The sequence below is a fragment of the Microcaecilia unicolor genome, chromosome 1 (assembly GCF_901765095.1).
Source record: "Microcaecilia unicolor chromosome 1, aMicUni1.1, whole genome shotgun sequence".
In the NCBI taxonomy this organism is placed as follows: domain Eukaryota; kingdom Metazoa; phylum Chordata; class Amphibia; order Gymnophiona; family Siphonopidae; genus Microcaecilia; species Microcaecilia unicolor.
In genome coordinates this window covers 76,304,384-76,376,472 of record NC_044031.1, presented here as the reverse complement: position 1 = coordinate 76,376,472, position 72,089 = coordinate 76,304,384, and the positions used below count along the sequence as shown (strand labels likewise).

The following is a 72,089-nucleotide window of genomic DNA, read 5'->3' as shown; positions in this document are numbered from 1 at the left end:
GAGCCAATTAACTGCAATAATAGGCTGTTAATGCTCAATTATTGATAGTTATCGGCTCATTACTCTATTAAAATGCATGTGCAACTTAGGCGCTCAATTTTGGGCACCATATATAGAACCAGGGGATAACTTACAGCAGTGGCTTCGCTACAGGGGGCCTTGGGAGCCCAGACCCCCCCCCCCCCCCCCCCCATATTACAGCCTCAGGCCCCCCCCCCCAATCCTGGTGGCCAGTCAAGTGCCTGTGTTTTAGGCACTACTGGCTGTCCTCCAACTCCCTGCACCGCTGTTCTTCAATTTTTCAGGCCGCCGGTAGTGTCAGTGAGATAAGCACACAGCTTTGATGGCCCGGAAGCTTTCCCTCTGCTACAACAATTTCTTGTCCCACATAGGCGGAGCCAAGGACATTTTCATCCAACCTCCTTGGGAGAAGAGATATTAATTTCATATAACAATTTTATAGCCCACCACTTTCAGTTTAAGAAACTGTACAGAGCAGGTTACAGCAAAAGCAAACAATAAAAAATGTAATGTACAACCATAAAAAAAAAAATACCCACCCCCCTCACCACATAATCACAAACAGAATAATCATTAAAACATATGTTTTTTCAGAGCAGCTTTGAATTTTATAGAAGAAGGTTCAAGTTGAATTACAGACAGAAAAGAATACCAGAGTGTAGGCCCCAAGAAAAAGAAAGCAGAGTTCTTTGTAGAGTCCAGACAAGCAGATGAGTCAGATGGTGTGAACATTAGATGATTGCAAAAAATGGGGCATTCTGTAGTATCAGGTGACTGATGTAGAGTCAGGGGTACAACTTATATAAAAAGTTTTATGCAACAAAGCCAGAATCTGAAAACCAATAGGAAGCAAGTGATGCTGCAGAGGAGTCACATGTTCAAACCTTCTCACCTCATCACCTGACATAAGAGCCTGATGTAGACAGCTTAAGACCTAGATTGCTCTGTACTGTTTAAACCTAGTAAACTGTGCTGTTTCTTCACTGACCTCATGAAGAAAGGACAATTCTTGAAAGCTTTTCACATAGATATTAAATTAGTTCAATGAAAAGGTATCACCTGCAATCAGAACTCTAGATTGTTCCACCTTAGTATATGGGCATCATAGCAAGATCCTTGAAATATGGGCTGAATTGATACATCTGTGCTGATTCAAGTGTCTATCAACTATCTGAGCTTTGTGACTTGTGATCCAGTGATATGAAGAGTTTGTTACATCAAGTTATATGATGAAGACTGTTGAGTGAATTGATTTATCATTTGGAAATCCACACACTTGTGCACATTTTTAATGGAGACCACTATTTAGGGAATGAAAGCGAGCACTCCTTTTTGAGGAACTTTGAAATCTTGGACATTATTTTGCAGTGTATGGGATCAAAACCTTTGCCAGGCTTCTGAGACCTTGCCTCCATCAGAGCCTTGACCCCCAGTTAGATGGTCCTCTAGTGTAGTTTTGCAGTGTGGCAATGTGACACCATCTACAAATGCATCTCTTTTGACTCCCCCTCTCCTTCCTCTGTTTCTCAAACAATACAGTCTATTAGATGCACCACAGCCCCTCAAGATCCTTGTCCCTCGACCCTGCTCATGCTTCTGCTCTCTATCTTGCATTCCGACTGGTCAGTTACCTTCCTTATGGAATATGGCAGTTGTCCGACCCAAGCAGAAAGATGTGGGATTATCTACTGATGAAATTACTAATTATCATCCTATTTCTAATTTACTACTTATGTCTAAAGTAGCTGAATCTTTTGTCTTGCGACAATTGACGGATCACATCAATATGATTTCAGCTCTGTACCCTCACCAAATGGGCTATCACGCACACTATATTACTGAAACAGCACTTCTTGCTCTAATCACTGTCTTACAGGTTACTCTAATAATCAGGCTGTACTACTATTATCCATTGACTTGACCACAACATTTGACCTTGTTGATCATACTATCCTTTTGGAGAAGACTATGGGAGATGGGTGTCAAGGGTGTAGCTTGGCACTGGCTCCATTCATACTTATCTGGGTGCTCCTTTCGAGTCCAATGGCAAAATATTCTGTCAGATCCCATTCCACTGTTCTGTGGGATTCCCTGTTACTGGCCTCATTGTTATTTAATATATTTTTGGCCCCTTTGGCATCCCTTATTGCAACTGCTGGCTTTGTCCCCTTCATCTATGAAGACAATATACACATTTTGGTCCCTTTTGACTCTTCTGATCCTTCTACACTTATTACTTTAAAGACTAAATTAGAAGTTGTTTTACAATGGATTTCAACAAATAGAATGAAATTGAATCTTGCAAGGACCCAGGCAATGCTATTTTCCCGAACTGCTAACTTCTCTAACCCGATTCACACTCACATTCTGTTATTTAATACACTAAATTCCTATCTTAGATTCTTTACAGATAATAGAAGTTACTATTGATTCTGCTTTGACCTTTTCTACCCATATTTCAGTCTTGTTTTCCAGATATATTTTTGGTCTCAGACCAATTCATTCTCTCCATCCATTCCTAGAACCTACAGTGGTCCGTGTCCTTGTACATGCCCTAATTCTTAGTAATATAGACTACTGTAATTCTCTGTTCAATGACTTGACTCAGAAAAAACTACTACTACTACTTATCATTTCTATAGCGCTACTGGACGTACGCAGCGCAACATATTCAAAATGTGCCAGTGAAATTGATTACTGGCAGGAAGAAGTTTGATAATGTAGCAGAAAAATAAAATGATCAGATAATGAACGTACCAAACATTTATGTTCAATTTTTAGAGAATGAAAATATCATTTTTGAAAATGTGCATTTCGTTGTATTTTGCTACGAGGAAGAGGAAATATATTTCTGTTTCTTTCTTCAGTGTTCAGTGCTCACAGATTCTGGGTTCTTGGGGTTTTCATTTCATCGCCTTCCGGTGTATCAAGTTGGGCTTCTCAATGGGGCTTTGCCAGTCTGGGGAACAAGCGTCCTCACCCAGCTAGGGTCAGGCATCTGCACTAACACTCTGCCATGAACAAATCTATCTACCCTGTGGAATTGGGCCTGGTAGTTGGAATCAACCACCTCCACATGGTATAGTCTGATGGAGCGGCCCATAGTCCAATCTCTGTATTGCGAGTTCCTCATACAAGGGTCCTCCATTTCAATAGGGTAGCTGGTATCAGGTCTCATTCTCTAAAGATCTCATCTCGGGCCCATACTTCCCACCAAGCATTCATCAAGCACATAACAGTCAAAGGTACATAACAGTCACAGGGTAGTGTGATCCCCACATGTCCCTTACCAGTTTCTTTAGGTACCAGTCCACCTGGCTCACCTTCAGTAGACACTCGACACTGGCCCTTCCTGGCACAATACAGGCCTCTTCCAACAACTCAGCAGGCAATGGATTTCCCAGCCAGCAGCCCTCCTACTCCTTGGGTTGCAAGTCAGGCAACTCTCCCTCCACAACCATGCCTGCTCAAACCCAGATCCTCGGGAGCAAGCAGTCCACTTCTGGGCTGTTCACGACCCATTCAGTGGCCAAAGGCCAGTTTGCTCAATTTCTCCAACTCACATATTCACATCTACTTCCCCCATAGCCAGACAGAGATATTCTGAGTGATGGGCTTTGGCAGGCCCGTCTCTGAGTCTTTGGGCATTTTCCACATGATACAGTTCTTTCTTTCATGGGTAGCTGCTCTTCTGCTCTGTGGTTTCTCCAAGTGTCTGCAGAGGGCTTCCAGTATTTGCACCACCGTCCTGGATCCTGATGGTGCCCCCTCTCAGGGAAGTATCCCTTCCTTCTCTACTCCTCTCCACCTCTGTCCTCCCATCATTGCGATCAAAGTCTCTGGGCTACTGGTAGTCTGGGATGAGGTTTGAGAAGTGCTAGAGCTCAACTCCTCCTTGCCCTCACTCCTCTACCTCTTAGTAGGCACCTCCACTACTATTGGGCCTCCCGGTCCAAGCTGGTATACAGGCTCTCTGGCTTCAGTGGATCCAAACCAGTCTCCTCCATCCCTCAGGGCCTTTCTCTGAGGAATGTGCAGCAGTGGATTCCACTTCTCTCCGCTCATGTATTCTTGTCCATATGTAGCTTTGGTCCTTTTTAGTGGGCTTCTCCTTCTCAGCCTCCTTCAAAGCCAGGGCATCCATGGTAGGGATCACCACCCTCTCCACTCTCTTATAGATCCCCATACCACATGCTTGGCAGCACAACCGCACTGGATAAGGATCATGCCAGCAGGTGCACCCAGGCAGATGACTCACCCCACATTTGCTTAGTCCTCCACCAATTCAACACTCCCACACAACCAGTGCTCCATCTCCTTCTATCAAACTCTGTCACAAATCAAAATGAACTCCATCTCCTTTACACAATCTATGTGCTCTTTCTGTTTTTTTTTATCTCCATGTGCAACACCACATGCTCAACCTCTACCCACTAATTCTAAATGTGATGTCAAAAGGGCTGACTGTCAAATGGAAACTCATTCCCAGTATTCTATGCAGCATGCAGCAAGTTGGCATGTTTTCCTCCTCCATCTGTCTACAAGCGTGGGAAACATGGCTATGATGACTTGATGAATTCTTTCCACCATTCCAACCAGGTACTCACAGTTCTGATGTTATCTCTTCGGTCTGCCTGACAATTGGGCTGGTCAGTTTGCGCAGTTCTTTCTGGGCAGGAAAATTCAAATTCCACAGGTCTGATCCAATAGTCTTTTCTCCAGTCCTGTAATATTTGTAAAAGTCCCACGTCTGAAACAAGCAGTCCTTCTCGGTTTATTTTACTGCCCCACACTCCTCCAATATCAGGCAATTAAATTTGTAATCCATTGTCAGAAGTCCTTCCAATTTAAACACCATTGCCCCACGTTATGGATGCCATTGTGTGTAACCTATGTCTCGCTGCCACTAGCTTAGTCCCCAGGGGTTCACACACAGTACCCCACAGACTTGGGCCACAAAGCAAAATTCCAGTTTACTCAGTTTCTCCAACTCACACAGTCACATATATCACCACTTGAGCTTGGGTGCAGGTCAGGGCCAAAATAGAGATCTGGAAGGTGATGGTTTTTGAAATTGAGCTTCTCAATGGGGTTTTCCTAGTCCAGGGGACACGTGTCCTCATTCCCACACTAAAGAACCAAATGGCACTCCAAGAATTTTTTGTCTTTATGCAAACTCAATTTTATTGAACTTTTTCTGCAACAGGCAGGAAATCAGTTATAACTCCATCTGTAGAGTCAAAGTGAATCATCCTACCTGTACTCCACACCCTATCACTAAGCTGACTAGGTGTCTGCCTAGGGCAGCAGTCTTTAGGGCATGGCAGCATAGTGCTGGCACAGCCAGCAAAGACAGCAAAGTAGAGCCCTTTAAAGCTGCTGTCAATGGTGAGTCTTTGAGATTACACATGCTCGCTTTCAAGGCCTGCCACATCTTGCTCCCATGAATATTCAGCAGGCCTTGAGCATGTGCATGCAGGCATACTCTTAAAGGCCTGCCATTGCAGACTCAGCTCCCAGTTCAACTCAGGTGACAGTAGCAGCAGTGGCAGGGAGAGGGAGGGGAAGAAGAGAAAGAGAGAGAGATGCAGGACGGAAGGAAGAAGAGAAGGATGGGTAGGGAAGGGGAGGTGCTGAGTAAGGAAAATGGAAGCGTTGGACCATGGGTAGCGTGAGACATCAATGCATGGCTATGGTTCACCTAGGGCATTGTGTCCCAAGTCAGTCCTGGAGTACCCCCTTGTCAGTCAGGTTTTCAGGATATCCACAATGACTATGCATGAAATAAATTTGTATATAGTGGAGGCAGTGTATGCAAATCAATTTCATACATATTCATTGTGGATGTCCTGAAAACCTGACTGGCAAGGGGGTACTTCAGGATCAACTTGGGAAATACTGACCTAGAGCATCAGATACCCTTAGGCTGGCCCTGAATCCATTCAGGGGGAGATGGGTAAATACTGGGCATAAGGGAACCATGTGAGAGCACCAAATGAGGATTTGCAAGTAGATGAATAATAGGATAATGGAAATAGAAGTAAGGAGCTGGTAAAAGGGAGTAATTGGAGAATGGGGAAGATAAGAGGAACTAGAAGGGATTGCTGACAAGCAAAGAGCTGAGGTTGGTAATTGGATGAGAGACAGAGAAAGGAGATGAGAGCTGGGGGGTGGGGTGAGTAAAGGGGGTAGCAATGTGGGAAGTGAGTAAAAGACAGAAGGGCATGAAAGGCTAGAAAGGGTCTGAGACACAGGAAATGGGAGAGCTAGGGAGAGGGTGACAGCTGGGAAATGAGCCAGGGAGGAGATAAGAGAAGGAGATGGGAATTTGGTAAGGTGATGAAAGGTAAAGAGGAGATTGAGGACTGAAGGATGAGAAAAGGGATGAAATTTAAATTGACAGAGAGGCAGGAAAGAAAAGAAATGGAGGAAAGCTGAAAGGTAAAGATCAATGTCTGAGAAAAACATGGGGGAGGAATGGAAAAAGACAGCAGAAGAAAGAAGAAATGGCAAATGGACAGCAAACCATGAATTAGATGACTGACAAAGGAAAGCAGAAAAGAAAAACTGGGCCAATATGACTGGAAAATGTAATTCCCAGACAACAAAAGTAGGAAAAAGTATTTTAAAAATGTATTAGCTGGAATATATCAACTTTGGGAAATATGCATCTCTGATATCTTTGCATTTTGCTGGGTACAGAGAAAATTTTGTTTCATTTCATCTTAATATGTATATACCTGCCTACTGTTACATTTCAAAGCAGTTTACAATTAAACAAACATAACAGAATTATGCATTCCTGTTTTTATTTCTCCAGTGTTGAAGTGCAGTATCCTGTTAATGTTACTTTTTGTGTAGGAATGTGTAGCAGTCCCTCTCGTTCTGTTTAGTCAGTAGTATATTGGTGTTTTAGGGCCAAATATAATATTTGTAGTGCTGCCTTTTTATATGTAGGCTTGGTGCTGCTTCTGGCAGTGCTATTAGGGTTTGGTAGGTTTGCTAAAAGATACGGAGAGAAGCTATGTAGAAATCTGGTAGCCTTATTTCTATGCCCATTACATATGTAAATGGTGCTTGGACACTTAAAAACTCATGAGGGGTTCCATTAGAATCCACTGGGGGGGACAGGGTTTAATATAGTAATTATTCACAAAAGGTAGAAAAAAAGGTAGCACCAACCTTGGATAAGAGAGAGAAAAATATTACATGTGGGATCTTTGGATGCTTAATATTGTCTTCATGTTATTGAAATATAGGGCTCTATATTCAAAAGAAATTATCTGGATAACAGCAACCGGTACTATCCATAGATTTTCAGCAGTGCTATAGTGATAGGGCCAGGGTGGTATTGGTAAAGAGCGGACAGAGCAGCAAGTTATCCAGAGAAAGACAATATTCAGCTCTTAGGCTGACCTAACTTCATCTGGATAGTTTTCTGGATAGCGAACTGAATATTGCCACTCTTGAGATAGCTACTGTCAGCCTGTTCTAACCAGATATTCAGAGTCACTTGTGATCTGGACAACGGCACTGAATTTCCATAATTAGTTTAAACACATAGGCAGGATTTAAAACAAATGCCAACCGTGGAAACAAATATTGACCCAATAATGAAAAGGAAACTTAAAAATAAAGCCTTTGTTTTCCTGTGTATCTCAACTAGGAGATTGATATTCAGCAGTGGCAGCCATCATATTAATTTAAGCATTGGGGCTGGCATTTAAATTAACATGTCTACACCATTGCACTTATATGGCCCCATTGACTAAGCCGCGATAGAGGCGCGTACATAACTAACGCCACACTGGGAAAAGACCAAGGGTCCAACGAGCCCAGCATCCTGTCCACGACAGTGGCCAATCCAGGCCAAGGACACCTGGCAAGCTTCCCAAATGTACAAACATTCTATACATGCTATTCCTGGAATAACCATTATCGCCCACAATATTCCTATGGGCGCCTACACAGCACACGCTAATTTTGTGCATGTGATAAAAATGCTAGCGCACCTTAGTAAACAGGGCCCATAATCAGAAGCACTGAATACACATGCAAGGCAGTAGCTACCTCCACTGCAGGTCTAAACAGCTTATCCTGATAGTGACTGAATATCACTGTTATCTGGATAATTTCCTTGACCTACCCTCGCTCTGTCCCAAACCCAGCCCTCCTTTATTTAGACAGTAGCAGGCAGGTTAGAGGGTTATGAAATGTATAAAATCAATAGCAAATATGTTTATGTTTTTTAACATTTGATATACCACCTAGCTTATAAAGATCACAGTGGTGTGCAGTTATTTTATTAATTATTATTGTCAGGTGTTTGATAAGAAGCTTGTTAAGTACTGGCTCTTTAACCAAGCCTTCCCTTCATAAATGTCTGTTTTTTCCCTCATTTCTCCCCTTAGTCCTTGTCCCCTCCCCTCCTTATTTTTCTTCTTTTTGTTTTCACCTTGTTTCTCCGGGTTCCTTAGCCATTTTATTGTAAACCACTGAGATGCTACTAGGTGATATGCAGTATATCAAATGAATTAAATTAAATAAATAAACAGAAATATACCGTATGGGGTCCAAACAAGGCAATTGCACAGTTTACAATAAAATCAAACTAGAAAGGTGAAACAAAAGGAAAGAGATTAGACAACATATTGCAGATTTAGCCAAAGGCTTCAGTGAAAAGATGAGTCTTATGCAGGTTCTTGAACTTAGGGTAGGAAGTTTCTGAATAAAAAGTGAAAGACAGTGGCAGTTAGCGTATCTAGGTTTTAAAAAGGTTTGGACAAGCTCCAGGAGGAAAAATCCATAGTCTATTATTGAGATGGACATGGGGGAAGCCACTGCTTGCCCTGGGATTGGTAGCATGAAATGTTGCTACTAATTGGGTTTCTGCCAGGTATTTGTGACCTGGATTGGTCACTGGTGGAAGCAGTATACTGGGCTAGATGGACCATTAGTTTGACATATTCTTATGTTCTTATGTTCCAAAGAGAGAAGCCCAGGAAGCTGAAGGAAGATTCATGTGAAATTGTCAAGCAAAATGCGGGAAGAGAGGGTACAACAAAAGGATTGGTCCCCGGTGAACAAAGAGAGCAAGCAGGATTGTAGAGGAGAAGAACCGAGTGAAGATAGGATAGGGCAGAAGGGAGATGTGACTTGAAAACTAGGCAGAGAATTTTGAACTTCATGCATGAAGAGATGGGAAGCTTAGGAGCAGAGTCACATGATCATGATGGTGAGTGGAGAGAAGGAATTTTACGCCAGTGGATTGAATGACTTGGAGGCGCTTTATAGAGTAAAGAAGAAGGCCTCCATACAGTGAGTTGCAGTAGACAAGCTGGGATATAACAATAGAGAGGAGAAGAGTACACAATACTATAAGTTATGCACTAAAGTGCAGCATTTAGGCATGTGCATTTACACATGCTGTTGACATGGTAGGTGGGCACACATAGATACCGATTTATACTAGTACTAGCCATTGAGCCCGTTAAAACGGGCTAGTGGGTCATCGCTGCCCCCTCCCCCGAGGTCGCCGCTGCGGACCCCCCCCCCCCCCGAGTCGCCGCCACCGCCACCCCTCCACCCGGCCCGTCTCTTCGCTATTCAACTTAGATCTCCGCAGCAGGCAGATCAGCTGAGCTGCCGTTGGCCTTCCTTCTCTGCCTGTGTCCCGCCCTCGTGTGACGTAACGTCGGCGAGGGCGGGACACAGGCAGGGAAGGAAGGCCAACAGCAGCTCAGCTGATCTGCCTGCTGCGGAGATGTAAGCTGAATAGGGAACAAACGGGCCGGGTGGAGGGGTGGCGGCAGCGGCGACTCCGGGGGGAGGGGTACCAGTAGCGGTGACCTCGGGGGGAGGGGGAGCAGTGGCGACCTCGGCGGTTCCCTCCCCTTCGTGCAGTTTCCCTCTCTGTCCCGGCCACCCATCATCACGTATTGACGCGGGGGCGGGACAGAGAGGGAAGTCTCTACTGCGCATTTGCGAGTGAGTACGGTCACTCGCCGTTTATATGTTTGATTCTATTACAGAATCTTGGCACCCAGACACTGTTATAGCTTTAGAGTTCAGCGTGCTGCATCTAAGGGCCCAACTTGAGGTGCCCAGTTATTGAATTGCCCCCACAACGACCAAAACTCAACAGCTGGCAAGTTATATGTTCCTCGGCCACCGGTTAATGTAAAACTTCTTGGAATATCGGCCCCTAGTTTGTGCGCTCCATGAAGCAGGAACTATTTTATATATCTCTAAAGTACCTAACAAGTGTAGTAGTCACTATAGAAATGGTAGGAGGAGGAGGAGGAGGAATTGCATGTTGCTGTAGAGCCAGAGGGGTCCCTCCTCAATGTCATGATCTTGCTGAAAATACGGATGGGACCACGGAAGATCATCACTTTCAGAGATGGAGCTGCTGCCCAGATGTAGTTTCTTCTCTGCCTATGGGGAAGTCTACCTCTGCTGGAAATAAAAAGGTGATTAACAACATTTGTAATTTGCACCCTCATAGCTCACCTTCCTGGAGTGTCATGATTTTAATATTTAACATAAGGTGCACCAATGCTTACTAAAATAATTGCATTGGTCAAGCTCTCTCTGTTCATCACTACAGGTGCCATTCTAGACTCTATTCAAGCAACAGAATGTCTAGCACCAGGCAAACTGCATTTCTTCATGATGCAAGCCCACTACACACAGAGGAGCGTTTTCGATAGAACATTCAAGTCAGAATTGGGACGTCCATCTCACAGCTACTTTTGAACAGCCCTTCCTTATGCTGTTTCCTATTACTTTCAGTTCTTCCACTGGAAACATCCAAAATGAACAACCATTTTCCAAAATGAAACGTCCAAAATATGAGTGCTGAAAAATCAGGCACAAAAACGTCTGTGTATCATCATTTGTACAAAAAAAGGCCATATAGATGACCCTGCAGAGCAGAGGGGCAGTCTAGTGGTCAGTGCAGTGGACTTTAAACAACAGGACCCAGGTACACCTTAATTCCACTATATGTTATTGCGAGCCCTCCAGTAACAGATAAAAACCTACTGTACCTAAAGAAGGGACACCATTACAATAGCCATCATGCTTGCAGGTGTCTTATGGAGCGAAATAAAGCAGTCTCATTTTTGTTTTTCATTCCTTTCCTAATAATTCCTAACATTCTGTTTGCCTTCTTAGACACCGCTGCACACTGAGTAAAGAGTTTCAACATATCATCAAGGATGACATCTAGATCCTTTTCTGGGCGGCAGTTCCTAATGTGGAGCCTTGCATCACGTACTTATGGTTTGGGTACTTCATTCTACATGCATCACTCTGTACTTTTTCACATTAAATGTCATCTGCCATTTGGATGCCCAGTCTCCCATTCTCGTAAGGTGCTCTTGCAGTTTTGCACAATCCTCTTGTGATTTAACAACTTTGAATAAATAGTGAGGTAAATAAATTTGCTGATGACACAAATATTTATTTATTTGGATTTTGCTCACACCTTTTTCAGCAGTAGCTCAAGGTGAATTACATTAAGGTACACTGGATATTTCTCTGTCCCAGGAGGGCTCACAATCTAAGTTTGTACCTAAGGCAATGGAAGGTTAAGTGACTTGCCCAAGGTCACAAGGAGAAGCAGTGGGATTTGAACCCACCACCTCTGGATTTCAAGAGTGGTGTGCTAACCACTAGGCCACTTCTCCACTAACTTTGTATCATCAGCGAATTTACTTACCTCACTATTTATTCCCATCTCTAGATCATTTATAAATATGATAAATAGCAGCAGTCTCAGCACAGACCCTTGTGGAACACCACTGTCTACCCTTCCCCATTGAGAATACTTACCTTGTAACCCTACTCTCTGTTTTATATCTTTTAACCAGTTTTTAATCCACAATAGGACATTACCTCCTATCTCATGACTTTGTAATTTCCTCAGGAGTCTTTCATGAGGTACTTTGTCAAATGCCTTTTGAAAATCCAGATACACAATATCAACTAGCTCACTTTTATCTACAGGTTTATTCACCTCTTAAGAAATATAGTAGATTGGTGAAGCAAGATTTCCCTTGACTTCATCCATGTTGGCTTTGTCTCATTAATCCTTGCTTTTGTATATGCTCTGTAATTTTGTCCTTTATAATAGTTTCTACTCTTTTGCCCAGCACCGAGGTCAGACTTACCAGTCTATAATTTCCTGGATCACCTCTGGAACCCTTTTTAAAAATTGGTGTTATGCTGGCCACCCTCCAATCTTTCTGGTACCATGCTTGATTTTAAAAGATAAATTACCTATCCTATATAATAATTCTCACCTCCAACGTTCTGTCTTGCTGCCTAGGACCATGGCTCCTTCCGAGTTGGTCTGCTAGGCTCCGTAGATCAGGCTGACATCACCGTAGCCATTATGATGTCAACTTCAGAACCCGGGAAAAAAAAACAAAAACATGCCTCATAGCTGATCCATGTCCAGAGGAGGGTCGCTGGACATGGGTGGCTGGAGGGGGGCAGGGGAAAGAGGAGGGTCACTGGACATGGGTGGCTGCAGGGGGGCAGGGGAGAGAGGAGGGTTGCTGGACATGGGTGGCTGAAGGGGGCAGGGGAGAGAGGAGGGTGGCTGGAGGGGGGGCAGGGGAGAGAGGAGGGTCGCTGGACATGGGTGGCAGGAGGGGGGCAGGGGAGAGAGGAGGTTCGCTGGACATGGGTGGCTGCAGTGGGTGCAGGGGGAGAGGAGGGTCGCTGGACATGGGTGGCTGCAGGGGAGCCAAAGAAAGCCTTGCTAGCACCCATTTCATTTGTGTCAGAAATGGGCCTTTTTTACTAGTTACAAATAATAGCACTGCAGGTTCATTTTTCAATTCCATCACTACTCTGGGATCTATACCATCTGGTTTAGGCTATTTGCTACTCTTCAGTTTGTCAAATTGTTCCATTACATCTTTCAGGTTCACAGAAATTTGTTTCAGTTTCTCTGACTCATCAGCATTGAATACGATTTCTGGCACTGGTATCTCTTCCACATCTTCCTCAGTGAAAACCAAAGCAAAGAATTCATTTAATCTCTCTGCTGTGGTCTTGTCTTCCCTGAATGTCCAACCCCACCAACTGATTCTTTCACCGACTTTACTATGTGTTTTTTCCTCCAATGCAATCTTTTTTTTTCAAAGTCACTCTTTGCCTTCCTTATCAGTGCTTTGCATCTGACGTGCCATTCCTTATGCTGTTCCCTATTATTTTTAGTTGGATCCTTCTTCCATTTTCTGAAGGATTATCTTTTAGCTCTAAAGATGTCCTAATTTTTGACCCACCCTAGTCTGGCCTAAAACAAATCTCCAACACGCTCCCTTGATATTCGGATGAACTGCAGTGTAAAATATCCAAATTTTTCCTTTTGAAAATCAAAATTTAGACATTTTTGGTAGATGGACTTTTTTTGGCCATTTTGAATGTCCAATTTCTTTGAAAATGAGCGTCACAGACTTCTATAAAATTCACATCCAGATTCTCCTTATACATATTGAGTCACATTGCTGCTGCAGTATGCATAAGTAAGTCTCTTTACTTATCTGAAAATGAGATGACGTCAAAGGGATCTGAAGTTATAATCAAAACTTCATACCCAATCCCTACTCACCATACATTGTCCTTCACTTCAGTTAGCTGCAACAATGGATCTCCAACAACAACCTCACATGAGGTTCTTTGCTACACTGGATGCTTTAAACACTGAGTGGGGATCCAACTTAGCCCCAGTTCCTCTTCCTAAGGGAAGTTGGGAGGGAAGGGGGTTTTGGAATGAGGGAGAGAAATGACTGATCCCCTTATGTGGGTTCCGGCTAAATAATGGCCAGGATCTGCACAAATCCTAATGAGTATTTCTTGGCTGGTCAGACCTGGATATTTAATGCCAGCATCTGGACATGGCCCAACCTTGAATATCAGGGTCCACTTCTGACTGCCACCTGCTGTATTCTAGCCAGTGAGAGTGCATTTGGCTGACCTGCACCGGCCAATCTGTTGGTGTAACACTATAATTCTTGTACCTTTTTAACTCATATGTGGGCTGCTCCTGGACAATGGATAATAAAAGGTTGAGCAGCCCTGAGCTTCAGAGTCACCCCAACTGTGCACCTGACTCAGCCTTGCATATATCCACAGAAATCATTATTGCTTTCCTTTAACAGTTGTTTTCTGTACTCAGCAGGACTGATCAGGCACACAATCCCACCATCCTCCCCAAGAGTTGCATTCATCCTTAAGCCAGGAAACTGAGAAATGGAGGAAACTGCTGTTGTGTGGAAGGGCAGCACAAGCTCAGAACTCTACACAACATTCTGAGTTCTGGGAAAGCTGTGCCATCTTGGCATATCCAAAGACCTTGCCCACTTGAGTGCTTGGTCAATCCTGCTGTCTACAGAATGGGTCAACAACAATTTTTATTTATTTGTAGCATTTGTATCCCACATTTTCCCAACAATTTGCAGGCTCAATGTGGCTTACATTTGCCATAATGGCGGTTGCTATTTCCGGGTAACATAATTACAAATGGTAATGTGTTAAGTTGCATACATACATGGTAACATACATGTAGCATAACATACTTGAACAGATCATGGTATAGATATATATCATGTGCATATATATGTTAAGGAAGAATAAATTATGATAATACATGAAAGTTCCTGAGTAAGAAATTGGAAGAATAAATTATAGTAATACATGATTTCCTTACAAAGTTGTCCAGTCTTTTACTTACAAGTAACAAACCTTGTGCAGCATCCCCCCCCCCCCCCCCCCCCCACACACACACACACACTGTGAATTAATTTAGTGCCTTGATGCATGGCAAGACTGTGCTTCAGTACTATATGCTCAGCCTTTTCCAGTGGCCCCCTGGTGTAATGTGCTGTGCTCATCTGATGTTTGCAAATGCACTGTCCTACCACAATATTCTAGTAGAAGAAAGTTATTACTTCAGTACTGGTAGGTAATTAATAGTGCTGTATAGTGGTTATTCCCACTTTCAGGGGCTCAATAATGTGTTTCTCACAGTGTTATGATATGTTGCATTTGAGTGAATTATCACATGACAGAGGGGGTGACAGCATTGTGGAGGGAGGTGGTGTTACAGCCAATCATCTCCTCTCCTCTTCCATACCCAGTCCCATATTCAGCTCCCCCTCTTCCCTTCTCCTGCCACCACCATCCACCCTACTTCTTCCCAGGTTGATGATCAAAAGGACTCAGCACAAGGGCAGGGACTTTCTACACAGGCCCACACTCAACGGCTGCCATGTTTCGTCCTCCCCAAATAGGAAGTCTTGTGTGCTGAGTCCCTTTGGAACTTTGGCCTGGGAGAAGTTAGAACAGCAGTGCTGGAGGGAGAGAGAAAAGGGGGAGATGAGATGTTGACCTGAGGGAGCAAGGAGGGGAATGGAAATACTGTCCAGCTTGACAGTGGTGGGGAGAGAAAGAGAGGTGCTAATTACCCGGGAGGATAGGATGTGTTTACATTTATTTCATATTTGCTCAAAAGAATAGTTAAAAACACAATCAGCAGAGCAGTCAATCTTGGAGTAAGGGGCAGTAGGGGAGGGATGATACAGTTAAAAGGTATGAGGAAGGGAAATGATGGTAGAAACAAAGATCAGAACATCGCAACACTCTCAGTGAATATCATAGATGCTTACTGGAAGAGCCAAGCTTTTAAATAAATCAGTGTGAATAACCAAGAGAAGCCTGTTCCAAGTAAAAGAAGCAGTCAAAAAGAAGGCACACAGTAATGTGGTTTCAAGTTGAGCTGCCCTAAGGCCTGGAAGAACCAAGCAGTGGTCAGTAATAAAGCAGAGGACACAGGCAGGGGAATAAGTAGTAAGGGCTGCCAAATAAGGAAGCCCATGCCAAATATATTCCGTATATTAAAAAAGGAGGAAGAAAGACCAAACAACAGCCAGTAAGGTTAAAAAGTAAGGTGAAGGAAGCTATTAGAGCTAAAAGACCTTTGCATACAAAAGCACACAGTTCTGGAATGCACTACCCAAAACCCTAAAAACCATGAACAATCTAACCAGCTTCCGCAAAGCTCTGAAAACACACATCTTTAACAAAGCTTACAAAAGTCACCCTCAATGATACAATTCATTCCCAAATCACCCAAACACACCTAAAACACTTTGCACACAATTCATTCCCCTAACCACCCGGACACACCAAAACACTTCGCACACAACCTACTCAACACCCGCCCATCTACTACCTCTTTTACCTCAGCTTATGATCAACTGTATGTAAATCATGTATCGACTTTATCATAACCTTACTCTGCAAGCCACATTGAGCCTGCAAAAAGGTGGGATAATGTGGGGTACAAATGCAATAAATAAAATAAAGAAAGAAAGAAAATCCTTCAGAAAATGGAAGAAGGAACCAACTGAAAATAATAATAAACAGCATAAGGAATGGCAAGTCAAATGCAAAGCGCTAATAAGGAAGGCAAAGAGAGACTTTGAAAAAAAAAGATTGCGTTGAAGGCAAAAACATAAAGTAAAATTTTTTTTAGGTATATTAAAAGCAAGAAGCTGGCAAAAGAATCAGTTGGACTGCTAGATGACCGAGAGGGGCAATCGGGGAAGACAAAGCCATAGCAGAGAGATCAAATGAATTCTTTGCTTTGGTCTTCACCAAGGAAGGTTTGGGAGAGATACCGGTGCCAGAAATGGTATTCAAAGCTGACGATTTAGAGAAACTAAATGAAATCTCTATAAACCTGGAGGATGTAATGGTGCAATTTGACAAATTAAAAAGTAGCAAATCTCCTAAACTGGAATGTGTTCATCCCCGACTACTAAAAAATGGACTTGCAGAACTATTGTTAGTAATATGTAATTTATCTTTAAAATCAAGCATGGAAGATTAGAGGGTGGCCAATATAACGCCGATTTTTTTTTTAAGTTCCAGAGGTGATATGGGAAATTATAGCCTGGTGAACCTGACGTCGGAGGCGAGCAAAACGGTAGAGACTATTATAAAGAACAAAATTACTAAACATATTCAAAAGCATGGATTAATGAGACGTGGAGGGGCATAATCGAACGGAAACGCCTATCTCCATGGATGTTTATCTCCGAGAACGGGTCCGTGAAGGGGCGGGCTGAACCAAATTTTCGAAAAAATAGACGTTTTTGAGCTGGGCGTTTGTTTTTTTTAGCGATAATGGAAACTAAAAACGCCCAGCTCAAAAACGTCCTAATCCGAGCCATTTGGTCATGGGAGGGGCCAGGATTGGTAGTACACTCGCCCCCCTGATATGCCAGGACACCAACTGGGCACCCTAGGTCAGTGCGGTGGACTTCAGAAAAAGCTCCCATATGCATAGCTCCCTTACCATGGGTGCTTAGCTCCCAACCCCCCTCCCCCAAAACCCACTACCCACAAATGTACAACACTACCATAGCTCTTAGGGGTGAAGGGGGCACCTACATGTGGGTACAGTGGGTTTTGGAGGCCTCCCATTTACCAGCACAAGTGTTACAGGTGGGGGGATGGGCCTGGGGCCACCTGGCTGAAGTGCACTGCGGTACCCACTAAAAGTGCTCCAGGGACCTGCATACACGCAGGCCTCTAGGACTGGTTGCTGCTATATAACATTGGCACACCAGTTGACACCTGAAGACTAATCTCTCCGAAAACGTCCATTATTGGAATAACCGCATTTACTCACAGTTAACTGTAGATCAGAGGTTGTGCCCCACTGGCAACGAGTCTCCCTGGTACTGAGATGAGCAGTAGGTCAGAGCTGGCAGAATACTGTACAGTGCCCTCTTTCAGCCACATTCAAGGAAAGAACTAAGTTGTCTAACGTGGCTAACACACGAAAGGGAACTAAAACTGGCTTACAAAAATGGCCACTACCGCATGGACTACAACAGGAAACACAACAGGGCACACTCTGACCCAGTAGGCAGGGGGAAAAGCACCATGGGAGAAAAGCCTACCAACTACCAACATCGTGAGACTGTAACACAAGCTAATGAAATCACGGAGCCCAATACCCTACACCCACCACAAAGCAATGCTGATGTGACCCTGTACTGCACCCGAGAGCCACATCTGACCTAGCGAAAGGCTGTGACAGGATCGAACACATTCTGCTGTCATGGAGGTGGGTACGGCATTTGAGGCTGGCATACAGGCTGGCAAAAAGTTTTTAAAGTGGTTTTTTTTTGGTGGGAGGGGGTTAGTGACCACTGGGGGAGTCCGGAGAGGTCATCCCCGATTCCCTCCAGTGGTCATCTGGGCAGTTGGAGCACTTTTTTGGGACTTCGTGAAAAAAAGGGTCCAAAAAAAGTGACCCAAAATCGCGGTAAAAACGCCTTTTTTTTCGATTATCAGCTAAAGACTCCCATCTCTCCTCGGCTGATAACCACGCCCCAGCTCCGCCTCCACCACGCCTCTGACACGCCCCCGTTGGAAACACCCAAAATCGGCTTTCGATTATACCGATTTGGGAGCCTTTGCGAGACAAATGTCTATCTCCCGATTTAGGTCGCACTATAGGCGTTTTTCTCTTTCGAAAATATGCTGGAAAGCCAACATGGATTTAGTGAAGGGAAATCTTGCCTCACCAATCTATTACACTTCTTTGAAGGGGTGAATGAATATGTGGATAAAGGTAAACCAGTCAATATTGTGTATATTGATTTTCAAAAGGTGTTTGACAAAGTACCTCATGAAAGGTTCCAGAGGAAATTGGAAAATCATGGGATAGGAGGTAGTGTCCTATTGTGGATTAAAAAAACTGGTTAAAAGAAAACAGAAAGTAGGGTTAAATGGTCAGTATTCTCAATGGAGAAGGGCAGATAGTGGGGTTCCTCAGGGGTCTGTGCTGGGACTGCTATTTTTTTAGCATATCTACTATAATAATTTGCAGCTCCAACGTTCTGAAGCTGACTGCCAGGAAGTTGAAGCCCGGTTTGTAATGTCTGAAGCCTTCCGGTGACGTCACTGTGTTGGCTGGGAAAACGCAACGCGTCTCAAGCATGGGCAAAGCAATGAGTTCAACGCCCCCCCCCCACCTCCCTCCCTCAAAGTGCAAGCAGGACCTGTCCTCCGGCAGCCCCTCGCCTTCCTGCGTGCCGGGTCTAATTTAAACATTGTTACCTCGGGGTCCGGCGTCAGCATTGAAGGTGAGCAGCGCTTCACACTGCCTTCCCATCTGTCTGAGCTCTGCCTCTGGTCACGCCCTTCTGGAAACAGGAAATGAGGACGGGACCAGAGGCACAGCTCAGACAGATGGAAAGGCAGTCTGTAGCGCCGCTCGCCTTCAATGCTGACGCCGGACCCCGAGGTAACAATGTTTAAATTCGACCCGGCACGCAGGAAGGTGAGGGTCTGCCGGAGGACAGGTCCTGCTTGCACTTCAAGGGAGGGAGGTGTGGGGCGTTGAACTCGAAGGACAGGGGGCCGTGGAACTCGGAGGGGAGTGGAAGGAAGGAGGGAGGGAGGGAGGGGGTCCTGCAACTTGAAGGGGAGGGGGGGCGTCCTGCAAATTGAAGGGGGGCGTCCTGCAACTTGAAGGGGAGGGGGTGTGGAACTCGGCAGAGACGGAGGAAGGGAGGGGGGCTGGGGACGACAGAGAGGGACAGAGGGAGGGAGAGAGGGAGGTAGGAAGGGGAACGTGGAACTTGCTAGCGCCCGTTTCATTCCTCTATGAAACGGGCCTCTTTTACTAGTTTGTAAATAATCTACAGATGGGAGTAACTAGTGAGGTAATTAAATTTGCTGGTGGCACAAAGTTATTCAAAGTAGTTAAATCATGGGAAGATTGTGAAAAATTACAAGAGGACCTTACAAGACTGTGAGACTGGGCATCTAAATGGCAGATGACGTTTAATGTGAGCAAGTGCAAAGTGATGCATGTGGGAAAAAGGAATTTGAATTATAGTTATATAATGCAAGGTTCCACTTTAGGAGTCACCAACCGGGAAAGGGATCTAGGCATCACCATTGATGATATGTTGAAACCCTCTGCTCAGTGTGCGGCGGCCGCTAAAGAAGCAAATAGAATGTTAGGTATTATTAGGAAAGGAATGGAAAACAAAAATGAGTACGTTATAATGCCTTTGTATCGCTTAATGGTGCAACTACTACTACTACTTATCATTTCTATAGCGCCACTAGACGTACGCAGAGCTGTACACTTGGACATGAATAGACAGTCCCTGCCCAACAGAGCTTACAATCTAATTAGGACAGACAAACAAGAGATAAGGGAATATTAAAGTGAGGATGATAAAATAAGGATTTTGAACAAGTGAATAAGGGTTAGGAGTTAAAAGCAGAATCAAAAAGGTGGGCTTTTAGCTTAGATTTGAAGATGGCCAGAGATGGAGCTTGACGTACCGGCTCAGGAAGTCTATTCCAGGCATATGGTGCAGCAAGATAAAAGGAACGGAGTCTGGAGTTAGCGGTGGAGGAGAAGGGTGCAGATAAGAGAGATCTACCCAGTGAACGGAGTTCCCGGGGAGAAATATAGGGAGAGATGAGAGCGGAGAGGTACTGAGGAGCTGTAGAGTGAATGCACTTATAGGTCAATAAGAGGAGTTTGAACTGTATGCGGAAACGGATAGGAAGCCAGTGAAGTGACTTGAGGAGAAAGCTAATATGAGCATAACGACACTGGCGGAATATTAGTGTGAGAAGCAAGTTGCAATAGTCTAAGCGAGAGGTGATAAGAGTGTGGATGAGGGTTCTGGTAGTGTGCTCAGAAAGGAAAGGGCGAATTTTAATGATATTATAGAGAAAGAAATGACAGGTTTTAGCAGTCTGCTGAATATGTGCAGAGAAGGAGAGGTAGAAGTCGAAGATGACCCCTAGGAAGGTTAGGACAAAAACAGGGCCCTCTGTTTTATCGGAGGCAAAAGGAATGCCAAAGTCTTCCGCAACCGACATAAATTCTCTTAACAAATGACCGCAGTCCATGCCATCGGACACCCCAGAAAATCATCCAAATAGTGCACTAGACTGTCGAACCCAGACCTCTGTGCGATCACCCAGGAGCTGAACCATTCAAAGTAAGCACATGAGACTGAACAACCCATCGGCATACATCGGTCAAAGTCAAATGACCCCTCAAAATGGAAACCCAGCAACGGAAACGCAGAAGGGTGGATGGGCAGTAGCCTGAAGGTCGCCTCTATATCTACTTTTCCCAACTGCGCCCCAACACCACATTGGCGTACCAGCTGCACCACATAGTCAAATGATGTGTACTGCACTGAGCAGAAGTCCTTGGGGAATGCCTGCATTTATGGAACAACCCGTCAGGCACGAGAGGTTGTGAATGAGGTGGTATTTTCCTGGCGCTTTCTTAGGTATAACTGCCAAAGGAGAGATCATAAAGGATGGAAAAGGACGACAATTGAACGGACCAGCAAACGTGCCCAACTCAATCTCCTCCACCAGTTTTTTCCTCACCACCTCCCACAGCCAAGTGGTAGACACCAAGGTCCGCACCCAGTTATTAACCAACCGTCCCTGGAATGGAACGACAAACCCTTCCGTGAAACCCCTCCTTAATATCTCCGCAGCCTCCCTGACCGGGTACCGATGGAGCCATGGCAACATAGCATCGACCCTCACTGGCATAGGAGCACGGCTAAACCAATTACAGTTTAGCGGTCCCCCTGCCCCCTTCTTCAGACATTTTTCCACTGCGTGTCCTTGGCCACAGGCGGAACACAACAAAACTAAAGAACGTAATGGACATAACACAACTCTTCCGTTCTACGATTCCCTAGTGTAGCTGTGCCACATGAACTTTATCTTACCACAACATCACTTTGTATTTGTTTACACCGGAGTCTGTAACGCCTCTCTGGTACTATGTAAGCCACATTGAGCCTACAAATAGATGGGAAAATGTGGGATATAAATGTAACAAATAAAAATAAATAAATAAACCAGACGTGTCAAAACTTGCACTCTGGAAAGGGACAGGAAGCTCTGTTGAACTGCCAACACACCTTGGAGGATGAAACTGATCTGGCTCCTGGGGCACTGACCCCCATACTCGAGGCACAAAAGGTCGTACCCAGAGGCGCAAGAGTGAGCCTCCCCTTGCCCGTCCCCCACCCCCACCGCCGATGACCGAGCCAGGTGAACCAACCATAAGTTGATATCCTGTGTCCCCCAGGACATATGGAGGTTCTCTTCCGTCTTGTCCCTGAAGGCTTCATCGTAGTTCAACCAGGACCACCCCCCGAAATGTTGAAAGGCGTCCAGAACTGTGTCCACATACGCTAACAAAAGGCCATACTGGCCCAGGTCACGACGTCCCCATACACTGGCAATGCGCAGAAAGGATTGCACCCAATTAACCACCGTTTTTGTAACCTTGCGCTCCCTCGGACCCTCGGCCTGTGTCTTATCTTTCTTCTTAGCCTTCCAGCGCCCCCTGCCCTCCAGCAACCAAAATATATCTATACACTTCCTCCGTCTGATCTTTCTACGCAACGAGCGCGGGACCTGCTCCCATAACTCTGAAAGGGCCACCAAGGCAGGTGGGCTTCTCATCCCCTCTCCTTCAGCCGTCGCCAACTCCGCCGGTTGAGAGATGTCCCCAGATGGAGAAGAAGAAGAGGAGGATGTGGAAAAGGAAGAAGAGGAGTCAGAAGAAAAGGAAGAAGCCCTATTCCGCTTTCTTTTCCCCTTCTTTTTCAACCCGCACCCCCACCCCCATCCAGCGCCCGAGTAGAGGACGATCTATTACCCGATCCTGAAGCTCCAGCACCTGCCATGGACGTCCCCGGGACTGCAGCAGGGCCATCTCCAGACACTCTCTCTGGTTGCACCGCCATGTCCATGATGAGCGTGGTCCGCTCCCGAGCTACCGCTGGCGCCACCCGCAGCAGATGTAGAGGGGTGTTCCACTGTCCCATGCTCCACCTGGCTGGTCACGCCTGATATTGGCTCCGCACCCTCCACTGAGCTCTACACCTGTAAAGACAAAAAGGAAGCAGCAGCAGGACCAGCACCTCTGACTCCCGACCCTGCCCTGGCCCCTCAGAACTCTTCAGTCACAGCCTCAGGGAACCCCGGGAATGCCCAATGCGTATCCACTAGTGGGGGCAAGCCGGCCCAAGGGGCCACCAGGGGAAGGGCAGCAGTCGCTGTCCATGGGGGCAAAATGGAGGGCGGCCAATGGCCCCACGAATATGGGCCTCCTCCTGTAGATGAGCCACCCATGCTTGTAGGAAATCCCCACCAGAGCCCCCAGTATAGCACAGGAAGACTGTGAGTGTCCAACAATCACAGCCGCACTCTCCGCCCTTTGTCTACCCGTGGGCTGTGAACCCCCAGGAGGCAAACAGACCAGGCCACCATCACTTGACCCTACCTGTCCCTCCAACTACCGCCCCATTTCCCTCCTACCCTTCCTCTCCAAGATACTTGAACGCGCCATCCACAGCCGCTGCATTGATTTTCTCTCCACTCATGCCATCCTCGATCCGCTTCAATCCGGCTTTCGCCCCCTACACTCGACAGAAACAGCACTATCTAAAGTCTGCAACGACCTGTTCCTCGCCAAATCCAAATGTCACTACTCCATCCTCATCCTCCTCGACCTATCCGCCGCTTTTGACACTGTCAATCACAACCTACTTCTTGACACACTGTCCTCCTTTGGGTTCCAGGGCTCTGTCCTCTCCTGGTTCTCCTCTTATCTCTCCCATCGTACCTTCAGAGTACACTCTCATGGTTCGTCCTCCTCCCCTATCCCGCTCTCTGTTGGAGTTCCTCAGGGATCTGTCCTTGGGCCCTTCTTTTTCAATCTACACCTCTTCCTTAGGCTCCCTGATCTCTTCTCATGGTTTCCACTATCATCTTTATGCTGACGACACCCAGCTTTATTTCTCCACACCAGAAATCACTGCGGAAACCCAGGCCAAGGTATCGGCCTGCTTATCCGACATTGCTGCCTGGATGCCCAACCGCCACCTGAAACTGAACATGGCCAAGACTGAACTTATTGTTTTCCCACCCAAACCCACTTCTCCTCTCCCTTCACTCTCTATCTCAGTTGATAACACCCTCATCGTCCCCGTCTCATCTGCCCGCAACCTCGCTGTTATCTTCGACTCCTCCCTCTCCTTCTCTGCGCATATCCAGCAGATAGCCAAGACCTGTCGCTTCTTCCTCTATAACATTAGCAAAATTTGCCCCTTCCTCTCCGAGCACACCACCCGAACTCTCATCCACTCTCTCATTACCTCTCGCCTTGACTACTGCAACCTACTCCTCACCGGCCTCCCACTTAGCCATCTATCCCCCCTTCAGTCCATTCAGAACTCTGCCGCACGTCTTATCTTCCGCCTTAACCGATATACTCATATCACCCCTCTCCTCAAGTCACTTCACTGGCTTCCGATCAGATACCGAATACAGTTCAAGCTTCTCCTACTCACCTACAAATGCACTCGATCTGCAGCCCCTCCTTACCTCTCTACCCTCATCTCCCCTTACGTCCCTACCCGTAACCTCCGCTCTCAAGACAAATCCCTCCTTTCAGTACCCTTCTCCACCACCGCCAACTCTAGGCTTCGCCCCTTCTGCCTCGCCTCTCCCCATGCTTGGAACAAACTCCCTGAGCCCATACGCCGGGCCCCCTCCCTACCCATCTTCAAATCATTGCTCAAAGCCCACCTCTTCAATGTCACCTTCGGCACCTAATCACTACATCTCTTCTCAGGAAATCTCATCTACCCCAACTTGACATTTCGTCCTTTAGATTGTAAGCTCTTCTGAACAGGGACCGTCCTTATTCGTTAATTTGTACAGCGCTGCGTAACCCTAGTAGCGCTCTAGAAATGTTAAGTAGTAGTAGTAGTAGTAGTAGACAACCAGCCGCCCTCTCTTCCGCCAAAGCTGCCGTGACGGCAGCAGATGAAGGGGGAGGATCTACCATGGACTCCCCACACAAGCCCCACTCATCTGACCCCCCTCTCTCAAAGCCTGCCCTACCAGGTCAGAAAGGGCAGCTGTGCCCACTGGCAGCTCCACAGACCCGATCTCTGCGACCCCCTTGCCTTAGAACCCACCCCATGCTTGCTTGACCTGGCTGGAGGAGTTTTTTCCTGACACTTCCTGCCTGCCCCCATCGCAGCTTCTACTGCAATTGCAGACCTGGCTATCTCCTTAGATCTGCGAGTATATAAAGGCACTGATACCTCCCCTGCACTCACCTGCTCTGGACTCTCTTCAAGGGAGTCATTAGCGCAGAGGGACACCTCTGCAAGCATGCACTTCTCCCCAGCAGCTCCAGCACCGGACGCCATTGCCCAAAGCCGCCTCCGAGGATCAGAAAGCGCCCTGAGCCTCAGAGGAAGCCCAGCCTTTATGCCCTCCCCACTGCCATGCCCCCGGCAACCTCTTCTCCAGTTGGATGCCAGAATCGGGCTCAAGGGCTGGCTGGCCTCTTTAAGGCCAACCAATCATTCCAGCCCCCGAGCCCGCCGGCCAAGAACACCGACCCCCCCCCCCCCCCCCCCCCCCGCTCCACACACACACACACACACTCCCCCCTTCCTGCCCAGAGCCTTCCCGAACGGGCCCAGCCCTCGTTTAACTGGGCCCATCAATACAAGCTCTCGGGCCTTTCTTTCTTAATGGAAAGATCCACGAGTTTTACAGACTGCTGTATCAATCATATTTGAGGGAAGGGGGTGCAGTGGGGTGGGGGAGCGCTAAAAGATCTGCCTTGTCCCACACCATCAGGAGGCGTTCCTGTATCCTGGCATTATTTAATCATCTGTTACACCAACACGTGCTGTTTAAGGCAACCACATCAAACGATCACAAACTTTTTTGCTGTACCTATGACTTTCTTTTATCTGTTTTAACAGGATGGGGGGTGGGGGGGGGGGGGAACCCTGCTGAAACAAACAGTACCAGTCTGGTATTTAGCAGTTGAATAACTTTACATTTCAAAACACGTTTCCTGCATTCAAAAAAAAAAATAAATAAAAGCTTAAAGTTATAGTAGATTAATAGTTTGGAACTGGAAAGATTAAGTTCACCAAAGGTAAAACTGAAACACAAAGTGAAGGAAATGAAATGTGGTCATGTGTTTGCAAATCTCGATCGGTAGGAGCTTCCTTCTTCAGACTCGGTGGAGACACGGGAAAGGTGTAAACCTGCATTGGGTCCACTATTTTACTTATCAGGTAAGCATTATGACCCATCATTATAGGATGGGAGCAACTGATATTATACCCCGAGTTCATAATGCATAGTTATCAGTCCCTAAAGAGTTTAAAAGTCTTCTCCATCAAATGATTTATTCAAAATAACTTTTACCCTGAAAGGTACCCATGCAAACCCTACACTGAGCAAAAGAAGTCCTGTAGTGCTTCTGCCAAAAAGCATTACTTTTGGGGTTTGAATAAAAAGTTTTGAGAAAGGTCTTTTTCTTTCATGCTGGAGCAACGGCTGCAAAGAAGGAAAGTATTTGTTAACCCCCCAGTTAATGCTAGAGTGGGACTAGCTAACCTGCTCTATCTGTCCAATCTCTCGGAAATGCTGCCTGTCTATCAACACCTTTGTCTGTTTAGTAGCTTTTAGAAAGGAAGGATAAAGGCACTATTTGCAGCGCTGCACGAGAACAATTAATTTAACATTTAAAGTTATCACCCTCCATTCACTGGGCTCGGCTTAGTCTCTCCTAGCTCTGTTTTTGAGGTTGCCTTTAACACTCTGTTTTCCTGGGAAACTTGGTAACTCCATAAATGAAACTAGAGAGTGGTGCATTTCTATACTTGTTCAGCTAAAGAAACAAAGATCTCTGTGCCTCCTCGCCAGACTCCCTTCCTTAGTAGTCCGATTCCTTATATTATGTCATCCCTAACTTTTAACATTTTTAAGCAATTTATTGTGTTTTGCCAACTTTAACAACTAACCAGGTTAGACAGTCCGCCTAACAGAGCGCATTAAACCATTTGTAAGCCCTTTGCTAATTAAACCACGGTGTCAAAAATGTATTACTCTTAGAAAAAGTTACCTTCTGTTTTTTTTTTTAATACAAGAAGGTATGCAGTGCCTAAAAATAAAGCTACTTAAATGGATTTATTTTCAATTGACAGGCTCTGTTTGCGGCTGAAAGAATCTGTTGCAAATGTGTTTGATGTTTAAGGTCTGGTGTAAAACTGTCCTTAAATCTCGATCTGCAATCAGGCAGCGCGGGATATTATTTTACAGAAGCATCTATTACTCTTGCTGACAAATTTGCTATTCTGCCAAGAAAGTTTTAACAACAGCATGTACTTGATGTTATCCCAAGAAAGCCTGGCCCCGCCCCTTTTTTGCTCTGAGCCTTCAGGTAAAAGGGAGAAAAAAAAATCTTTAAAGATTTTGTTGCCTTTTCGAGGGTTAAAAACATCAGAAGACAAGCTTGTCTTGCCTTGGCCAATCAGATCTCGGCCCTGCCAGCTATAATATAGCTCTAAAGGCAGACTCGTCTCACAATCGTCTCTAGCCTTGCTTCAATTTAAAGGAGATCTTTTCTTTTTATTGTCTCTTCATTGCTATCTCACCAGCAAACTCTGATGTGTTCCGTTATCAGCGACCAAAAAAAGCCCGTCATTTCAGCACCTGTCTTGCTAGGGATCGGTGGATAGTAAACGAATCAGAAATCACAGACAAGGGCATAGGAAAGAGAGAGAGAGAGAGAGCTCCAGGGAGGCTGACAGAGAGCTTTCAAGTAATTGAATCCAATGGACAAAATGCTGCTGTTGACCAGAATTCTGCTGGTGGGTTCCATCTGCGCTCTTTTGGTTCCCTCTGGGCTGACTTGTGGACCGGGCAGGGGCATTGGAAAAAGAAGACATCCCAAAAAATTGACCCCTTTAGGCTATAAGCAGTTTATTCCCAATGTGGCAGAGAAGACCCTAGGGGCCAGTGGAAGATACGAAGGGAAGATCACAAGAAACTCCGAGAGATTTAAAGAACTAACCCCAAATTACAATCCTGACATTATTTTTAAGGACGAAGAGAATACTGGAGCTGACAGACTGATGACACAGGTAGAGGCAAAACAAATACATTTTCTGTGTTTTTAATCTGTATAAGTGACCAGACATTGAGCATCTGTAGAAGACCCAAACTCATTGATGTGATGGTTTGGCAATTTAAAATTATTGGCAGCAAAAGTTTACAGGGGGCTTTGCTGTCTTAATGTGTATGGTGCTTACAGTTCTAAATGTGCCATGGCATTTCATATAACTTGCTCAGCGATTTCTGCTTGCATTTATTCCCAGGGTTGAACTTTGATTAGACAAGATGTATCTAGCTAAGGGAGACCCCCAAAGTGTAGAAGGTCCGCCAGGCCATTTATGCGGTGCAACAAATCCATGGTTGATACAGCCTCTTACTTTTTCCCTTCATTATACTCATTGCAAACGAATTCTAAATTCAGCAGACAGACAAGCTACGCCCACCACAGGCAGCTAAATCTCAATCAACTATTTCTCTTCTGTTTCTGTATTATACAGCTTGCATTGCAATTCCAGTATTTGGTAATTGCATCCATCAGAGTATGGATATATTTCTTTAAGGATGCTCAGCACCAAACCTCTGGTCCCTCCGTCTGGGAGGGACATGCAACTTCTCGGCATTACATCACCACTGTTTAATTCAGATTGCCCAAGATTTACAACTGCTTACACATTTAATACACGCAGGAAAGGAACGCGGAACCATTTTATGCAAAGAAAAAAAATCCACATTTTCACCTTGAAATTTATTTATGCCAATTTTGACTTACAGTTTTACAGTTCGTGCGATTGCACGATATCTAGCTGACGTCTCATCCGTAAAATAAGATGGTAACTCGAATACAGGTCAGTGAAATATTTGGTAGATATTGAATATTTAAACGCTGCCTAGCTCAACAGAGAAAGTTGCCCTCTGGTTCTTTCTCAAAATATACAAACTTATTTCATTTTGGGCTTTCCCCTTTCGCTCCCTTTAAGCTCTACAACAGGTTGCATGTGGTATCTGAGAGCAGCCACCTTAAATCGTATGGTGCTTTCCCCCCCCCCCCCCCCCCCCCCTTTTTCCTCTCTGATTTTCTAGTCCATATAGAAGGGAAGAGCTGCCTGCCCATGCCCGAGAACACTGCCTCCCACACGGTTTGTCGCTCTTTGCTGCATTAACTGGCAGCATTTGAACTTCTGACCCGCCAGCTTCCCTCAGATGAACGAAACAAAACCAGATACTTTCGCTTCAGAGACTATTGTCAATTTTTGGCACTAAAGCACGGGCATAACGAGTGTGACAACCCTGAAAATTCCATCAATACAGGGCACCTTTATAAAAGGGAGGCTGCGGGAGAGGTGATCCTTTATGATGTCACAGTACCTGTGACCTGTCTTTTGGGGTCTGCCCGGTGTTTAATCCGGGCAAAGTGGTCACTGTTTCTCTGTTGATGTAGCAATCTGTTCTTCTGCTAAATTCTTGGCATGTGTCAGGGCCCGCCTCAAAAACTCTGTCAACAATGTAAAGATCTTCACTGAATTGAACTGTTAAACTTTCAAAATATTTGTTGAATGCGTTAGCTTACTAGTTAATATTAACTTAAGAGGGAAAAACAAAGAGGAGGCGGCGGTTAGGGCTAAGCTTTGCAGGTGACATCCGCATTTCTTGTACGCTTCGCCGCAGCTATTGGCTGAAAGTGTGGCCACTGGATAAGCGGTTAAAAGAGTCGGTGTATTAAAGTCACATTTCTATGCAAATATACAGTAATAATCTTGCTGTACCTACCTATAACCGATCCCTGATGTGAGGAATTTAGAGATCAGCTTGGCATTTTTTTTTTTTAAACCCACCAGGCTGTTTACACTGACAGGTACCTGTTAAGTGTTTCCTTCAAGCAGCTCATTTGTGAAGAGATTAGGGAGCTGGCAGTGAAGGCTTGTTCGACAACTTTGCTTCCACACAAAGCGATAGCCGGGGCAGCCCTGCTGGGCTTTCACGGTGGCTGAACAGAATTGGGCTTGATTTGTGGCACACGACCCAATGAATTAAGAAATAGCCAGGCTTCAGGGCTTTTCACTCTGACAATCCAACTGAAGGGAATGTCTCTGTCTCTTCTACATATGGAGAGATTTAAATAAAATTAAAAAGGGAAAAGAAATATCGGCTTCTTTAACAGAATGAGTTAACACCGGTGCTGTGTTTCTTCCCTTGTATTGTTCCTGAGGAAGCACCATGAGTACCTATTGGTCTGGAACATAGGAGGCAACTTTTCAAAGTTTGGGGGGGGGGGGGGTGCTAAGCCCAGTGGAAATAACCCTTCCCTGGATGCATATAAAGAATTTTCTCAATACTGGGGGTGCTCAAGCACCCACAGAGTCGGATCCTATGATCTGGAAGGTGTATGTATTAGCAATATGAAAAAGAAAATTCACCCCACCCTTCCTTTTCCCCTAGACTAAGTGAAGGAAAATATACTTTTTGTGGAAAATTGGTAAAAGTGTAAGACAGAGAGGTATAGTACTGCAAATAAAGACCCGAACCTCTCCCCCATGACATCAATTCACTTATCAATAGCAAACAGAACTCGCAGTTGATTATAGAAGGTGGTTGCCACCACCCACCCACCCTCCAGAAAAACGCTCAGACCTGAACATGGAGTCTTTGGGGTTGAATGTATGTGAACAGCAGATGCCTTGATCTTTCCAGAGCTGTGAAATGCATAGTTCAACTTTCCTGTTAAGAAGTACAGTCTTGTCTCTAAAAGTAATCCAGAAAGAATCATGCCTAGTTTCTCCCACCTAAGGGAAGTGGAAATGTGTTTTGCTATGTGTTTGGTGATATGATGGGAAGAGTTGTCCCACGCATCCTACCTGAAGAATCCCAACAAGAGTTAGCAGAGAAGTCACCTGTTGAATATGTCTTTTAAGGCCTAAATTTAGTTAATTGGTCTTCTGGTTGCCACACCATTCCTCCTTTGAAATATTTTTAATATATTCCTAAAGAAGGTATGTGATCATTTGTTTAGGCCTAAAATTTGCTTTAAGAAATCCATAGTTTTTACATTATTGTCTAAAGGTACCAGATTAATTCTACACAGAATGTGAAATAAATTTTCCTGACTTACCCCAAGTTGTTGTAAAGTTGCATTATCTATATAAGAGCAATAGAAAGATCAGAACAATCAATAAAGATGAAAGGATTGTGGCAGTCAATGTTTGTTACTACTGTTTGTGCCAGTTAAAATAATAACTGACTTGGTTTTAACATGGTCCTCAAGGGGAGGGGAGGGGGGGGGGGTTCTTGCTTCCATTTTTCATACACGTCTTGAGTGACACATAAGCTGCAGTGATATAATGTTTCTTAGCTCTTTAAGAATGTGTAAAAACATTTTGAAACCGGGTGAATGGATCTTGCCGTGCTCAGTGCAAATACCTGCTATCCTGAGAGCTGTAGTGAGTGATTTGCCAAGCAATGGCTTCTTGCAGTAGATAAAAGCAGTTTGGATGTATTGAGAACCTTTTCAACACTGAATTAATGTGAAAAGACCCAGAGATGTCCCGGTATAAACCTTCACCTCAGATTTAGAGATTCTAACAGTGTGTCTGTCTTTCGGAAACTTTATTCTACTCAAAAGTTCTCAATGCACCAACGAGAATAAGATTTAAAGAATCCTTCCTCTCTACCCCTTAACCGACCTCTAGCCTTGAAAACAGTTTTGACTCTTCAGATTTCTCCTGGAGCTCAGACACATTGCAGCTAATTTAGAAAAGGTTAAAAGATAGAGATGGAAACTAGGCAGAGGCCATAGCAGTAGAAACCATGTTCTCTGAAGGCTCCATTAGGAAACTGGAACCCACCTGAGTATTTAAACTGAGATTCTGCTCAACTGGAAGGATAGTGCCTTTCAATAGATACATACTTGGTGCAATATAAGGAACAAATGTTGCCATTAAAGTACCAATAGTCAAAACATTTCTGGGAATTTGGAAATCCATAGATCAATATCCATCCCAGGTGCTATAAAACAGCCTTTATATTGTTTCATTAAATAATGTACAATATGGTAGAAGAGTCCTTCCAAATAAGTTAATATTATATCCACTAAATAGAAATTTTATATAAAAATCTGTATGAATTCAATAAAAAAATATATAAACTCAAGGAAAAACATGGGATTGTGAGCACAAAGAACATGTCAGATATCTAAAGCCAAAGCCTCTCTCCCAGTTTGCGTTCATGGATACTTTTGGAAACTAAAACTCTATATTCAATGTCTGCAGACAGGGCCTTAGCTTCAAACCTTGCGTTTATAACACATGATAAAACACACTTACAAAGTGAGTGGTAGAAGACACTGTGTGATCCCCTGTCTGCATCAGCTCCTGTCTGCTATTATGCAGTGTGTTTCCCTTTCATTCTCAATTCTACTCACGTCTTGATGAGTGTTTCAACTAAGCTCTTGCTGTGATGTAAGTGCAGGGAGACTTGCAGATTTCTGCATGCTTTTAGGGCCATAAGCCTTGTTTTCCTAAAGGTTTCTTCCATTCTCTGTATAAAGAGTAAGGTTGTGTCCCTTTCATTGGTATTCTGTATCTTCTATGAACTACTACCAGGCACAGTCATCTTTCTCCTGTTGGGTAACCTCATCCCCATGTCTTCCACATTTCTGACACTGATTTTGTATGTCTCCTGGGAAAGAATGTGAAAGCAAAGAGGGTTCAGGTTCAGTTTTTGTTTCTGGTTGCAATTTCTAACCAGTTTGCTGTGAAGATCTCAGCATGTCATCACTACTATACTAATAAATGGAAACTTGAATTTGGGATTTAATTACCTGCTTTTTCAAATCCATGCTCAAGATGAGTTGCAAATTCAGGTATAGTGGATATGTTCCTGCCCCACAGAGCTTACAGTCTGCTGGTACGTAAGCCAGTGATGGCCAAGTGACTTGCCCCAGGTCTGAAGAATTATCAGTGGAAAGAGTTCTCATCCCACTGCAGCAACCACTAAGAAACAAGTCTAATAGAGTCGTATTTCTTTCTTTTGTACTTCGGAAAAACTCTTTGCTGTGGAGGTAAATTACACTTACATGATAGCTGTTGTACCTGCCATATTGGAAGTAGAAATTTTTTTTATTTTATTTATTTATTAGGATTTATTTATTGCCTTTTTGAAGGAATTCACTCAAGGCGGTGTACAGTAAGAATAGACCAAACATGAGCAATAGGCAATTACAGCAGTAAAAATATTCAAATAACAATGCAAAGTAAGGCATAGTATACTACTTACAATGTCAACACAATACGTAATAGAACATTTTAATTGATAGTGAAGGGTAAATATAACATATAGATAGGTAAGAGAGTAGGAAGAGTTAGAAAGTAAGGTGACTGATTTGAAGAAAGTTGCACATGTTTTGTACTAATCCTTTGTACACCTTCAGAGTCTTTCTTCATCCTATGTCATTATGTAAATATTTCTACAATCTAAAACGTGTTGAAGACATGTGTTTCATACCCTGTATTAGATGCTGGAAAAAAGAGGGAGAAGCCTAATGAATTGTGTAATGGAAAGTGAAAATCAGGGTGTTTTGTGCTGGTGCAGCTTTTAATACACTTAGCATAACTTATAGGCTTTAATGTGTTCAATTAGGTGCAGTAAACTATTTTGTCTCCCAAGACACTTTGCCAGAACTTGAGTCTGTTTGCACTAAAGGATAGCGTATCCTCACAGAGCATAAGTTTCTAAAGTCCTATGTGTTCACTTCTTAGGCAGTCATTGCTCACGCCTCAAACATTTATAGCTAGATCCTATTTTCACTGGAACACAAAGGTGGAACATAAGGGAGACAGGACCCTGGTAAAATTCCACCCACCTCTTAGGTAAATAGCTTTCTTCTTTATTTACATACATGTTGACCATTAATCAAACTACTTTGGAAACTAAGGGTGGTACAGCTCCATTTTACTCAGGTAGATTTACCTGAGGTTAAAAAAAAAAGAAACCCTTCTGCTTCTCTAACAAATCAGCAGCCAAAATATTTTCATGTAGAGATAAAATGAAGTGACTTGCTTCTTTCTTGGCACTGTTCCATCTTTGGGTCTCTTTCAAAACCTCTTTATCTGAGTCTACTCTCCCTTATACATTTGATTAAACAGGTAATGGTGTGATAATAATATTGAGCCCTCACAGCTATAAATAAAGCAAGATTTAGGGGCTCATTTACAAAATGTTAGTGCTGCGATCATATCACAACGTAGGGATATAGGGCCAAATTATATAAATGACACTTTAAAAATCAGCGCCAAAAAATCATGCGTAGTTTATGGAATGTGCTTAGCGGTCATTCTTGCAATTAAAATTTAGGTACACCCATTTAGGCCACCTAAAGCTAGACCTAAATACCTGTGCCTAATTTAGGCGCAGATCAGGTATATTCCACAATATTGCACATAGTTTTCTGAAATGCTCACAACCCACCCATTACATACCCATGGCCACACCCCCTTTTTGACTGCGTGCATTAGAATTTACACTCCCCACATTATAGATTACACCTAGAAAGTTGTGCATGTAAATTCTAATTAAATCCAATTAGTGCCACTAATTGGTTACTAAGTACCAATTATCAACATTGATTGGCTTGTTAATCAATTAAGTTGTGCACGTAATTTGACCATGCAGCCAAATTAACACACACAACTTAAGGTGTCCCTTATAAAATTTGGGGGATAGTCTTTAGCACTGAAAATAGCACAGCAAGTTAAGACAAGTTACTGTCTGAATCTTATGTGCCTTCATTTCATGTGAAAATCAAATTGCTTAAAATTCAAATGGTAGGAATTCAGATAGTAGGGTTCCCCAGATGTGGTCCTCAAGGACTGCATTTCTTTCAGGATTTCCACAATGAATATGCATGAGCTCTATTTGCATCCAGTGGAGTCAGTGAAGACATATAGACCTTGTAGATATTCATTGTAGAAATGCTAAAAAACCTGACTGGGCTGCAGTCACCATGGACTGGGCTTGGGGACCTCTGGAAACAGTGAGGGAAGGGCTGTCCTTCTGCAAAGTGTAATGGGATTTATAAAATATTTAAACATATTAAAATAGAGGTCCTGCACAGGCTCCTTTGTGCTTCAAATTCCCACTACTGAAAAGCAAAGATATATTTGGTTGCACTGTTTTTAAAATGTCTCAACTTTGCAAGAGATTCTTCTACGTTTGAGTGTTTTTCTGTGTGCTACTGTGTGCCTATATTTTTCAGTGTGTTGCTATACAAAACTGTGCATTATCTGGGTCATTTGTGTGCTTTATATTATATTAGAAATTGATAAGAAATGGTTATTTTCACAAGATCTCTAACCCTCAGGGCTGAAGTCAGTGCCAGCACTATTTATAGTATAAGAGCATTAGACCAAGCTTTTTTTTAAATGATGCAAAAATTATGTTGCATTTAATTAATTTGTGCCTGCCTGGTAATTACACTGAGTACTACATTTTTGCACCTGGTTACACTGCAGAACTGTGCAATGCTGATATTTATATGCCATGAGTTTGTCAAAGTGGTGATGCTGAAATCTTCATAAATGATTATGAAGTTTTAAAAAAAGATACATTTATACAATCTGGAAAATTCCCATTTTTATGTTCTGTGTGACATCTACTCATGCTACTTTGCAGAAATAACATTTTAGCCAAAGAAGAAGTAGAAATCTGTTCTTCACACTTGGTGGTAAAGTAAAAGCACTAACTCATGGGCGTCTGAACAATATAGAGAAAAAGCTGAGGCAGAACAGAAAAAAGTAAGATGTCTAGGGCTTAGGGGAACCCTGGAAAATGAACTCAGCCTTAAAATCTTAAAATCTCATCATTTAAAAAAAGTAAGGTTTTGCCTGGTTTTAGTTTCCTGGGTCCCTTCTAGACTTGTTTTAAAAGAATAATATGCTATCTATTTCTGTCCTCAAAACCTCTTCTTTTGATGGACCTCTCTCTGCTTTCTTCTTTCAAAAACTGTTAACCCTTTCCATACTGTCATCTTCTGGATGCAGCAGAATGTTGATTCCATTACTCCTATGGAGCAATGGGGTTTTTTTTATTAAATATGCCCATCAGTTTTGCATCATTGTTTCCCCCTATTAGAAATAAGGGAATATTTTCATTGATCTGAACCTGGTTTTTCATCACCTCATATCTGGTGCAGATCTCTAATATATTGCTAATAAATTAAAGAAGATTTTATATATTTTCTTCTTCTTTTGCCTTTTCTTTATACTCAGTTGTGGGGAAAAAATAGAAAATGGGTTATGTCTCATGATAGAATAGTAGAAATTATCAGATTCCGCACTGTTTTACAGGTTTTTCTGTGTACAGTTTCAAACTGAATTTTGAGGTTTACTGCCATAGCTACTTGCTTCCTAGCTAGCTATTCAACCTAACACATACTTGCAACATTCAGATAGATAGATAAAATATGAAAACTGTAATGAGTGTAAAGAGAAAATACAGTGGCATACTGAGGATGAGTTAATGAGCCTTCCTCTAAAACAGATTTCCTTCTTACCTAAGTGGATTGACCATTGACCAAAATCCTTGTAAATTAATCTTAACAGGGCTGGAATAAGTAATAGGGAAACTAGACTGGTGCGTAGGGCCCTGTAAGATGAACTCAGACTTTAGGAAGCTAGGGTTGCCAACTGTCTGGATTTTTTCAGGATTCTACAGATTTGTGAATTAATTGTCTTAAAGCCACGAGGATGTCTAAAGAATCTAGATATTTTTCAGAGTTTAGCTCTCTATAGATTTTCCAGTGTCATCCTCCCACCCTTCCAGGGAGAGACTGTGATAGGATCCAGCTAGTGGGGTGAATGTCTACTCACAGAAAGGAGGGGATGAAGTGCAAGGCTATGGGGAAAACTGAGTTCTGTATGAGACCTTGAAAAGACTGAGTGGACCGAGAAAGTATCTTGGGGATTGGGGGGGGGGGGGGGGAGTTGTTGAGGTGGGCTAGAAAAATAAGCAGAATGGGAGAAGGGGTGAAGGATTTGCTGCAGGGTGAGAACAATTGGTGGCAGCAAATGCAAGAACTTTATTTGATGGTGGTCAGAGCTGATTGAGGGGGGAGGAGACACAATGAGCAGGTGAACAGCAGCATAATAACAGAAGAGTAAGCATGTTTGTGTTTATCTGAAAAGTGACAGAGTATGTGCATGTCTGTGTCTGAAGAGTGAGAGTACATGCATGTGCATATGAGTAAAGAGTGTGAGAACGCATACGTGTGTGTATGTTGGTGTGTTTTGGTGTGACTGTATCATATAAATACAGCTTCCCTTTAAAAATTTGGGCTGGAGTGAGAAAGTCCTCCGATACAAATGTACCTGTGTGCATATTGAGTGAAAAGAAATATTCAGCTTGGGGAATTTCCCCAGCTAATTATGAAGGGGTCGATATACGGTCACGGCATTTATCTGGGTAGGAGCACCGGGGCTCACTGGGGGCCAACCATAGATTTTCAGCAGCATTATCAAGATAATACTACTGAACATTGCCACTTACCACTCTGGTGCTACCCAGATAGTAACAAAATTCAGTCCACTAACTCCCTAATTCTGTAATGGCTCACACAGTTACATGCAAACATGTGCATATATTTCATGGAATACCTCATTCACTTGCGCATCTTAATTGTTTGATTGGACCCAAGTTGGCACTTAAGTGCCACTAATTGTCAATATCTTGCACTAATAGAACTGTTTTGAATAAAACAAAAGGAGTAGCAAAACTGAACAAAAGTGGTGAGAAACATAAGGCTATATAAGTAAAAAAAAAAGTCCAACAAAACTTAATAAGGAAAAACCAGATAGGAGGCATCATAGAGCAAATCAAATTGGCTAGGTGATCTCCTATAGCACAAAGCTATTTCAGATCGGCAGCCCTTCATACATGTTAATCACTTGCCTCCTATGCTGGATAAAACCTTTTAATTCTACTTTTATTTAATTTCTAATTTTTAAGTATTTGTCTTTTCCTCAGCGCTGTTCCATTGTGTTGTCAGTTAAGTACTGGGGTTGCTGTTTTTTTTTATTTTACTGAAAATTCTCATAAAAATACTTTTTAAAAAGTCTATATGCAGTTTGATTCTGTATGATCTGCTTTCCAGGATGCCTCTGAACCACTTTAATACAATTCCAGTGATTCCCATATCCTCAAGGTTGCATAGCAAAAGAGCGTGGTCTACGAGGTCGAACACTGAGGACAAATCAAATTGGAGTAGCAGTGCGCTTTTTCCATTGCTTATCAGTAGTTGGATGCGGTCCAACATGGAACTCAGTACTGTTTCTGTGCTGAAAAACACTCATAATCCAGATTGGAATGTTGGAAGGATATTGTGTAGGTCCAGGTAATGGTCAAGCTGTAGAGTCACCATTCCCTCCATTAATTTAGTGAAGAATGGAATGGAAGCCATAGTTGGAAATCATTTGTCTGGGTTGACTGGGATCTTTAGGTATTAGTGTGATGATGATTTCAACTAGGCTTTGAGAAAAGATACCTTGTGACAGTTTCTGTTTGATCCATGAGTGGACTTTAGCATGGAATGATGGTGGGGCTGCATTCATTTAGTAGGGAGGTCAGATATCTAGTATGCAATAAGAATGAGCTTACTTTGAGAATAGTTTGATGAAGGTAGACCACTGTGTAGTGTCAAATTCTTTCCAGGATCTGTTTGTAGGGATATCTTATTTATGGGATAGGTTCATTGGTGAATCAAAATTTTTGTCAGTGGCAGAGGGGAGACCAATTTTGAGCTTATTGACCTTGTCTGGGAAGTGTGTGGCTAGTTGGCTTGCTGTGGGAAGTTTTTCAATCACCAGGTTTCCAGGTATTGTACGTGTAGTAAGTGAGTTGACAATGGAGAATAGTTGTTTCATATTGCATCCCTCTTTTTGAATCAGCTCTGTGTAGTATTTTTTCCTGACTAAGGTTGTGGCTTTTTTGTAGTTGTGGACTGCCACTCACTAATTGGCTCTATATAAAGGTCGGATTTGTCTTTATTCCATTTGCATTCTAGTTTTCTGCATTCTCTTTTTAGTTTCAATAGATCTGCTCTTCCATACCAGCTTAGTTTTGGAGCAGAGAGGTGTGATTTCATTCAAAGTCTCGAGGCTAGCTTTAGCCAGTTGGTTTCCAAGTCAACTATTCCTTCTCCAGATAATCGTAGTAGTACAGCGTTCCAGAAAGTGCTGGGTTCTTTTCTCCCTCTGGATGTAATGAGGTGTTGTTGTGAGTTGGGAATTTTCTTAAAGTAGTTCCAATTAATTGTGAAATAACATCTATAGTGATTGGACCATAATAAATCTTCCCAGCATATGTCTGACAATCTGATATTAGGGTTCATGTGTCCATTGTCGCTGAAAGTGACTAGCAGGCTTATTTTCGAAAGAGAAGGGCGCCCATATTTCGACACAAATCGGGAGATGGGCGTCCTTCTCCCAGGGTCACCCAAATCGGCTTAATCGAAAGCCAATTTTGGGCGTCCTCAACTGCTTTCCGTCGTGGGGACGACCAAAGTTCACGGGGGCGTTTCAGAAGCATAGCAAAGGCGGGACTGGGGCGTGCCTAACACTAGGATGTCCTCGACCAGTAATGGAAAAAAAGAAGGGTGTCCCTGACAAGCACTTGGGGCGACTTTACTTGGTTCATTTTTTGTTATGACCAAGCCTCAAAAAGGTGCTCGAACTGACCACACCAGAGGGAATCGGGGATGTCCTCCCCTTATTCCCCCAGTGGTCACTAACCCCCTCCCACCCTAAAAAAAACTTTAAAATATTTTTTGCCAGCCTCAAATGTCATACGCAGCTCCATAACAGCAGTATGCAGGTCCCAGGAGCAGTTTTAGCGGGTGCAGTGCACTTCAGGCGGGCGGACCCAGGCCCATCCCCCCTACCTGTTACACTTATGGTGGTAAATATGAGCCCTCCAAAACCCACTAGAAACCCACTGTACCCACATGTAGGTGTCCCCTTCACCCCTTAGGGCTATGGTAGTGGTGTACAGTTGTGAGGAGTGGGTTTTGGGGGGGTTGGGGGGCTCAGCACACAAGATAAGGGAGCTATGCACCTGGGAACAATTTGTGAAGTCCACTGAAGTGCCCCCTAGGGTGCCCGGTTGGTGTCCTGGCATGTGAGGGGGACCAGTGCACTGTGAATGCTGGCTCCTCCCATGACCAAATGGCTTGGATTTGGTCGTTTCTGAGATGGGCATCCTTAGTTTCCATTATCACCGAAAATCAGGGACGACCATCTCTAAGGTCGACCTTTCGTGATTTGGGCATTCCCGACCGTATTATCGAAACAAAAGATGGACGCCCATCTTGTTTCGATAATACGGGTTTCCCCGCCCCTTCACCAGGACATCCTGCGAGGACGTCCTCAGGAAAACATGAGCGTCCCTTTCGATTATGCCCCTCTAGGTCTAACTGTTGGTCCTTAGTGTGGGTTGGTGAGGGGGAAGGTATTATGTAGTTCAGAAAAGACAGAAATGTGCAGAGATTGTTCCTGCTAGTGTCTGCCAAATTTTCTAAGTGAACATTAATGTCTTCTAGTAATAGACTGTAAGAGCTATCTATGGAGTTTTTTGAAACGAATTTGCAGAATTGAGGATACACTTTAGACCACTTGTTGGTGTGGGGGGGCTGTACCACAGTATGCATGTTAAATAGTATTGTGACGAAGAGTCTTCAAAGTGGCAAGCGAGGATTTCTAAGTCTGGAGTTAGAAACGAGTCAGTAAGAGAAATGTTGAATATTTCCTTGTATACTACAGTAATGCCTCCTCCCCTTTTTCTGTTCCTGGTCAGTGTAATAGTTTCATATCCCACAGGGGTTAGTTCTTTGACTTGAGGATCTTCTTTAGAGAGTAGCCAGGTTTCCATCAAAAAGAGACATCCCAGTTGATGTTCTTCTACCCAGTCTTTAACGAGTGGTATTTTGTTGCCCACTGATCAAGGTAGTAACAAGGAATGAGGATAATGGAAGAATTGTAAGTTTTTTGTAGTTGTAGTTGTTTGAGGGAACGGCTCTGATTCTTTGATCTCGGACAGGTTTTGTTGAAGCATTTATATTTGGGAGGACATTGTAGGATTTCAACAGGGTGAGGTAGAGTTTGTGTACAGTCGATCAAGTTGGTGGTAGGTAGATCCCAATTAAGAGAGTAAGGATGGGCTGGAAGTGGGTTGTAGTTCTTTGGTAAGTTGAGAGAATGGGCGAGGTGCCATTGACCACAATTAGTAAGGATTATAATTAGGTAAAGCCAAAGATTTGACGCCATGATTGTAGTTGGTCATGTTGGAGATTTGTCGTTGTTGCAAACCTTTGTGTTGTTATGCCATGTAGAGAGAGGTGTGTTACACTAACCATTAGCATAAAAGGTGTAGACAGGCTTTACTGAGCTCTGTTCTCTTTTCTCCTCTAATATATAGTTGGCAAGCAAAGAATAGGTGAATATCCTTCAGTGGCGTTCCTAGGGGGGCTGACACCCGGGGCGGATCGCCGTTACGCCCTGTCCCCCGGGTGCAGCGCCCCCCCCCCCAGTGAAAGGACACCCCCCCCCCCCCGCGAAAGCACACCCCGCCGGGGTGCATGCCGCTGGGGGCGTGCTGCGCGCACCTGTCCGTCGTTCGTTCCATGCAACTTCTGCCCCGGAACAGGAAGTAACCTTTGTTTGGGTGGGGGAAGGGGTAGGGATTTCAGATTAGTGGGAGGGGGACTTTCTCCTCCTCCCTTCAGATTGATTTCGATTACCTTTTCCTTGACTACAACACACATATTCTTTTCCACACACATGCACACTCTCTCTTTTGGGCCCTCAGCCCCTGCTCCAAGGCTTGCCACTACCAGTCTCAAACTTCTCACCTGTTCTGGTTTAGCTGCAGCAGAGTGAAACATGCCTTCCTTATTTATTTTCCCTCATTTCCTCTCCCCTCTGATTTCTTCTTCTGTTGCCCATTTTATTCTCTCAGGATGGTTCTCAATAATTCCCTCATCCTTCACTTCTTCCTCCTTTATTCTCTCTACTTCTGCCCCTTCACACTTTTCTCAGGAATTCTTCCTTCTTCCCAATTCCCCTCTCCTACACACATAAACACACCTTTCCTCCTTCCTCCTGATACACGCATTCTTTCTCACCCTCCAACCAATCCTGGTACACCTTTTCTCTTTTCCTTCTCATCCTTGCATACTCTCTCCCATTGGCGTAGTTTGACAGTTTCATTTGGCACATTAGCATATTCATTTGCATATATACATCTCATACATATCCATTATGGTTATTTTAAAAAAAGACAAAAACAAACTGAATAGGAAGCCGCTAAATCAAAACAGTGAATATATATAATACATACATAATGTTTTGTAACCGAAAATTAGACAATAGGAAATTTCTCTCATGAATTAGCAAGGGGAAATCACACTTTTTCTGTTCCTCTTCCCTAGGCCTGACACCACTATCTTGACCTTTTCTCCTTTTCCAAAAGCCCAGCTCTTTATCCCTTCCTTCTTCCTTACCCCAATGTAGACCTTAGAGATACATAGGCTCTAGATGTAGAAATGCAGTATTGAGGAGGTACAATAGCTGACAGTAATAGAAAGTAGTTTCATACCTTCCAGAATAATGTCTTCAGATGGGTTAGTTCTGTGTTTTCCAGACCCTCACCTCATACAAAATAAGGGACCACAAAAAAACAAGCAGACAGAAACTGAAATGGAGACCCTCTTCCCCTCTGCCAAAGAAACCCAGACTCTATATGCAATGCAATTCTGGTAAAAGAAACAGAAATGCAGTTTCTCCTGTACTCTGCTAAAACAAAAAAAATTGATAAGATGTACATTTTTCAAAACAACCACATTCCAACCTTTAAAAAGAATTAAATAAAAAATAATTCTACCTTTGTTGTCTGGGCACATTTCTAATTGGGTTGGTCCCAATCTGTTCCACTTTTTGTGTCAGTCTTCGCCTAAATTCTTGTCCAGGTTTGCCTTTCCATTTCTTCTCTCTCCTCTTGTCCTTCTTCACTTCCTTCTCTTTATCCGTCTGGCACTAATCTGTCTTTTTTTATGTTTCTTTTCTCTTCTGTGCCTCTATATCCACCTATATATGATGTTTACCCCTCATTCTCCCTATCACCCTCTAGTCTATTACCCTCCATTTCACCTCTCATCTACCTACCAGCTTTCTCCATCTCCCTCTCATCCCCCCTCCAGCAATCTCATTGCCCCTTCTGTCTTTCTTTTTCCCAAGTTTCCTATTCCCCTCCTCAGTCCCCCATTTCCATCTTTTGTACTCATCTGCTCTCTACTACCTCTCATCCCCTCACCAGCCCCAGCTCCATCCCTGTCTCTCTGTCCTTCCCTTGCCTCCAGGCCATTCTTCTATACCCCATATCCTATTGCCTCTCTTTCCCCATCTTTTTAACCCTATTTCCACCCTCACTCAATCGCTTGAGAGATGCATCCGCTTTCTCTCATATCCTTCTCCAGAACACCCAACCTTTTTTAATGCCTCTCATCCTGTCTCTATTCTTCCAGGTCATTCACGCTACATCTCAACCTTCCCCTACAATTTATCCCCATTCTCTTACCCCTTCATTTCACATTCTCACTCATTCTCCCAATCCATTAACATTCCCTCACGCATACCCCACCAACTGTCAAGCACTCACTATCTGCTTGAAATTCCCACTTCATCTTTTCCATGCATAATTCCCTACTCTGCTCCACACAACTCTCCCATTCAATCACCAAGTCCCAGTCATCTTCTGCTCTGTTCCCCTTCTCCCATCCCTAGCCCCACCCATGTTCTGCTCTGTTCCTCTTTTTTCCCCCTAGTCCCATTCATCTTCTGCTCTGTTCCTCTTCTTCCCCTATCCCATCCATCTTCTGCTTTGTTTCTCTTCTCTCCCTAGTACCATCCACCATCAGCTATGTTCCTCTCCTTCCCTTTCCCAGTCCCATTCATCTTCTGCTTTTTCTAGGGTCTCCTGCCTATTTGATATTTCTTCTTTCTCCATGTCCACCATCATTTCGCATTCCTATATGTCATGTCCTGCATCTCACCTCTGTGTCCCTTACTCCCTTTTCTTTCGCACCCCCACCCTGGGGCCCAGCATTTCTCAATCTCTCTCCCCTGCCTGCCTCCCCATGGTATGTAGTTTGACTGTTTCATTTGGAGAGGCAAAGGATGGGGCAGGGCATATTAGTATATTCATTTGCATATCTAATATATAAATGGCAAGTGACTGACTTACCCACAAATGCGCAGTAGAGACTTCCCTCTCTGTCCCGCCCCTACGTCAAGACGTGATGATGTCAGAGGACGGAACAGAGAGGGAAAGAAACGCTGCGCTGAGGAGTGGACCTGGAACACGGAAGGGGAAGGAGGGAATCGCCGAGGTTGCTACCGCTCCCCCCCCCCCCCCCCCGAGGTCGCCGGCGACACCCCTCCACCCGGGCCAGGCCCTCGCCATTGTACTTACAGTGCCGAAACTGCAGCAGGCAGATCGCCTCCTGTTGGCCTTCCTTCCCTGCCTGTGTCCGGCCAACGGGAGGCGATCTGCCTGCTGCGGTTTCGGAGGTGAGGCACTGCAAGCTCAATGGAGAGGAGAGGAGATCCCCCGGCCCGGGTGGAGGGGGGCCGGCGGCCACCCTGGGGCAGAGGGGCGGTAGCGGCGACCTCGGGGGGAGGGTCAGCGGCAGCGACCTCGGGGGGAGGGCAGGAGAAGTGCTGGATATGGATGCAGGGGAGGGAAGGAGAAATGCTGGGCATGGATGCAGGTGAGGGAAGACAGGAAGATGCACATGGATGGATGGATGGAGGGGAGGGGACAGAGGAGAGAGAAGGGGATAGAGGAAAATAACTGGATGTGAATGACAGGGGAGGACAGGGGGTAAGAAAGAGGGGGGGAGGACATGGGGTAAAAGAAAATCGCTGGCCATGGGTGGGGAGGGCAGGGGAGAGAGGAGAGCTAATGGACATAGATGGATGGAGGGGAGGGCAGGAGAAATGCTGGACATGGAAGAAGGAGAGGGAAGACAGGAAGGAGATGTACGTGGATGGAGGGGAGGGGAGAGGGCAGGGGACAGAGTAATTTTGCAAAACAAAAATCTCGCCCGTTTTAACGGGCTAAACGGCTAGTGTATATGTGTATATATATATATATATATATATATATATATATATATATATATATATATATATATATATATATATGTGTGTGTGTATATATGAATATGCTAATATGGAGGAATGAAGGAAGGAAGGGAGAAAGAACTGGCTTTTTTGGGAATAACCATAATGAATATGTATGAGATATCTCATACATATATATTATGGTTATTCCCAAAAATTCCAGCTCTTTCTCCCTTCCTTCCTTCCTTCCTTTCTTCTTTCCTCCTTATCCAGCACTCCCTCTTCCTTTCTAGTAGTATTTCCCCACCCCTTTCCCATACCATGCCAGTCTAGACCTTAGAAATGCATAAGCTCTATATGTAGATCCTTCAAGAGGTAGTGTGTAATGATTTAGGCTCTATACCCTTTCTGATGTTTTGGTGCCATCTCAGTAAGGCCAACGCACAATCTCTCCACTGCAAAACACTATACACAAACTTGTGCAAAAACCCACTCATAACCTTAACCAAACTATAACAGAACTAATTCCAAGGACACGACGAGCTACAACCTTATGTGTGGAAAGGCAGCACTGTAATTACACAGGGCTCTAAAACACCAGTTCACTACCTAATGAAAAAAAAACCAAACAAACAAAAAGGGCTGCAAATACTACACACTAGCAGAATACTGCACCTTGATCACACATGAAAAACACATGACAACAGATGTGACACAAGGAACTAGAAATAAAAAAATATGAAGGCAAAATACTGAACTGGAAAGTTACCTCAAGAAGTTAGACTCAGCATGCAGCAATACTAGAAAAATTGAAACTTACATGCAAAATATCACAGATGCAAATTTCCAAAAGCTGACATATTCCAATTAATACATTCTGAATAAAATACTTTTTTTCTACCTTTGTTGTCTGACCATTTGGTTTTTCTATTTGCTTTGGTCCAAGTGTCTTCTGTTTTATGCAGTGTCTTCTTTCCAGTTGATATTTTTTCACTCATCATGTCCACCATCCTCCTGTGTCCTTATGTGTCCTACCATCTGTAGCCCTGTCCCTATCCTTCCTCGAGTTTCAGTATCTGCCCTCAAAGTGTTCCGATCCAGCCCTTAAATTCAGCAGTTTCCCCTCCATCCATATCTAGCATTTCTTCTCACTCCCCTCCCCTTCATCAATGTGCATCTACTTCATCTGTCTTCCCTCCCCTCCAGCCATCTCCAGCATTTCTCCTCTCTCCCTTCCCCTCCATCCATGTGCATCTCCTTCCTTTGTCTTTCCTTCCCTCCATCCATGTCCAGCATTTCTCCCCTCTTCCCTCCCCTCCATCCATGTGCATCTCCTTCCTGACTTCCCTCCCCTCCATCCATCCATGTTCAGCAACTCTCCATTCGACCCTGCCCTCTCCTCCATCCACCCATATCCAGCAAAATTCCTCTCTCCCCTGCCCCTATTCATCCATCCATGTCCAGCAATTCTCCTCTCTCCCCTGCCCTCCCCTCCTCTCCATGTCCAGCAATCTCTTCTCTCCCCCTGCCCTCCCCTCCCCTCCTTTCCATGTCCAGCAATCTCTTCTCTCCCCCTGCCCTCCCCTCCTCTCCATGTCCAGCGATCTCTTCTCTCCCCCTGACCTCCCCTCCTCTCTCCATGTCCAGTGATCTCTTCTCTCCCCCTGAGCTCCCCTCCTCTCCATGTCCAGCGATCTCTTCTCTCCCCCTGCCCTCCACTTCTCTCCTCTCCATGTCCAGCAATCTCTTCGCTCCCCTGACCTCCCTTCCTCTCCTCTCCATGTCCAGTGTTCTCTTCTCTCCCCTGCCCTCCCCTCCTCTCAATGTCCAGCAATCTCTTCTCTCCCCCTGACCTCCCCTCCTCTCTCCATGTCCAGTGATCTCTTCTCTCCCCCTGACCTCCCCTCCTCTCCATGTCCAGCGATCTCTTCTCTCCCCCTGCCCTCCACTTCTCTCCTCTCCATGTCCAGCGATCTCTTCTCTCCCTTGACCTCCCTTCCTCTCCATGTCCAGCGATCTTTTCTCTCCCCCTGCGCTCCACTTCTCTCCATGTCCAGCGATCTCTTTTCTCCTCCTGCCCTCCCCTCACATCCATGTTCAGCGATTTTCCCTGCCCTCCCTCAGCTCCCCGACAGCCCTCCTCTCTGTTCCTTCCCCCCCCCCCCCCCCCCCCGGCGCGTTTTACTTTTTTATTTTCAGTGGCAGTGAAGAAGAAAGCACTGTGGGCTCTCCTCCAGCTTCTCCCCTTACACAGTGTCCCGCCTTCTGCGATGATGCATTTCCTGTTTCCGCAAGGGCAGGACACTGTGTGAGGGAAGGGAGAAGCTGGAGGGGAGCCCGCAGTGCTTTCTTCTTTACTGCCGTCGCTGCCACTGAAAATAAAAGGTTAAACGCGCCTGGGGGGGAGGAACGGAGAGGAGGGCTGATGGTCGCGGAACTGAAGGCGGGACGGAGGGAGAGCTGCCTTCAGCGCTGCGCCAGCCCTGCATTTGGGGGGGGCAATGCCCCCCTCGCCCCCCCTAAACTACGCCCATGCTGCTACAGATTCTCTCTTTACATGTTACACAGGCAAAACACAGGCAGGCCATCACCTAATTAATAGGAGACTACAAATATGAAGACGAAACTAAAATAAAAAAAACCCAAGAAACCAGACTCAGGAAGGAAAAAAACCCCAAAACAAATGCATTTCCTTCTGTACTGAGCAAAATACAAAACTAACATTTTTCATTCTCTAAAAACTGAAAATAAATATTTTGTACCTTTGTCTGATCATGTAAGTTTTCCAGGTGGGTTGCTTCTGGTATCTTTCTACCACTTCCTCTTATTTTATCTTAAGTCCTTTTTCAGGACATAATTTCCATTTTTGTTTCTTCACTCTCTTTGTTTTCTTCCTTTCCTCTCTGACACTGATCCTTTTGTTTCATTTTCCCCCATTTCTCTTCTCTGTACTTGTATCTACTTTTAGCTAGATTTTATTTCTCCTTCTCTCCTTCCAGCCCTATCTCCCCCTACTTCCTACCCTTACCTCTCTGGTTCTCCCATTTTACTTGTGTCTATCATTCCTTTGCTGAACTTCTATTCTTGTCTTTCAACCACTTTCTAGTTTCCTGCTTCCATCCTCTGTACTCATACTCTACCCAGCATCATCTACCTCTGCCTCTCATTCCATCAACAGCCCCAGTTCCTTCTTTTTCACTCATCCCCTCGCCACTTCCAGGCCTTTCTTAGGTCTTATGCCCTCCCCCTTATATAGACTCCCAGTTCCCCTTTTGCTTCCCCATTTCTACCCTCTCACATTCTCCAAAGGCCTTTCCTCTTCCCTTGTCATTCATCCTCTTCATGGACCTCTGCCTATTTTTCCCCTTTCCCCAGCATCCATTGCCCCTGCCTATCCCCCTTCCCCACTGTCTGCACACTAACATTCTTTTTCTTTTCTTCCTTTTTGCCTCCAGCATCCATCCTTCTGCTCCTCCATTTCCATATTCAACTGCATCAGTGGAATAGCTACAGGCCCACCTATTATCAGCCCAGGCCCACCCTGTCTGGCCCCATAAAACAGTTCAGCATCAGCAACCTCAATCTTCATGAATAGTTATGGTGTCACACATCCACTGCCAGTGCTGGCCTTGCAGCTTCCCTCTCAGTGTCCCGCCCTTGCTGACATCACTTTGTTTGGTTTGGTTTATCAAACTTTAATGTACCACCCTTCCTGAAAGCATCACAGGACAGTTTACAATACAATACAATAAAATATCACTCGAAAAAGAAAAGAACACCAATGACATATAGGAAAGAAATAATTCATGCCATAGGGAAAGAAACAAGATAGGGAAAGAGACAGAAATTAGTATAAGTTTCAGATAAAGCAGAGGGAACCGTGGATCAGTGGATCTGCAGGGTTCTGCAATCATTAGCCACACATCTCCAAAAGTCCACTCACAAAGGTACATCTTTAAGGCAGTACAAAACTTACTTAGGATAGGAAAGCTGTAGATGAACTTGGGAGGCAGGAGGGAGTGCAGTACATAAGGATGTAGCAATATAATAAACTGCCCAACTTCTAGTGGATTCTAAGGAAGCAGTATATGGAGAAGGGATATGCAGACATCGATCATTCTAAGAATGGAGAAATTTTGGAGGTGCATACGGGATGTGGGATGAGGCAGAGGGAAGCTGCAAGACTGGAGCAGGTAATGGATGTATGTAGTTGCCGTTGTCACAAGTAAAAAGTGATGAATTAGACTGGGGAGGGGAGTTGCCGGGCCATGGATTGGGGTTCAAATGCCAGATCTGGAGGTGGAGAAGAGGGAGAGAGATGCAGGACAAAGGGGGGGGGGGCTTGTAAGGTCCACCTATTTTATCTGTGGTCCCACCCAAAATGAGAGATCTGGCTATACCACTGGACTTCATAAGTCTTTGATTTGACCCTTTCTGCCTTCCTTTTCCTTTTCACTCCCCAGTATCCACCTCCTTCTCCCACTGCCCTAACATGGATATCAGCATTTGCCCCCTTTTCCCATCTCCCAGCCCTAACAATAAATCCTCTCCCACTCTTACCATCCCACTCTTACCATCTGCCAGCATCAGGCTCTGTGTCTCTTGCCTTCCCCCCCCCCCCCCCTTCCCCAATTCTGGCATCTCCCCTTTGTGATCCTATTCCTTCCTTCCTCTTATCCAGCATCTTTCTTCTCTTGTCCCTCTCCCCACCAAAATGGGGTGGCATCTTTCCTTCCCCCCAACATGGTCCAGAAGCTCCCCCTATCTTTCCCTCCCAGCCCCCCACATGATCCAGCATATCCCCTTCTTGCCACTTGCCCCCCCCCCCCCCCCCCCCCCCCCCCATGGTCTACTCCCTCCTCTCAAGCTGTCTTTGCTTCTCTCAGCATTCATTTTGTAGTGGTTTTCTTCTTCATATATTTTTAATTCGTAAACCATGCAGCAGTAAAATTGTACAATATTCAGCATATCAAGTACAAACAAACAAATATATAAATAAAAAGACTTACAGCTTAGCCTCCCACTCAAGCACATGCCATGTTTTGGCTGGGTATGTCCACAGGGCAACAGGAAGTGTGTGTCAGAAAGGTTGAATCCAGGTGCTTAAGACTTGCTGCATGCTTGAGCGGGAGGCTGAGCTGCAAGTCTTTTCTTTTTACTGCTGACAGTGGCAAGAACGAGTGATGTTAGGCCATGTGAGGAGGGGGAGCGGCAAAAAGAAGGCATTCCACACTGTAGCATCTGGGAGGCAATGTCCTTCCTCCTCCACCAATCTCCACCCATGTTCTCCAGCAAAAGAACAAAATTGAATCTTAGGTGCGTCAAACCATAGTCATGGAGGGCCACAAAGCACTCAGATTTTCAGGATATCCATACTGAATATGCATGAGAGAGATATGCATACAGTGGAGGCAGTGCATTCAAATATATCTCATGAATATTCATTACCCACCACTATTACTTGGGTACAACTTCACATACTAGTTGTAGTTAATATAATATACTAATTCTCAAACAACTGTTATATATTTTTTACATCATCATTAGAGAGAGAGGGGGCAATGTTATTGAGGAAGGAGCAACGCTTAATTTTCCTGTGGAATACGGTAATTCCGCATGGCCTTAACACGGAAATTGATTGGCTTAGTTTATAAGTGATGGTATTTAAACACTGATTTCCTGCCGTACACCATGCGCATGTGCGGGTGTCCATTAAGGCGCTCCCACGAGGGTATGGCGTTATGATCGAGTGCTCAGCGGCTTATTGTAGCCGGTAAGTGTCATATGATTGTTTTGGTTAGAGTAATAAAACTGTGAAAGAAAGTATAGTAAAAGAAAAGATTGAGGATGTAAAAAATATATAACAGTTGTTTGAGAATTAGTGGATGAATATTCATTAGGGATATCCTGAAAACCTGACTGAATTAGAGTTTGGCACCCCTGTCCTCGACTTTCCCACAGATTTCTGGTTTGTTGGCCTTTTCTCTTCTGTTAACATCTACTAAGGAAAGCAGGATGAAAACTTGTAGGATCTTGAATGCTCTCTATATTTACATATATATATTTAATGTACTTACTTTAACAGAATGCACTTCTCTCTCACTCTTTCCTTAGAGATGCAAAGACAAACTGAATGCGCTGGCTATCTCAGTGATGAATCAGTGGCCTGGGGTGAAGCTGCGGGTGACAGAGGGCTGGGATGAGGATGGTCACCATTCGGAGGAGTCCCTGCACTATGAGGGCCGAGCTGTGGACATCACCACCTCAGACAGAGATCGAAGCAAATACGGCATGTTGGCCAGGTTGGCTGTGGAGGCTGGATTTGATTGGGTTTATTATGAGTCCAAAGCCCACATCCATTGCTCAGTTAAAGCAGGTAAGATAGTTATATCTCCCATCCATGGAAGGACACCACTCTTATAAAAAAAAAAAAGATTAGTATTCAGTATAATGGAACAAGGATAATACAGCAGTCTATGAATACCAATCACTGTTTAGAGAAAGAGAGAAAGCAATTTCTGTTCAGATCAGGGGCGTAGCCAGACACCCAATTTTGGGTGGGCCTGGGCCCAAGATGGGTGGGCAGAAGAACTCTACCTTGTCCCACAAATGATTTGGTCTCTCCCTCTCTCGCCTGCATGCCATATGGTCTCTCAAACATCCCCTCTCCCCTGTATACCTTTTAAATAGCAGATTTTCACTTTCAGCGAGCAGCAACAAATACACACTGCTCATGTTGGCCCCACAGCCTTCCCTCCAATACAACTTCCTGTTTCCGTATAGGGGGGAATACATCAGAGGGAAGGCTGTGGGGCCGGTGCGAGCAGTATGTAACAGTCGCTGCTCGCTGCAGGCAAAGTTCTGCTATTTACAACGTATGCAGGAGGAACAGTTGTTGGGAGTTTTTGGCTGATGGGGCTTGGGGATCTCTGCCAGCCACATCATAGGTGTGCTAGGCCCACCCTTGGCTACGCCACTGGTTCAGATGGATAAATACATATACAATGAAAATTGGTATAAGGGAAGGTATGATATTTACAGACAGATAAAACAAAAAAGTCTTTATTATCAAATTAACAAATGCATGTTGTATTAAATATATATATATATATATATATATATATATATATATATATATATATTAGCAAGAGTATTTGAAATACATTCTACCTTAGAAGGGGTCAAACACTTTCTTCCTGAGATTTAGCAGGCCTACTACTAAGTCACTGAACTGGCCATTAAAAATAAAAGTCTCCAGTTTAGACAACTTCCTTTGACTGACAACACTCGCATAACAATTAAAATATCAGCTGGGTCTGTTATCTTATATCGTCAAAATGATTTTTGGATGAGTTCAGAGTGCAAGATGAGCAGAAACAAAAGTATCCGAGTCTGTGCAAGGTAGTAAGAACCATCTGCTGCCTTTTGAGAGCTGCTTCCTCGGTGTGTTGTACCAGGGCAGCAGAGGAACTTGCAGTTTGTTAACAATTATTGTCAAACCTGCATTTAGTTCAGTCCATAATTATGGGATGTGCCCACAAACTTTACTGCTCTCCTGCAGTGCCTGAGTGAGGAAGACTTTGCCTCCCTTTCTGCTCACATTCTGCACTTTGCAAGGTATTTTTAGGCAAATAAAGTTTCCAATTGGCAGTTTACTAGGGAAACCCCTCGTAACCACAATCATTGCATCTCGATTACAGAGGATTTCCACCACAACCATGCAGTAGGATTTTAAAATATCAAAAGCAAAATTATAAAGTAACACCTAATAAACACAGCTCTTCTGTGTGCATTTAGTGTATGCTTGACTACAGCAGCACTGCAGAATACAACAGCTTAAAAGAGCCAGCCAACATGCTATCATGAAACATGCAGCATTAGAAATTTCTGTTGCATGCTTGCACCTCAACTGTAGCTTGTTTGATGAAATTATTTCTACAAGAATGTAGTGTCATCTATCAATTGCTGGGACCTTGTTCTCTGTAGCTACAAAACTACATGAGGTTTCCAGACTGCAGCTTGCTTATTCCCCCAGGTTTGGATCGCCTGAAACTTCATCAGTATAGTTTGTATATAAATAGTCATTAAACCTACCCCCCCCCCCCCCCAAAAAAAAAAATGTTTTCCAGTTGCACAAAGTAAAATAAAAGATACAATTGCAAAACGTAATTGTATTTAACCCTGGATGTATTTCTGACCCCCCCCCCCCCCCTAAAAAATGGTATTTTTCTGATTATTGACATTCGTACATCAAAAGCATATTATTTGTTTCTGTCTTCAGTATCAACAGAATTCAGTATCAACAGAAATCAATAGTGTTAATGGTGGGTTTATACATGTGTTTACATACACTCTCCAACAATGTATGGAGTTGTGGGGGCTTAGTATTCCCGCCTAGAAATGAACAAACAGTGCAGTCTAGCCCCATACATTTTATATAGAAGGAGAAATGCAAGACAGCCAGTCTGCTATTTAAAATTCCAAACACACTTGTAGCTTTTTGGGCAATATTTTGTCTGACATACAGGGTCATGTGACTGTACTACACAGATTTCAGGGAACCAAGCTTGAATTCCATAAGCTGAATCTGATCTGGAATTGTCAAGACCTCATTTCATGACGGAGAATCTGATGAGAAGATTAAACTCTGAAATTCCAAGCAGGAAGATTCTTCATCATTGTCTCTGTTTGCAAAAAGTATGATCCCGGACATTGGAATGCAAAGAAGAGTTCCCCACAAGGCCTGAATTATTGTTATCGGGGGCAGAGAAGAGAGAGGCTGGGGTGCGAAAAGGGGATATTGATAATGGGCTACAGCGAGTATTTAGAGAAAGCTCCTCCATTTAAAATTCAAATACACATCTTGAGTGCCTTGGAAAAGTAGCTGTGCTGTGCAAATAGTGATTGGAAGGTCCTGGGTTTTGGAGAGTATGTGTGTGAACTGGCACATAGGGTTTCTGCACCTGAGCAAATAAGGTGGGGGGGAGGGGGTAAAGAAGTTGAGGAGGGGCTTGGGGGGGCCTCTTTTCCAAGAGTGTCTCCATTTATTACATGAATCAGAATGACAATGCTGATCCTTCACTGGATTTTAATTAAGGAGCCCAAACAAGCACAACTCAGAGAAGCAGATTTTCGCACCTCTGTGGATTCACTGGCTGTGTTTGGAGAGTTGCTACACTACTGGAGCTATTCATCAGGCCCGGAATAGGCAAACAAAACTTGGGCAAAACTGTCCTGGAGACCAGGGCTGAGGCAGGCTTTGCTGCTAAAAGCCCACATAAAACAGAGAAGCTTGTTTGTTGCCATGACTTTTCCCAAGAGCACTTCCTCATTTGTTTCATTTGTTGAGCTGACATGATAAAGTCGTTAGAGAATCAATAAAATCTCATTTTTGCTCTCCTTTGTCCTTCCTGAGAGAAGTCATTAAGATTGTAGCCCTTCAAGTGTTTATTTAATAAATAACTGCTTTATGCTCGTCTATATGTGTTGAATTGTTCGAAAAAACTGGGATCCTTATTTATCCCAGTTAGCTTGGTGAAAAATAGAATAGTCTTCAATGTGAGACTGTTTGAAATATGTATTTAAATATTTTTTTCAAAAACAATTTGTTTCATTCTTCCTTAAAATCATTAGAGTTAATATATAGTAGCTTACCATAAATAAACATACATGGATTTTACTTTAAACTGAGATTTAAACTCTCCAAATATCTCACTATGAGGGGAATGTCCCTTCTTTTTGTAGGAGAATTAATTTGGGAACTCACAATATGATACTAAAGGGCTCATTTTCAAAAGAGAAAAATGTCTAGAAAGTATCATAAAGCAGCATTTAGATGTTTTCTCAAAAAATGTCCAAATTGGTATTTTTGAAACTTATCTTTTATATGTTTTTCTATGCTGTTAGTCTAGAGTGTATCCAAATCTCAAGGGAGTGTGTCGGGGGCTTGTTAAGGGCGTGATTGGGCACTACTAAGACTTGGATGTTTTCAGCCATAATAGAACAAAACAAAACTGTCCAAGACTAAAGCTAAGACATTTTGATCTAGACCTGTTTTTAGAACAAACAAGGTACAAAAAGGTGCCCTAAATGACCAGATGACCACCAGAGGGAATCAGGGATGACCTCCCCTTACTCCTCCAGTGGTCACTGACACCCTCCCAACCCCCCCCCCCCCCAAAAAAAAAAAAAAAGTGATTAAAAACTTTACTTACCAGCCTCTATGTCATCTTCAGATGTTAAACTCAGGTACATTAGAGCAGCATGCATGTCCCTGGAATAGTCTACTGGTGGGCCCTACCTGTTACACTTGTGGTTGAAAACGTGAGCCTTCTAAAACTCTCCCAAACCCTAATGTACCCGCATATAGGTTCCCCTTTCACCCATAAGAGCTATTATAGTGGTGTACAGTTGGGGGCAGTGGGTTTTGGATGGGTTTGGGGGGGCTCTTCAGACAAGATATAGGAGCAATGGTTAGATATGTACCTGTGAGCATTTATTTGAAGTCTACTACAGTTCCCCCTAAGGGAGCCCCATTGCTTTCCTGGGATTCTGGGCACTGGTCTACTAAAAATGCTGGCTCCTCCTACATCCCAATGGCTTGATTTTCTACGTTTTTCACTGACATTGTTTTTTGAAAATGCTCAAAAAAACGTACAAAGCACAAAACCTTGTTCAAAATAGTATTTTCAAAAAAAAAAAAAAAGATGTTTTCCTTTTTTCAAAAATTGCCTTCTTTCCTATTCAGATTTTGGCCGTTTTGTGTAAAATGTCCAAAGTCGGATTTCGACGGCTTATCTAAAATGACCCTCCATGTCACTCTTTTATTAAGGTGCGCTAGCGTTTCTAGCTTGCACTAAAAATGAGCTGGTGCTGAACACTGAGACAGCCACAAGAATATAATGAGCATCTCAGCATTTTGCACCAGCTGATTTAGTGTGAGGTAAAAACACTAGTGCACCTTAGTAAAAGGTCTCCCCAAGTGTTAGTGCTCTGTTATGAAATGTTATTTTAAAGATATCTGGGTGGCACTAATTGAAAACCAGAGGGCACTTCCGCTTCGCTTCCTGTCACTCGACGAACTTATTTTTTAAAAAATGTTTATTTCAGATTTTTCTTCTAGTCAGCATCAAGTGATCTAAAGTTTACCCAGCTGAAGTGCCCTCTACACAGAAACTTTGCTGATCAAGTGTGTTACAAGCATATTTAGGTTCTTAGAAAAGATCAAAACAAGCCCTTAAAAAGCTGAAACACATAGGTATATAGTGCTTAAACCATTCTTTCCCTGCAAGGACGTGGTCAATAATTTCTCTTTCTCTCCTACAGAAAACTCAGTCGCTGCTAAATCGGGAGGTTGCTTCCCTGGCTTGGCTAGAGTAACCCTGGAGGCTGGAGGTACCAAAGCAGTGAAGGATCTGAGTCCAGGAGACAGAGTACTGGCAGCCAATGAACAGGGTAAATTGGTCTACAGTGAATTCATCCTCTTCCTCGATAAAGAAGAGGCCACCAGAAAAGTATTTTATGTGATCGAGACCTCCCAGCCTCAGGAGAGGATTCGTCTGACTGCTGCCCACCTCCTGTTTGTTGCTGAAAGTCAAACCAATGACTCGAAAGCTTTCAAGGCTGTCTTTGCCAGCAATATCCAGCCTGGGCAGCAGGTGTACATAGCAGACCAGGAAGGTGCGAGGATGAAGGCAGTCACAGTACAGAAAGTGTATCTGCAGGAATACACTGGGGCCTATGCTCCGGTGACAGCTCATGGAACCCTTTTTATTGATCACGTGCTGGCTTCCTGCTACGCAGTCATTGAGGAACACAGCTGGGCACACTGGGCATTTGCCCCTTTGAGAGTGGGCTACTGGATCTTTTCTTTGATTTTCCCGGAAGACTACGGACTCTTTTCATCTGCATCTTCTCAAGGGGATGGCATCCATTGGTATTCCCAAATCCTTTATCAGCTGGGGACCTGGGTTTTAGGCAGTGACACACTTCATCCACTGGGAATGGCGACAAAGTGCAGTTGAAATAAATCCCTTCCAAGCCCGGAGAAAGACTTAGTTTAAGTAGGACAGCCCAAAGTAGAAAATTATTGAAACAAATAAAAAAGACAGTTTTGTTTTAATATTATTATTATTATTTTATTATTGTTATTATTTTGTTTTGTTTTCTCCTGGATATTTATTTGTTTGCTTTTTTTGAATAAACATTTTAATAATATGAACGGGACTTTCAAGAGCCTTAAATAGTTTCTTTGATAATTTATTGCCATATAAACTTTAACCAGCCTCACAGTGGGAAAAATATTATTTGGTGAGGCCAAGAGAAATGCAAAGAGTCTATTTTTCTACATCTCAGCTGTGTCCTAATTTTCAAAAAAAACAACTGTTCTGTTCTTCATCCGTCCTCTTAAGCAAAATGTAAGCAAAGACATATTTCCTGGAGGTCCATAAATTATATTTTTATACACAGAATTGTAAATTAGATTTTTTTGAGAGATCAATACTTACTGAACCACATTTCGTTTTTTGAAATAGTGTAAAATATGAGAATATAATATTTTAATTTAAAAATAGTTGAAAATGGTAAAGTCCTCATTTCCACTGTTTTTTTATTCTATATATTTTGCTTTATAAACATTCGACCACATTTCTGTTAAAGTCAAGACTGTTACACAATCCTTTTTTCATTGCAAATAGTATGAACTGTGTTATTTTTAACGTCAAAGTTTATTAGAAAATATATTTTAAAAAATAGAAAGCTCACATGCTGACGATTTCCTGAGGATGAAGATTGTACAGAGCATAAGGATCTTTTCCATTGAATAAATTGAGGAATAACTGCTGTAAATTTACTAAAATGTATTTTTAATATTTTGTAATAGTTTTAATAGTTTTATAGAAATAAAAGGTGCCATGCACAGTCTGGTTAGTGTATAATAACTGAAAATTGCTGTTGCGCCATATTTTTTCTCTTTTTGTTTTGTTTCTTTCCCTGGAAAGTTCTAAAGATGTACCTCCAACTGTTAGGTGATGCTAACGGCAAAGTGACTAAATACTTGAAGTCAAATTTTCTCTGAAAAAACTTCGATCAACAGAAAATCTTATTTTTAGAAACAAAGAATAATAAAACAAAATCACATAATTGCAAAGTTATCTGAAAATTATCTGTTGTCTTTTTCTTTCTCACCGACACTTCCCATTAGCTTATGAACCTTTAGACACCGATCTCATTGGTCAATAGGTCTTGTCCAACCCAGATCGCCTCCTTACTGGAGATGGTAAGTTTAAACCAAAACCATTTCAAGGGCTTGAGTTAAGACCCCTGACCTAGTTGAGGTCCAATTGTAGTTGAGGAGTCCGAGGCTTTTCCGCCTCCAAGCATTGAACCCAGCCCTCAGCACTTAGGATCAGTTCTTAGTGCTTGCCAGCCCTGGCATTTCGTCATCTCTTGAGAATTCCAGTGTCTGCTCCCAGCTTCTGTTTGCCTTTAGTAAATATGGGCTCTCTGTGTTCTGAGCAGGCGAGGCCCCCTGGTTGTAAATCCTGTGCAAATGTACCCAGTATTTGTCAATCTGGAGCTGTAAAACTTACCTTTGGCAAAGGCTACCCATGCAGTGTGAGTGTACTGAGGTGTAAGGTCAGTAGCTTCACAGTGGAAGAAGCCTAGGATGAGAAATATTTCAAGAATAAACCGTTCCCAGCTCTGAAAATATACTTACTGTATGCTTGAACTGTACAGCTCTATGGGGGGTAGACTTTTTTTACACTGTGAGCTTGTGGCAGAATCTCTTCTCTGAGTATATCTATCCATTTATCAAGATAGATAAATAGATACACAGACAGATAGAATCTTTACTGTCAGATCTTCATTGCTTCACTATAACACTAGAGTGTCCCGGTAACTGGGGTCTTCACACAATATCTGAGTACAGACTTTAGCAGCCTCTAGGTCCTGTAGTAGTCTCTGGTACTGTAATCCCCAGGTAAAAACCTGGGCTGTATGTTTTCATCTGACTTCAGAGTCTGGCATTATAGATTCAGACTTGCAAGTGTTTAAGAGAAACAGAGAAAAGGAATATAACAGGGGTTGGAGACTGCCCTTATCTTATCACCTATTGCTCCAACCCACCCTACATACCTCATCTTTCACCATAAGATGTTTTATTAGACAATATGTGGAAGAATTAACATGGCTGCATTTTTGTTTATTGTAACAAATACATGGGAAACACCTCACCCCAGTGTATGAACTTGCTCTACATATACCATCTACTCTACCTAGCACTCTCTTACAGATCCTATGTACTTGTCCCAAGTTCTCTTGAATTTAGATACTGTTTTCATCTCCACCAATTCTACCAGGAGGCCATCCCATGAATTCACCACCCTTTCCATGAAGAAGTATTTCCTCAGGTTACTTCTCAGCCTATCCCCTTTCACCTTCATCCTATGTTCCCTCATTGAATTGAAAAAGACTCGATTCCTGTTCATTTATGCCACATAGGTATTTCAATGTCTTTATCATCTCTCCCCTCTCCCACCTTTCTTCTAAAGTATGCATATTGAGATCTTTAAGTCTGTCCCCATACGCTTTATGACAAAGACCACTGACCATTTTAGTAGCCACCCTCTGGACCGACTCCATCCTGTTTATATCTTTTTGAAGGTGCAGCATCCAGAATTGTACATAATATTCTAAATGGGTTGTATAGGGGCATCATCATCTCCTTTTTCCTACTGGCCTTTCCTCTCCCTGTGCAACCAAGCATCCTTCAAGCTTTCACCATCACTTTTTCTACCTGTTTAGCCACCTTAAGATCATCACATACAATCCCACCCAAGTTCCGCACCTCTTTTGTGCACAAAAGTTCTTCACTCCCCTAAACTGTACCGTTCCCTCAGATTTTGGCAGCCCAACTACATGACCCTGCCTTTTTTAGCATTAAATTTAAGCTGCCAAATTCCAAACCATTCCTCTAGTTTCGCTAAGTCCTTCCTCCTGTTATCCACACCATCAGAGGTGTCTACCCTATTGCAGATTTGGTATCATCCACAACGAGGAAAACCTTACCAGACAATCCTTCAGCAATATTGCTTACAAAAATATTAAAAAGAGCAGGTTCAAGAACTGAACCTTGTGGCACCCCACTGGTAACAGCCTTTTCCTCAGAATGATCTCCATTTACTACTACCCTATGTAGCCTTCCACCCAGTCAGTCACTTTAGGGCTCATACTGAGGGCACTCAGTTTATTTATTACTTGTCTATGCTAAACCATGTCAAAGGCTTTGCTAAAATCTAAATATACCACATCTAGCACTCTCTTTCTCTCTCTCTCTCTCTCTCTCTCTCTCTCTCAATCCAGCTCTCTGGTCACCCAGTGAAAGATATTAATCAGATTTATCTGACAAGATCTGCCTCTAATGAAATCATGTTGCCTCAGATCCTGTTATCCACTAGATTCCCAAAACTTTACAATTCTGTATTTTAAAAGTGTTTCCATTCATTTACTTACCACAGAAGTCAGACTTACTGGCCTGTAGTTCCCAACCTCTTCTTTACTTCCGCTTTTGTGGAGAGGGGCCACATATGCTTTTCTCCAGTCCTCTGGGACCACTCCCAACTCTAAAGAAGCATTGAAAAGGTCAGCTAGTGGAGCCACTAGAACTTCATTAAGAGGCCCTTTTTTTAAACTGCGGGAGAGCTAACGCACGGGTAGCATGCACCAAATCGGCACTACTGGCGGTAATTACAAGTTTGGTGTGCGCCAAGTCCCATGGTAGAAAATATTTTTCTATTTTCTACCGTGGGAGGGGGGGGGGGATTTCCAGTGGTAATCAGCAGCACAGCCACATTGACGCACACTGCATGGTTACCACGTGGGTAGCACATGGTTGGTGGTAAGAGCTCAGGCTGTAAATAGGCAAGCGCTAGTTTTAATTTTTGCACTCACCCATTTCCTGACCCATTAAGAAATGGTCTTTTTCCCAGCTATGGTAAAAAGTGGCCCAGTGCGCACCTAAAAGATGTGCTCACACTACCATAGGCCATTTTTTTCTGCAACTTTGTAAAAAGGGCCCCTAAGTTCCTTCATTACCCTCAGATGTATGCCATCCAGCCTTATCGCTTTGTCCACCTTTAGTTTAGCCAGCTCCTCCCAAACACAGTCATCTGAAAATTGTTCAAGGACTACCACCCCTCCATTTCTGTTTGTTTTTGTCTTCTGCAATCCTGCTCCTGGACCTTCAGCTATGAACCCAGAACATAAATATTTGCTAACCAATTCCGCCTTATCTTTATCAGCTTCTACATATTCCTCCCATTCACCTTTGAGTTTCACAATGCCACATTTGCACTTCCTTCTATCACTAACATATCTAAAAAAAAAATCTCTTGTCCCCCATTTTACAGTATTGGCTATATTTTCTTTCACTTTCATCTTTGCTTTCCTGACTACTCTACCAGCTTCTCTTTGCTTTTCCATATATTGTCACCTGTCTTCCTCTTTCTGTGATCTCTTGTAGTTTAACAAGGCTAGCCTCTTTTCCTTACCTTTTCAGCTACTAGTTTTGAGAACCAAAGCAGCTTCCTTTCTCTCTTAATTTTATTTACTTTCCTTAAAAAGTTCTGTTGCCCTAACAATCACATCTCCTTTCAGTTTTAAAAGATAAGAGTAGCCATACTGGGTCAGACCAATAGTCCATCTAGCCCAGTATCCTGTCAACAGTGGCCAAAAAAGAAACCCAAATAGTAGCAACATTCCGTGCTACCAATCTCAGGGTAAGCAGTGGCATCCTCATGTCTGTCTCAATAGCAAACTATGGATTGTTCCTTCAGGAACTTGTCCAAACCTTTTTTTAACCCAGATGCTCTGGCAGAGTTCCAGAGCTTAACTATTCATTGAGTGAAAACACATTTCCTCCTATTTCTTTTAAAAGTATTTCCACTTAACTTCCTTGAGTATCCCCTAGTCATTGTACTTTTTGAAAGAGTAAAAAATCGATTCAATTCTACTCATTCTACACAACTCAAGATTTTGTAGACCTCAATCTTGTCTCCCCTCAGCCATCTCTTCCAATGCTGAACAGCCTTAACCTCTTTAGCCTTTCCTCATATGAGAGGAGTTCCATCCCCTTTATCATTTTGGTCACTCTTCTTTGAACCTTTTCTAATTCTGCTGTATCTTTTTTGAGATATGGTGACAAGAATTGAATGCAATACTTAAGGTCAGGTTGCAATATGGAGCAATACAGAGGCATTATAGTATTCCTAGCATCCTGTTTGCTTTTTTGGTCCTCGCTGTACACTGGGAGAAGATTTCAATGTATTGTGTAAAACAACACCTCAATCTTTTTCTTTAGTGCTGAACCCTAGCATCAGGTAACTATGATTGGGGGATTATTACTCCCAATGTGCATCACTTTCTATTTGTCCACATTAAGTAGAGGAGTGTGGTAGCCGTGTTAGTCCACTCTTAAGGTTATCAATAGAAATCAAACAAAATAAAACATGGAAAAGAAAATAGGATGATACCTTTTTTATTGGACACAACTTAATACATTTCTTGATTAGCTTTCGAAGGTTGCCCTTCTTCGTCAGATCGGAAATAAGCAAATGTGCTAGCTGACAGTGTATATAAGTGAAAACATTCAAGCATTACTATGACAGTCTGACAGGGTGGGAGGATGGGGGTGGGTCGGAGGTATGTATGGGGACATCAAAGCATATCATTGATATTCTAACAGGATGGGTGTGGATAGGTGATGGGTGGGGTGATCAACAGAGAAATACAGCTTTATGGTTTATAATGGGCTAGGAATCCCAGATCCTTGTTAAGTCTTTTCTGTTGGGTGTTAAAATATTCAATCATTCTGACTTCAAAGGTCTTACGTTCTTGTATGGTTTTAAAGTTTCCTTTCAGGATTCTCACTGTGAAGTCAAATTTTATCTACCATTTGGATGCGTAGTCTTCCAATTTCCTAAGGTCATCCTGCAATTTTTCACAGTCCACATGTGTTTTAACATTGAATAGTTTTGTGCCATCTGCAAATTTAATCACCTCACTCATCATTCCAATTTTCAGATCATTTATAAATGTTAAATAGCACCGGTCCCTGTACAGATCCCTGCGGCACGCCACTATTCATCTTCCTCCATTGAGAGAAATAGCCGTTTAACCCTATCCTCTGTTTTCTGTTCAATAACCAATTCCTAATCCACAACAAAACATTGCCTTCTAGCCCATGACTCTTTAAATTTCTCAGGAGTCTCTCATGAGGAACCTTTTTAAAAGCTTTCTGAAAATCTAATTTTGCCCACTGTTTTCCAACTTCTTCCAGATGTTCCCATCCAGACAAAAGTTCCTTGAGGTAATCTGCTATCTGAATAAAGTAAGTTTTTTTGAAGTCTAGAATCTTCACTTTTGAATAAACCCTCTCTTCACACCTATTGTAATTTTAACAATATACATAGGGAACAAATCAAGTTTTAAAGCTACAAATTGTCTATGTTGTATTTAGCTTCAAAAGTCATTGACTCTAGGATATCCTTTGTTCTTAATAACTGTCTGTCTGTTTGTGTTCACTCATTGATGTAGCCAGTTTTCTGCAGTTATCTCCTGAGTCCAGATAGCTTTGATCCAGTGTATAAGTTCTGCTTCAGATATCGGATTGTGTATGGCCACTTTCTGCTTCATCACGGTCCACACATTTTCAATAATGTTCAAATCTGGGCAGTTGCTTGGCCAAGGTTCTAACAGTTGTATCTGTTCATGAGCCAGCCACGCCTTAACAGCTTTTGTTCCATGACATGGTGCACTATCCTGTTGGAAATGGGTTATGTTGTGAATTAGCATAAAGTTTGGAAGCTTCTTCTTCAAAACATTTAAATAAATATTTCTGTCCACAGCTATGTTTGACCTGATACTGTACCCAAACCATAACATTTGGTGTTTGTTTCATTGTGGATATAACATACCTTGGGTTATGTCTCTGATTTAAAGGACTCCTTATATGTCTACATGAACACATAATTCACTCCCATTGATCAGTTCTCCACTTCTTGTACTTGTGAGCTTAGCCGAGTTTAGGTGGCAGAGCCGGTGGTGGGAGGCGGGGCTAGTGGTTGGAAGGCGGGGATAGTGCTGGCCAGACTTATAAGGTCTGTGCCAGAGCTGGTGGTGGGAGGCGGGGCTGGTGGTTGGGAGGCGGGGATAGTGCTGGCCAGACTTATACGGTCTGTGCCAGAGCTGGTGGTGAGAGGCGGGGCTGGTGGTTGGGAGGCGGGGATAGTGCTGGCCAGACTTATACGGTCTGTGCCAGAGCTGGTGGTGGGAGGCGGGGCTGGTGGTTGGGAGGCGGGGATAGTGCTGGCCAGACTTATACGGTCTGTGCCAGAGCTGGTGGTGAGAGGCGGGGCTGGTAGTTGGGAGGCGGGGATAGTGCTGGCCAGACTTATACGGTCTGTGCCAGAGCTGGTGGTGGGAGGCGGGGCTGGTGGTTGTGAGGCGGGGATAGTGCTGGCCAGACTTATACGGTCTGTGCCAGAGCTGGTGGTGAGAGGCGGGGCTGGTAGTTGGGAGGCGGGGATAGTGCTGGCCAGACTTATACGGTCTGTGCCCTGAAGAGGACAGGTACAAATAAAAAGTAGCACATATGAATTTATCTTGTTGGGCAGACTGGATGGACCGTGCAGGTCTTTTTCTGCCGTCATCTACTATGTTACTATGCAAAAAGCGATATGATCTTTGATATTTTTGGCAGACAACTTCCGTTTTTGAGCAGGCCAATAAAATCGAAGTCCAGCATCGAATAACCTCCTGTGTATTGTCCTGTTACTTGGTTTCTTCAGTGGACTTCTGGCTCTGATAACACTTGATGATGCTTTTGGGAAATGTTTAGCTGCCTTTATGATCGCATTCTCCATTAGTACATCTGTAGCTCATGATCGACCTAAGCGTGCCCGAGAGCGAAAACTGTTCAGCTCTTCAGTTCATCTAAGTGTTGTTATGATGGTTCAATAAACAACTTCAGCTTCTTTGCAATTGCTCTTATTGGTATCTTTTCTTTGTACAGAATTATGATCTGTGCATGTTTCTCTAGAGTAAGCTTTTTCCCCACGTACCATGCAGTAGTGCACAAGCGAAAGCCTGAAGCAAATCAAACCAAAGCCACCAAATATGTAAATTATCATATAAGTAGATATTATGTAGATGTCTTAGATTTTCATTTTGTCATACCTTGTGAACAAAATGATATATATTCAATTTCTTTCTTTAACAGAACATATTTTTTTACTCAACTCAGCATCAAATTTTAATGGATCTGATTCTTTGTTACAGTCAAGTTAATCAAATAACATTAATACACTAGACAGATAATTAAACTTCCCATTATCACTCACAGTTATCATTGCCATCAAAAATTATACAAATAGGAATATTATAAGGTGGCACACACATTCCATGCAGGAATGCAAAATCCAACATGTAATTTTGAAAAAAAGCCCCACCAAATTCTTAACTTCTAAGTGAGGTTTATTTTAAAAAGATGGCTGAAACTATAAAAGAACTGAATATTTAGCCCAAAACAAGTAAAGACTATAGCCCAAAGTAGCCCATAACAACATTAGTAATCAACCCAGTGTGGTACAGTTGAAAACTGCTTGGTCACAAACCTTTGGCCTCCCTGCTCCAGAAATTGGCACTTACAAAAGATCATCCATGCTGCCCAGATGTAAGTTTTTTTGAGAATGGACCCACCATGCCCAATGCCAAATCTCCAAACTCACAAGCTAAAGGCCTTGCAAATTACTATGTGGTGACTTGCCAAAACCCTTGTCACTCGGCTCCCTCCCTCCCCCCCCCCCCCCCCCCCCCACCTGTAATGCTGTACAAACACTGTACTATCAGCCTGTCTTGACTCCCCTGCCATTCCTCAGCAAGGGAGGAAGGGAAAAGTTCTTCAGAGAAAAACAGAACAGACTGGCAGCCCCTGCATCCTACCTGACCCAAAACTCCACTCCCACAGGGTTCCTCCACCAACCCTGAATCTCAGTTTTCCCACTGCTTCCCATTCAAAAATAAATCTTAGCCTGAGATCCAATCCACTTGTCTCTGCTGCTAAACCCTCCCCCCCCCTTTTTCTCTTCACTCCCTCTTTCAGACACCCTGTCTCCCCATGAGCACCTTTGGGTCTCTCAATCCTACTTTCAGGGCATTCTTTTCCCCCACAACTGGGTGATGTTGTATTGGCTGCTTAACCTCATGTTATTCATGACACTCTGGACAAGCGTCCATGCCTTCTCATGGATATGATACTCTGCTTTTCTTCTATTGTTGCAATGCTTCATATAAATGCTCTCAGTCCTCTGGTCTATACACACCTCTCTCCCCAAAGTCCCCTAGTATTTAATAAGGGTATATATTTCTCTACTTCAGTTTAATCATCTTGGGGCAAACTATGTGGACTTTGCCCTGATTTTAAACTATGTATTCTTGTATTGACCATGCCTTCCATCCCAGTACTTCTTTTCTTAGCTCTTTGAACTTGCAAAGATTTGACAGTTGAGTGCAGACTGTGACAGTGTCTGAAAATAAATGTTTTGAACCCTGGTGGCAATGAGTGTTCCTGGGTTGTAATATCCTACCCTTATGTTGTGATGGGAAGGACTATGAAGCACCATCTCCCCTGCACTCTTTCCAGTTATCGCATGCCCCCCTTGCCTCTCTATGTTCTACTTCTGTGAAAACTATTTATATAAGTTTGAAAATAGGATGCCCGTTAAAGAAAGTGTATGCAAAAAAGTTTTTGCTTACAACATCAAAAGGGATCTTTCACTTGCTCATCTTCCAATGTGGTATATATCATTCAGTGTAAAAAATGTAACGAAGGATGCTATATTGGAGAAACAGGCCAGATGCTTAAGACAAGATTCAATTTACATAGACATCATATGAACAATACTGGTGCAAGTAGGGTTCCCACACCTGTTGGTCAGCATTTTACAGGACCAGGACACTGTACCAGTGACTTCACAGTGAGAATCCTGAAAGGTAACTTTAAAACCATACAAGAACGTAAGACCTTTGAAGTCAAAATGATTGAATATTTTAACACCCAACAGAAAGGACTTAACAAGGATCTGGGGTTCCTAGCCCATTATAAACCATAAAGCTGTATGTCTCTGTTGATCACCCTCCCCTCACCTATCCACACCCATCCTGTTAGAATATCAATGATATGCTTTGATGTCCCCATGCATACCTCCGACCCACTCCCATCCTCCCACCCTGTCAGACTGTCATAGTAATGCTTGAATGTTTTCACTTATATACACTGTCAGCTAGCACATTTGCTTATTTCCGATCTGAGGAAGAAGGGCAACCTTCGAAAGCTAATCAAGAAATGTATTAAGTTATGTCCAATAAAAAAGGTATCATCTTATTTTCTTTTCCATGTTTTATTTTGTTTGATTTCTATTGATAACATCAAAAGCAAAACTGTGGAAAACTTGCTAGTACTCCTCTCCTGCTCAGTTACATCCATTCAAAATAGTACAGTGCTGCTTTTCTAGGAGAGAAAGAATTCTAAAAAAATAAGCTATAACTCTGGAATAAGAGGTATTCTTTTTGCACAATTCAATTGCTATATTTTTGTTTATGATGAAATATTCCATCCAGAGTTACACATGCAGAAATAAGTGTTCAAATAAATTAAATTTTTAAAAAATAACGTATTTTTATATTTCCTCTACTCATCTATTTTTCCTTTTTGTTAGTTTACCTGATTTCATTTTTACAGTCTGCATATTTGCACTGATTTTATGAATAATGCATTTTCAAATGGCCCACATTGGAATAATAGTGTGTCTGTATCTTCCCTCTGAAAACTGTACTGGCTGTAAAGTACTGAATGTGCACTCCCTTGCATCCAGAAATGCCTCCTCAAAGTTTGTGCGCAGTATAAAAACTGTGGGGTTGATATTCAAACAGATTTGTCCAGGCAGGAGAGGCTCCTTCCCAATTAATTCATGCTGAGGGGGCCAGGAGCAGATATTCAGTGACACGTAAACATACAGTGCGCTGAGGGCCCCTTTTACAAAGGCACACTAGCATTTTTAGCGCACACTAAAAATAAGCATGCACTAAACACTAGAGATGCCCATATATTCCTATGGGCGTCTCTAGTGTTTAGCGCACATTAATGATTAGTGAGCGCTAAAAACACTAGTGCGCCTTTATAAAAGACCCCTGAATATCTGCTGTCACCACTGCAGCACTCTCCAGTTAGTGCTGGGCCAATCTGGGGGCAGGGCTGGGGAGCGATTTGAGCACCAGTAATATTCAATGTTGGTACCCAGATAGCTAACTGGACATGTTGGGCCACATGAAAAGTAGTCCTAAGAAAGCCTGGTGAGTATGTGGGTTTAGTACTGAATATCAGACATAAATAAATTGCTTCCAGGCACCACCAAAGACCTGGACATTCAGTGCCGGTGCCCCTGACCACAAGTAGCTAAATATTGACCCCTGCATCAGTGGCAAAGCCAGATATCTGATTTAGGGTGGGCCTCAGTCCAAAGTGGGTGAGACCCAAATTTCATCAAATCCCCTGCACTCCTCAATCCCCCCTGCCCCACCACCACCACCACTGGTGCCCCCCCCCCCCCCAAAGTAAAACAAAGAAATACCTGAGCTGGTGAGGATCCCCAAGTTCTCCTAGCCGAAGGCCTCCTCCCTGCTGGGACATCGCAAACTGGGCAGCCGGTGGCAGTGTCTCCAAGTTGCCGTCACCACTGAACCTCCTGCATACTGTGACACTGCCTTATGTGAACTTTTAGCTGCACTGAGGGAGGCCAGTTTTTAAACAGTCAGTAAAAGGTTTTCATGCATATAAATCTCTTTGAAAATAGCCCTCTCCATGTTTTCTTTTATGTACTGTGGTTGTTGTTCTGCTTGGTGGAGAGCTTTTCCATTTTTGCCCTTTTTTTTCATAGGAAATGCACAGATTGCTGGGGGGGTGGGGTGGGGGGAGGTTAGGCATCTCAGCTGTGTGAATTTAGGAGCTGAATATCCAACTCTGATACATTTGTGTGACAATTTCTTCTAAGTGCACATATTTTTTTAAACTGTAATTCTTTATTCAATTTCAATGGAATACAATGGATGAACATTGGACATGACCAAGGCTTTTTTTGAGGGGGTACTGAGTACCGGCGCCTTCTCCATTGTCTGCTAAAATTGACCCATGGACCCCAAGTTTTAATGAAAGAGCTCAGGCTTTATACACCAATTCTGCCTTGTCATAGGTTCTGTGACTGGTTGCAGGGTCCTGGCTATTGTGGGGAGGGTCCCTTAGTGATTACCCCCACCCCTGAAGGGTGGCCTAGCATTTGAGTACCGGCACCTTTTTCACTTGAAAAAGTGCACTGGATATGACAGTAATACAAAATGCTTTTCCCAAATCTACGTAAGCACCCCCCCCCCCCCCCCCCAACCAGATACAAACAAAGTAAACAGAAAGCAATCCAGTATGATAATAAACTGTGCTGTTGTGAGACAGGAAATAATACACATCCTAATCTAATCTTGTAGAGGGATTTAACCCACTAAATACCATTGTAATGCAATTACTCTTCATGATAAACAATAGTCTATTTTCCTAAAGCTCAGAGACATGGTCCAAGCTGCACAACACTCCACACCTTAGTGTATTCATGCCGATGACCCCAAACTTCCAAATTTAACTTGGCATATAGTTGTAATTATTTTACAATCCCTTGCCAAAGAGCCAACAAGGGACTTCATTCATCTTTCTATGATGTAGAAACTCTCATTTTTGCAGCCACTGTGAGAATATGAGACACCCCTTTGGATGGCCCAGCATCGATGGACCAGTTTGGTAACAACCCTAACATGCATGCTTGTTTGTTCAAAGTTCAATCTTCATCAGTCCAATCTCTTATTTTCAGTGCATTTTTTCTCCCGAAAAAGGTGCCTGTACTTAAATGCCAGGCCACCCTTAAGGGGTGAGGTGATCACTGAGGGACCCACCCCACAATAACCAGTCCCCCTGCAATCAGTCACACAATCTATGACAAGGCAGAATTGATGTGTAGAGCCTGAGCACTTTCATTAAAACTTGGGGACCATTGGTCAATTTTAGCAGACAATGGAAAAGGTGCCAGTACTCAGTACTCCCAAGTACCCCCTACTTATTTTAGTTCTATACCTCTCACCAATACTTTTAGATTGTTGTGCAATCCCACTATAAATGTTCAAATGTACTTTTCTTTTCTTACCCATCATACTACTCCTCCCCCCTTATGAGGGTCTCCAATAAGTAATTTGTATTATTTGGTACTGTAATTGGTTATAATTACATTTATGCATTTATGGGCATAGTGGTGTATACAAGCCCATCATCATCACTATGAGACTTCATCACAACCAGGTCTTATCAAGCTAAAGGAACCACAAATATATCATCCCCATGGTCGTCTGAATGCGGAGTACCACAGGGATCTCCTCTCTCCCCAATACTCTTCAATATCATGATGATCCCCTTGGCCAGATTATTAGCCAGACATGGCCTTAATCCCTTTATATATGCTGATGATGTCACCATTTTTATTCCCTTTAAATCAAATTTATCTGAAATCTCTGATAAAATCACTACTGGTATGTCCACCTTGATCTCATGGGCCAATGCCTTTAAGATGAAATTAAATAAAGAAAAAACTCAATACCTAGTCCTCTCGTCTCAATACTCCCCATCTCTCCCGGCCACCCTCAATACCCCAGATGTAATCATCCCCATCTGTAGTAGTTTAAAGATCCTTGGAGTTACAATAGATATTCATCTATCCTTCGATAACCACGCTAAGCTGATCACAAAGAGAATGTTTAATATGATGTGGATCCTGAAGTGAGTGAAATCCTATCTTCCATTGAACATTTTCTGGAACCTGGTTCAATCCACAGTCATCACTCATGTTGATTATTGCAACAGTGTTTTCCTTGGATGTAAATCCCAAGTCCTGAAAAGTCTCCAGACTGCCCAGAACACGGCAGCCAGACTTATATTTGGAAAGTCAAGATTTGAAAGCGCCTCACCCCTTCGAGAAAGGCTTCACTGGCTCCCCATCAAAGAGAGAATATACTTCAAGGTCCATACAATTATCCATAAGATCATATCAGGAGATTCCCCCAGTTATATGAACAACCTGATTGACCTCCCAATTAGAAATAGAACAATGTCATCGCGAACATACCTCAATCTACACCTCCCAAACTGCAAAGGTGTCAAGTACAAAACATACTATGCATCCAGTTTCTCCTTTCTGGGTAGTCAACTTTGAATGCTCTCCCAAGACCCATCCGAGCTATTAATAACTATTTACCTTTTAGGAAAATGTTAAAGTCCCATTTTTTCAAGCAAGTTTACCCTAATTGTCCAGCTTAATTCCACCAGATCACCTACGATACTCCTGCTAAGATGTCAACGCTTACTATGACCCCAATGTTATACTCAATCCCTCATCTTCTTCCCTCCATCCTTTACCATTTCCCTCCCATTCTCCTTCCCCTTCACCTATCATATCCTTGTCTACCTTCCCTATTCTAGTTCATTACGTTCTTTTCACATGTCCTTTGTAATGCCTTTCATAACGTAAGTAGTTATGATCATCACAATTTATAATACTGTTCCTACATTTCCTTGTTTTTACTGTATTCTTTACCATGCAAGATGCGTTCTTTTACTATGTAAGCCGCACTGGACCTGCTGTATGTGGGAAAGCGGGGTACAAATGTAATAAATAATAAATAAATAAGAGGAATGCCCAACCACTTCTCCTAATTCTTCTTTAT

General features: G+C 43.4%; 1 protein-coding gene across 2 annotated transcripts; it reads left to right on the top strand.

Annotated features, from left to right (window-relative positions):
• Positions 1 to 27,445: 27,445 nt before the first annotated feature.
• Positions 27,446 to 58,400, top strand: LOC115466969 (sonic hedgehog protein-like). Of its 2 annotated transcripts, none has more exons than XM_030198575.1 (3): positions 27,446 to 28,091; positions 51,336 to 51,597; positions 56,547 to 58,399. In XM_030198575.1, exons 1-3 carry the CDS (start codon positions 27,783 to 27,785, stop codon positions 57,242 to 57,244), a joined length of 1,269 nt encoding a protein of 422 aa, XP_030054435.1. In that variant the 5' UTR covers positions 27,446 to 27,782; the 3' UTR covers positions 57,245 to 58,399. The 2 variants fall into 2 exon arrangements, with proteins under 2 accessions (XP_030054435.1, XP_030054444.1); XM_030198584.1 differs by lacking the exon at positions 27,446 to 28,091 and adding an exon at positions 28,826 to 28,907 and having other exon boundaries at positions 56,547 to 58,400.
• Positions 58,401 to 72,089: the final 13,689 nt, after the last annotated feature.

Coding starts and splice junctions, on each gene's coding strand:
- LOC115466969 (XM_030198575.1), top strand. CDS start 27,783: ATGGACAAAATGCTGCTGTTGACCAGAATTCTGCTGGTGGGTTCCATC. Junction 28,092..51,335: donor CTGACAGACTGATGACACAG/GTAGAGGCAAAA, acceptor CTCTTTCCTTAG/AGATGCAAAGACAAACTGAA. Junction 51,598..56,546: donor CCATTGCTCAGTTAAAGCAG/GTAAGATAGTTA, acceptor TCTCTCCTACAG/AAAACTCAGTCGCTGCTAAA.